Source organism: Hyla sarda, chromosome 12, assembly GCF_029499605.1.
Source record: "Hyla sarda isolate aHylSar1 chromosome 12, aHylSar1.hap1, whole genome shotgun sequence".
Taxonomy (NCBI): Eukaryota; Metazoa; Chordata; class Amphibia; order Anura; family Hylidae; genus Hyla; species Hyla sarda.
In genome coordinates this window covers 16,541,902-16,613,990 of record NC_079200.1, presented here as the reverse complement: position 1 = coordinate 16,613,990, position 72,089 = coordinate 16,541,902, and the positions used below count along the sequence as shown (strand labels likewise).

General features: G+C 44.8%; 1 protein-coding gene across 2 annotated transcripts; it reads right to left on the bottom strand.

Moving 5' to 3' along the window:
• Positions 1-25,121: 25,121 nt before the first annotated feature.
• LOC130296503 (glucose-6-phosphatase catalytic subunit 1-like) lies at positions 25,122-71,661 on the bottom strand. 2 transcript variants are annotated; one of them, XM_056548089.1, is made up of 6 exons: positions 71,444-71,661; positions 52,986-53,095; positions 48,038-48,115; positions 46,788-46,795; positions 38,752-38,899; positions 25,122-25,713 (listed from the first exon to the last, which is right to left on the bottom strand). In XM_056548089.1, the coding sequence occupies exons 1-6, from the start codon at positions 71,659-71,661 to the stop codon at positions 25,202-25,204; spliced, it is 1,074 nt and encodes a 357-aa protein (XP_056404064.1). In that variant the 3' UTR covers positions 25,122-25,201. The 2 variants fall into 2 exon arrangements, with proteins under 2 accessions (XP_056404064.1, XP_056404063.1); XM_056548088.1 differs by lacking the exon at positions 46,788-46,795 and having other exon boundaries at positions 38,752-38,867; positions 48,016-48,115.
• Between the last annotated feature and the right edge of the window lie 428 nt (positions 71,662-72,089).

Sequence of the window (72,089 nt, the reverse complement as noted above, 5' to 3'; positions counted from 1 at the left end):
TAAGACTGTTTACCATGTGACTTGTCATGTGATTGTTACCCAGGAGGTACAAGTGACCAGGTGATCCCAGGGGTGACCTATGGGCTCCCTGCTAGTCTCCCCCATATAAGCCCTGGGTGGAGCTTCTCTCTCTTTCCTTACAAGTCTTTGCTGAGGTCAAGTCGAGTCCTAGAGAGTCCAGAGTCCTAGGAGTCCAGTCGGCAGCCACAGTCATTTGCAAGTAATCTACAGTCACAGCTTTGTCAGTCATCAGTCAAGTCAGTCCCTGTCATCTGTCAAGTCAGCGTGGTCTACATTAAATTGTCCAGTCCCACTACAAGTCCCAGCAAGCCCTTAAGGTCTCTGCATCACTGGTCACCTCCTTGGGCCCTGGCTGGACTGTATAGACTTTACCAACTGTCTACTCTCAGTAAAGCTACCGTTATCCGTAACTTGGCGTCAGAGTCATTATTGCCCCCGTGCCTAGCCCAGGATCCAGCGATATACCTTCGGGTGGTATCAAGGATAAACCACGCCTTGGCGTCACAAATACAAGGGGTTAATGCCATCTGCCCCTAGGGTAACAACATCTGCTCTCATCAGACCCCGTTACCACAGAGGTTAGAGTGCAGTTACTTCCAGTGACTCACAGGTGACGTCTTCTTGGCGTTGTTCTCTTTCCTTTTTCTTCTTTATCTGGCTCAGACCTCCATAATGGCTTCTTCGAACCATGAATCGACTTCACAGAATCAGCACTTTTCCCGCACATCCTCAACGTTACCCATAGTGCCCTTAAATAATGCCCCCTTGGTGCCCTGTATAGTATGAGTGAGTAGGTAAGTGTGTTGGGGGTAAGAGTAAGGCAATTAGGTGGTGGTGGTGGGTAGTTAATTCCACCCCCATGAAGTAGTTACCCTGGTAAATTGGTAATCCCCTCTATTAGGAAGAAGCCCCAAGTAAATAAAGAAGATAGGAATCCCCTTTATTAGGTAGAATTCCCCAGTTGGTAGGTAGGTAGGGAATCCCCCTGTTAGGCAGAGGCCCCCAACAGGTAGGTAGGAAATCCCCACCTATAAGGTAGAAGCCCCCAGTTAGGAGATGGGTAGGTGGTGTACATACCCTTATTGTCCCCACACTTAGTAATAATGCGCCTCATTGCCCCACACTTACTTATAATGCCCCATTATTGCCCCCAACGCTTCTTGTAGTACAAAACACAAATTAATACCCAGCCAGATTGCTCCCACAATGCCGCTCGGGGCCTCTTCAGGCTTGCAGTCTATAAGATGCTGCAGCGAGTCCCCCGGGCAGGCGCAGCGTCTCAGACTGCAGTCCTTTCTGAAGTGCCTGCACTGAAGCCTCGGGCTGAGGTGTCCAGCCCCATTAGCCCACCCCGAGCTACGGCACTGCTAAGGGGCGATGTTCTATTCTAATGGAGTAACTTGAGGACTGGATTGGGGACCACTACAGTACATCTAGAGTAGTTGTTTGCTTAGAAAAGCCAGTGTGGGTACCTATTACTCTGGTTGGCCATTTGTAAAAACTCTCCAGTTCCACTATGTCTTTCTTGCACAGTGGCACCCAAAACATTACAGCAGTGCTTCCCAACCAGCCGACCTCCAGCTGTTGCAAAACTACAACTCCCAGTATGCCCGAACAGCCTTTGGCTGATACCAACCCACTCACTGGTGACTTTCAGCACTAGCAGCCTAATAAAAAAAGGCCAGGTGCAATGATCAAACACCCAACCCAATCTCTGCACAGATTCATGGGAAATGTAGGCTGCAATATCAAGTCATTTCTGTGATGAATTTGCAATCAGAAATTGCTGATAAGTCATGCCTGTCACATTAGGTAAAACAGGTAAGCACAAGGCATACACAAGAACCTCTGTATTAATTTTCTAATAAGCTATACTGCACTATATAAAGTTATTTGTCCCATAGGCAATGCATGGAGCACATGCCAACCCACCACTGGAGAACACAGGGGTCCCAGCGATCAGACACATATCCCCTTATCCTGTAGATAGGGTATACTTTTTTGGGGCTGGAATGCCAGTGCACTATTAAACTTACTGACTGCAGTATTTTGTTGTTCACTCTTTAAGGCAGTGTTTCCCAACCAGGGTGCCTCCAGCTGTTGCAAAACTACAACTCCCAGCATGCCAGGACAGCCAAAGGCTGTCCGGGCATGCTAGGAGTTGTAGTTTTGCAACAGCTGGAGGCACCCTGGTTGGGAAACACTGCTTTAGGGTGATCTAAAGTAAAGCCCATTTTAACAAGGGAAAAACCTTTAAAATCACATTTAAAGGGGTACCCCGGTGGAAACCTTTTTTTTTTTTTTTAATCAACTGAAGCCAGAAAGTTAAACAGATTTGTAAATTACTTCTATTAAAAAATCTTAATCCTTCCAGCACTTACTAGCTGCTGAATACTACAGAGGAAATAATTTTCTTTTTGGAACACAGAGCTCTCTGCTGACATCATGACCACAGAGCTCTCTGCTGACACCTCTGTCCATTTTAACAACTGTCCAGAGTAGGAGAAAATACCCATAGCAAACATATGCCGCTCTGGATAGTTCCTAAAATGGACAGAGATGTCAGCAGAGAGCACTGTGGTCATGATGTCAGCAGAGAGCACTGTGTTCCTAAAAGAAAAGAATTTCCTCTCTAGTATTCAGCAGCTAATAAGTACTGGAAGGATTAAAGGGGTTATCCAGGAAAAAAACTTTTTTTTTTATATATATCAACTGGCTCCAGAAAGTTAAACAGATTTGTAAAATACTTCTATCTCTATTAAAAAAAATCTTAATCCTTTCAGTACTTATGAGCTGCTGAAGTTGAGTTGTTCTTTTCTGTCTAAGTGCTCTGTGATGACACCTGTCTCAGGAACTGTCCAGAGTAGAAGCAAGTCCCCATAGCAAACCTTCTACTCTGTGCAGTTCCCGAGACAAGCAGAGATGTCATCAGAGAGCACTGTTGCCAGACAGATAAGAACAACTCAACTTCAGCAGCTGATAATTATTGGAAGGATTAAGATTTTTTAATAGAAGTAGTTTACAAATCTGTTTAACTTTCTGGCACCAGTTGATTAAAAAAAAATAATAATAATAAAAATAAGTTTTCCACTGGAGTACCCCTTTAAGGCTGAAAAACAGATGTAAAGTCAATATTGCCTGATTTAAAGGCCTGTTTTTTTCTGGGTCATGGGTCACTGAACCTGGAGACGTGATGTCAGCAGCGACGTAGGTCACTAGAGATGAGAGATTACAGCAGGTAATGTCTAGTACGTGGTTCTTCCTCATTGTCCATGTGCAGGAAAAATAACCAGCTGACCTCTGACCCTAAATCTGTAAACTGAAAACAGCGACAATCTGCTGTTCATGAAGAGTGTCTCTATAATCTACATATACCGAATGTAAGAAATGTTTCCTCCTCCATAATATACTGTGAGTGCACCTAATAAATTGAAATATTGAAAAAAGTAAAAATAAATAAATTAATTAAAAATTAAAAAAAGAAAACATTTTTTTTTATATATATTATTATTAAAGGGGTACTCCAGTGGAAAACTTTTTTTTTTCTAAATCACTGGTGCCAGAAAGTTAAACAGATTTGTAAATTACTTCTATTAAAAAAATCTTAATCCTTCCAATATTTATTAGCTGCTGCATAGTACACCGGAAATAATTTTCTTTTTGGAACACAGTGCTCTCTGCTGACATCTCTGTCCATTTTAAGAACTGTCCAGAGTAGGATAAAATCCCCATAGCAAACATATGCTGCTCTAGACAGTTCCTAAAATGGACAGAGATGTCAGCAGAGAGCACTGGGGTCATGATGTCAGCAGAGAGCACTGTGTTCGTGATTGAAGTCCTGCGGCTGTTCGTGCAAGTAGTGCGGTCCTGTGTGCAGCGCTGAATGCGGACCCCGCGGGGGGGGGGGGGGGGGGGCACGCTCCAGCAGCTGCATTTAGCTCCTCTATTATAACTTGGCATCATGAGCTCAAAGGGCGAAGAAAAAACAAGTCCTAGAATACCCCTTTTAATGGGGATAGGGGAATGAGACGCTGCCAGATACCGTCCTGACATACAGTATCTCCCTGGGAAACAAAGAGTCAAGTCTGCTGAAATCGAACACTCCCGTACCTCTAACATCGGGGGGATCCAGAGGCCCCTAATACACCTTTCATGGTCTGTTCTTTTCTCCTATGTATATTTAGTTTTTAGAGTCCTTAGCTAGTATGTATGTGTGAAACCGGGAAACTAGATTGTGAGCACCATGTAACGGGAACAGGTATACACCGCCGAATATATTAAAGGAGAACTCCAGCGAAAATAAATGTCTCCCTTATCCACAGGACCAGGGATAAGTAGCTGATTGCGGGGTGATCCAACCGCTGGGACCCCATTCATTTCTATGGGAGCGCTGATAATGCCCGAGCGCTGTACTCCGGTGTTTTTGGCACTCCCATAGAAATGAATGGAGGGCGTGGTGTCCACCGGTAAATGACACACGCTTCACCGCTTCACCAAGGATCGCAGGGGTCCCAGCAGGGGTTATCTCCCTGCGATCAACTACTGTGAATAGGGGATAAGTTCATTTTGGCTGGATTTCTTCTTTAGGGTATGTTCACACTGCATAATTCTCCCGGAATTCCGCGAGTGGAATTCCGCGCAGGGAACATTACCACCACTGAAATTGTTCCTCACAAAGAACATGTTCATTCTTTGCGCTGAAGTCCGCCAGCACTGCATAGCCGTCAATGGTGACGACGCAGTGCCGCGCGGTCCTATCGCCAAAGTATTTAGTCGCGGCCGCCAGATGAAAACTTCAAGCGGAGATTCGGCAGTGTGAACATACCCTTTAAACCCACGTCTTGTACTCTGGTAGTGGGGTGTGATGAGGGCAGATGTTGTTACCCTAGGGGCAGATGGCATTAACCCCTTGTATTCGTGATGCCAGGGTGTGGTTTAGCCTATAACCACCCGAAGGTATATCGCTGGATCCTGGACTGGGCACAGGGGGCAATAATGACTCCGACGCCAAGTTACAGACAATGGTAGCTTTACTGAGGGTAGACAGATGGTAAAGTCTATACAGTACAGCCAGGGCCCAAGGAGGTGACCAATGACGGAGAGACCTTAAAGGGGTACTCCCGTGGAAAACTCTTTTTTTTTTAAAATCAACTGGTGCCAGAAAGTTAAACAGATTTGTAGATTACTTCTATTAAAAAATCTTATTCCTTCCAATAGTTATCAGCTGCTGAATACTACAGAGGAAATTATTTTCTTTTTGGAACACAGTGCTCTCTGCTGACATCTCTGTCTATTTTAAGAACTGTCCAGAGTAGGAGAAAATCCCCATAGAAAACATATGCTGCTCTGGACAGTTTCTAAAATGTCAGCACTGTGGTCATGATGTCAGCAGAGAGCTCTGTGTTCCAAAAAGAAAACCATTTCCTCTATAGTATTCAGCAGCTAATAAGTACTGGAAGGATTAAGATTTTTTAATAGAAGTCATTTACAAATCTGTTTAATTTTCTAGCACCAGTTGATTTTAAAATAAAACCTTTCCACTGGAGTACACCTTTAAGGGCTTGCTGGGACTTGTAGTAGGACTGGACAATTGAATGTAGACCACGCTGACTTGACAGATGACAGGGACTGACTTGACTCATAAAGCTGTGACTTTATCTTACTTGACTTGATGGCGGCTGCAGGACTGGACTTTGAGGTCTCCAACACTCTGGACACACACACTAGACAAGACTGCACTGGACCTCAGCAGAAGAGAGAGAAGCTCCACCCAGGACTTATATGGGGGAGACTAGCAGGGAGCCCATAGGTCACTCTTGGGGTCACCTGATCACTGGTACCTCCTGGGTAACAATCACATGATATAACTCTTAAAGATACAACACATTTTATAATACAATACACTGCAGAACATATGTACAGGGGGGAAAGAGGTGCAAGGGGCCCTGGGGACACTGAAGGAGGCTGCCTGACAGGACAACAAGTAACATCTCCCGTACTGGGCCACCACAGTATGAAATCCTACATCCCATAGCCCTACTTAGTGTAGGCTTTATGGAGTGTTTTAGTGTTTTTCTGTTATTCTTAGACTTCCCTGTTATTGAAGAGTAAACAATAGGTCAAGGTGGTGCGGTAGTGCACGGCGCTCCTTCCTCCAGATACTGTCACAGTCTCTACACATAGGTGTGAAGGCAGCACGAGGAGGGAAGGCACCGATCACGCCTGCTCCGCATGAACATCACTCCCCGTCCCCGTCCTCAAGGATAGACGGCCCAGGCTCTGACTACTCATATGATCTATGAACAAGACACATATATTACTCTACAATGCATCTGTACCCCTCACCCTCCATAACTCCCAGAACAATGAGAAGGAAGAAACGATTGCAACACTGGGTTTGAGCAGACAAAAAAGAATGGTGTATACAAGTGGTCTCCAAAGTGCAGACCTCCAGCTGTTGCAAAACTACAACTCCCATTGGGAGTTGTAGTTTTTCAACAACTGGAGGTTCACAGTTTTTTGACCACCAGTGCATACGCTATCCTCTTAACCATATACATTGTACACTCACTGACCACTTTATTAGGAACACCTTGCTAGTCCCAGTTTGGACCCTCTTTATACTTTCTACAAGATGCTGGAAACATTCCTTGGAGATTTTGCCCCATATAGACATGATGACATCACACAGTTCCTCCATATAGACATGATGACATCACACAGTTCCTCCATATGGACATGATGACATCACACAGTTCCTCCATATGGACATGATGACATCACACAGTTCTCCATATAGACATGATGACATCACACAGTTCCTCCATATGGACATGATGACCTCACACAGTTCCTCCATATGGACATGATGACCTCACACAGTTCCTCCATATGGACATGATGACATCACACAGTTCCCCCATATGGACATGATGACATCACACAGTTCCTCCATATGGACATGATGACATCACACAGTTCCTCCATATAGACATGACGACCTCACACAGTTCCTCCATATGGACATGATGACATCACACAGTTCCTCCATATGGACATGATGACATCACACAGTTCCTCTATACGGACATGATGACATCACACAAATCCTCCATTTAAACATGATGACATCACACATTTTCTCTATATGGACATGATGACATCACACAGTTCCCCCATATGGACATGATGACATCACACAGTTCCTCCATATGGACATGATGACATCACACAGTTCCTCCATATAGACGTGATGACATCACACAGTTCCTCCATATGGACATGATGACATCACACAGTTCCTCCATATAGACATGATGACATCACACAGTTCCTCCATATGGACATGATGACATCACACAGTTCCTCCATATGGACATGATGACATCACACAGTTCTCCATACGGACATGATGACATCACACAGTTCTCCATATGGACATGATGACATCACACAGTTCCTCCATATAGACATGATGACATCACACAGTTCCTCCATATGGACATGATGACATCACACAGTTCCTCTATACGGACATGATGACCTCACACAGTTCCTCCATATGGACATGATGACATCACACAGTTCCCCCATATGGACATGATGACATCACACAGTTCCTCCATATGGACATGATGACATCACACAGTTCCTCCATATGGACATGATGACATCACACAGTTCCTCCATATGGACATGATGACATCACACAGTTCCTCCATATGGACATGATGACATCACACAGTTCCTCCATATGGACATGATGACATCACACAGTTGCTGTAGATTTGTCGGATCCAATGTGAGAATCTCCGGTTCCACCACATCCCAGCGGTGATCTATTGGATGAGATCTGGTGACTGTGGAGGCCATTAGAGTCATGTGACCTCATTGTCCTGTATGAGATTATGTCATGTGACCTCATTGTCCTTTATGAGATGATGTCATGTGACCTCATTGTCCTGTATGAGATGATGTCATGTGACCTCATTGTCCTTTATAAGATGATGTCATGTGACCTCATTGTCCTGTATGAGATGATGTCATGTGACCTCATTGTCCTGTATGAGATGATGTCATGTGACCTCACTGTCCTGTATGAGATGATGTCATGTGACATGGGGCATTATCTTGCTGGAAGTATCATCAGAAGATGGGACCACTGTGGCCATAAAGGGACGGACATGGTCAGTAACAATACTCAGGTCGGCTGTGGGGTTTATACCAGGATCAATTGGTACAAAGGAGCCCAAAGTGCCCAGAAAATGTCCCCCTCCCCCTCCCCCACACACCATTACACCAACACCAGCCTGACCCACTGATACAAGACAGGAGGGATCCAGGCTTTATGTTGTTTACACCAAATTCCGACTGTCACAGCTGGAATGGAGACTCCTCAGACCAGACAACGTTCTTCCATCTTTCATTGTCCAGTTTTGGTGCCTGTGTGAATTGTAGCCTCAGTTTCCTGCTGACAGGAGTGGCCCCCGATGTGGTCTTCTACTGCTGTAGCCCATCTGCTTCAAGGTTGGACGTGTTGCGCTGTCAGAGTTGGTATTCTGCAAAACTTGGTTGTAACCAGTGGTTATTTGAGTTATTGTTGCCTTTTTTTGTCATCTCGAGCCAGTCTGCCCATTCCCCTCTGACATCAACAAGGCATTGCCTTTCACTGGATATCTTTTTTTGGACCATTCTCTGTAAACCCTAGAGATGGTTGTGCGTGAAAATCCCAATAGATCAGCAGTTTCTGAAATACCAGCCTGTCTTGGACCAACAGCCATGCCACGTTCAAAGCCACTTACATCCTATTTCTTCCCCATTCTGATGCTTGGATTGAACTTTAGTAAGTTGTCTTAACCACATCTACATGCCTAAAGGCATTGAGTTGCTGCTATGTGATTGGCTGATTAGCTAAATCCCTTGATTAGCTGATAAAGTGTCCAGTGAGTGTATATTGTTCCATATCCTTATTCCCACAATTCCCAGCGCAGCATCAATGGCCTATAATACTCCACACGCCTTATGCCGAAACATTATCCATTTATTCCATAAAAAACCTTCTCTGGAGTCAAGGAACTAGACATCGGACTGTACCCCGCTAACCTTGTGGGTCCCAGCCTATCTCTTTATGAAAACATCCTACAACTGTAGGGTGAGCACTGCTTAAAGGGGTACTCCGGAGCAGTGCTCTCTGCTGACACCTCTGTCTGTGTCAGGAACTGTCCAGAGCAGGAGAGGTTTGTTATGGGGATTTGCTCCTTCTCTGGACAGTTCCTGACATGGACAGAAGTGTCAGCAGAGAGCACTGTGGTCAGATTGGAAAGAGCTACACAACTTCCTGTGGATCATACAGCAGCTGATAATTACTGGAAGGGTTAAGATTATTAAATAGAAGACATTTACAAACCTGTATAACTTTCTGGCACCAGTTGATTTGAAGACATTTGTTTTCCACTGGAGTACCCCTTTAATCCTTAAAGGAGTAATCCGGGATAAGAAAACTTATCCTCTATCCTAAGTATAGGGATAAGTTTTAGATCGGACCGACTGCTGGCGCCCCCCGCGAGCTCCTGTACAGGGCCCTGTCAGTCAGCAGCAAGGGGGCGTGTCTGACCACCGCATGATGCGGCAGCTGACACACCCCCTATGGAAGAGCCGGAGCGCTGCATTTGGCAGTCTCCACCTCTGCCATAGAAATGTATTGAGGGGGGGTGTCAGCTGCCGTGTCATACGGTGGTCGAAATGCGCTATTTCGGCAAAGAGACAAGGGCCCCGTACGGGAGATTGCGGGGAGGGGGGGTTGACGTTTAAGGTCCCAGCGGTCGGATCTCCCGCGATCTGAAACTTATCCCCTATCCTTAGAATAGGGGATACGTTTTCATATCCCGGAGTACTCCTTTAATTTCACTGGGATATACAAGGTATTGTGTGACACGATGAACTGGAAGAACGCACAAAGCAATAAGACATTCCCTGTTTGCCATCGTGTGTGTAAAGCCAGTAAAAGTGTTATAGAGATTAGAGATCCCAAGGCTATAAGATACCAGTGTCTTACAAGGACTAGAGGTCAAGAGGTCAGATGACCTAGGAACTTGACCTGACCGGATGAGACGGGGACGTTTTGCTCCAGGGAATAGAGGAGGAAAACACATGCCCCTGAGATGCTTACGTGCTCCCGCTCAGGTCTGCAGGGACGAAGAATGGGCAATAAATTCCTTTGTGTTTTGAAACAATTTGCGCCGACACCTTGTGTTCCTTCTAACGTGACCATCGGATGGAGTGAATAACATTGTGACAAGTCTTAGGATCTGAGCCACTCCGACAACGCAGATCTTGAGGGGGTGAACTTGAAGGGAGTAACAGCTCACCTTGTCCTATTTAATGGGGTACTCCGCCGCCAGAAATCTTATGCCCTATCCAAAGGATAGTCTCACTCGCGGGAGAACTACAGGTCCCTGCAGAATTGTCTACAGTGCCTTGGAGGACCCTAGCTACCAGAATTGCAAATTCTACAATTCCTTCTGGTGAAAAGCACCACAAGTCTCAGAACGGCAACAAGACTCACCAGGGGTATCATACAAAACAAGCTGTGGAGTGGCCCGGCACAGCAAGATTAAGGCTGCGGCGTCAGTACTGTAAAGCAGTAGTGGAGTGCGTGTGGGACCCCGTTGGGATGTCCATATAGGAGGTGCAAAGTCCGGACAGAAAACAGTGTATACAAAAAGAAGCAAGTAGACTGCACTCACCAAGGACAACGAAGCTTTAATGCAGCATTTCCAGGTTACAAACGGATGGAAGGAGGGAGGCGGGGAGCGTACACCAGGACAGGCTGTTTCACGCCGGAAACGGTGCTTCTTCAAGCTGGTATGAAGCTTGAAGAAGCGCCGTTTCCGGCGTGAAACAGCCTGTCCTGGTGTACGCTCCCCGCCTCCCTCCTTCCATCCGTTTGTAACCTGGAAATGCTGCATTAAAGCTTCGTTGTCCTTGGTGAGTGCAGTCTACTTGCTTCTTTTTGTAATCACAAGAGGTATGCTGCACTCTCTAAGGCCAGCTGTTCGTGTTTTACTTACCGTATTTTTCGGCATATAAGACGTTACGGCACCTAATTTTATAGGATTAAAATCTAGAAAATAAAGATTCTGAACCAAATACAATGAAAAGTATAGGACAGTAATCTTCAACCTGCGGATCTTCAGATGTTGCAAAACTACAACTCCCAGCATGCCCGGACAGCCGTTGGCTGTCCGGGCATGCTGGGAGTTGTAGTTTTGCAACATCTGGAGGTCTGCAGGCTAAAGACCACTGGTATGGGAGGTAGTACTCACGTGCCCCCGCCGCTTCCGACCCATCACCGCTGCCCTGGATGTCGCCCTCCATCGATGTCGCTGCGTCCCTGGGGTGTCCCCGTCTCTGCTGCCAGGTATCCTCGCTCTCCGTCGCCGTCATCACGTCGCTACGCACGCCGCTCCTATTGGATGACAGGACGGCGTGCGCGACAACGTGATGACGACGAAGGAGAGCGCCGGCCATGCAGGGGATCCTGTCACGGAGCAGACACCGAGGAGGCAGGTAAGGTCCCTCCCGGTGTCCTGTAAGCTGTTCGGGACGCCGCAATTTCACCGCGGCGGTCCCGAACAGCCCGACTGAGCAGCCAGGTTAGTGTTATTTTCACTTCAGACGCGTCGGTCAGCTTTGATCGCCGCGTCTGAAGGGTTAATACAGGGCATCACCGCGATCGGCGATGTCCTGTATTAGCCGCGGGTCCCAGCCGTTGATGGCCGCAGGGACCGCCGCAATAGGACAGGTATTTGCCGTATAAGACGCACCAACTTTTCCCCCCTAGTTTTGGGAAGAAAAAGTGCGTCTTATACGGCGAAAAATACGGTACTTCACAAGTTCAGTAAAAGCAGTTAACCCTAAGCTGACTTCACTGTGTTTATTGGCTCATCATGTCTGGCCCAGGAAGACTGCTTCCCACCTTCGGACCATGGATCAGATAAACGGTGCCCTGGCGTCACAAAGGTACGTCTACTAACACCCAGTGGCCACCACAATAGAGTGGCTATAGGCGTTGCCCAATGGCACTGTATCAGTGTTGTGACCCACATTGTTGGTTTGCACAAGGCCGACATTTATCATTGTCTTTATTGTGTCTACAAAAGGCGCAAAAAAGGCGCAAGCAGGGTTTATTTGCACTTTTTTTTACACCTTTTTGTTTACACATTTCTGCTGATTTTGAGTTGTAATCCACTGATTTTGGCAATACACATGATATGGAAGGGTTTTATGAACTGCGCCTTTTGGTGAAATGGCGAAAAAAAGGTGCAAAGCCACTGAAAAGTCTCTAAAACGACACCAGCCCAGACTTAGCTTTTTGGTGTATGTGAAGAGAGAAATTTCAGAAAATGTGACCTGCTCAAAATATATCAAATGCTCTGTGGCCACTTAATAAATTTGGTGCTTCTACACATTACAGCACACAAAAAAGGTGTAGAAAAATGCTTCACTTACACCTACAATGATAAATGCTTCACTTACACCTACAATGATAAATGCTTCACTTACACCTACAATGATAAATGCTTCACTTACACCTACAATGATAAATGCTTCACTTACACCTACAATGATAAATGCTTCACTTACACCTACAATGATAAATGCTTCACTTACACCTACAATGATAAATGCTTCATTTACACCTACAATGATAAATGCTTCACTTACACCTACAATGATAAATGTTTCACCTACACCTACAATGATAAATGCCGGCCATTGAGTTTACTGTTTTAGAGAGCTCAAAAAACCCTAAAATAATATATGACCAGCCTAAAACCCCAACAGTTGTCATCAATTAGCTTTCCCAGGTACCACGAATGGTTAATTTGCTGAAATATTCCGGGATAGGGAGGTTAAAATGTAGATTTTTTTTGTAATAAGGAAAACAGAATGTGGTATGGGGGTGTGAGATGCAGGGCAGATGGAATAAGCCTGGATCAGATGGCATTAACCCCTTGCATTCGTAACGCCAGGGCGTGGTTTATCCTCAATACCACCCGAAGGTATATCGCTGGATCCTGGGCTAGGCAATAATGACTCCGACGCCAAGTTACGGACAACGGTAGCTTTACAGAGGGTAGACAGGTGGAAAAGTCTATACAGTTCAGCCAGGGCCCACGGAGGTTACCAGTGACACAGAGACCTTAAGGGCTTGCTGGGACTTGTAGTAGATGTGGACAATTTAGTGCAGGCCAGGATGACTAGACAGATGAATGTGACTTGACTGACTTGTGACAATGCTGTGACTGTAGTTACTTGCAGGTTTGTAGCTTGTGGCTGCAGACTGGACTTGAGGCCTCCTATGACTCTGGACACTCACTTAGGCTCGACTTGACTGGACCTCAGCAAAGACTAAGAGAGAGAGAGCAGAGGCTCCACCCAGGGCTTTTATGGGGGAGGCTCTTTGAGGTCCCATTGGTCACACTTAAGTCACCTGGTCACTGATACCTCCTGGGTAACAAACACATGGTAAACACATGGTAACAATCACATGGTAAACAGTCTTAAAGTGACAACGCTTTCTTCACACATTACACAGTATAATACATAATAACCATATTTACATGTTACATTGGGGGGGGGGGACAGATGCAGGGGGGGGGGGGGGGCAGGGGACACTGAAGGGAGGCTGCCTGACAGGGCAGCAAGGATACGGTGTAACACCTCCCGTACTGGGCCACCACAATGTGGTGAGCCACAGGGTGTGAAGGTGAGGTATATGGGGCAGATGTTATTAACCCCTAAATGTTTGTGATGCTAGGGTGTGGTTTTCCTGGTAACCACCCGAACTGTAGCACCGCTATCCCTATATTATGCAGGGTAATAATAGTCCAAGATCAGGTTAGGGTTAAAGGTAGCTTTACTGAGGTATCCCAGAGAGGTGACCAGTAACACAGAAGGATCTCACAGCTTGTTGGGACTTGTAGTGACTTTTTTTTTTTTTATTTAACTGTTTATTTATCGTTTTATCAATACAATTTTCAATTCAGTAAAATAGAAAAATAAAAATAACAAAGAAAGAAAAATCTTGCGGCAGCAAGAATAGAGTTCATTGTCAAAGCGTATATGCAATATTGTAACAAGAACCCTACAACTAGGTAGCTTGAAGCAGTTGCCATGTTTCTATAGGAATTGAGTTGCAGATTTATAGATTATCTACAATACATTCAAATCCGTGAGTGTGTATTAGATAGGAACATAGCAATCTATATTATTTTGGTTAGATTCCAGAAACGGAATGAAGAAAATGAAAAGAAGAAGGAAAAGAAAGAGAAAAAAATAAATAAAATAAAAGATAAAAATAATAAAAATAAAGTACCTGTTTGACCAAGATGTGAACTATAGAATAGGTCCATGCCTATGCGACCTCTTCCGACTCTCCTCCATTCAGTGTTGGTTATCGTCTTCTATATATTCATCCCATTCCTTCCAAGTTTCGTAGAAATGAGAAAGCCTGTTTTCTGTCATTGCAGAGAGATATTCCATCCGCCTAACTTCCAGAATCCTATTGGTTAGGGCTTGTACGGATGGAGGGGTAGGTTTTTTCCATTCTTTGGCTATCAAACACTTTGCAGCCGTGAGTATGGAATGGAATAATCTGAGTTTATTTTTTCTAATACCAGGGGGGGGCACATTTAAGAGATAATTGATTGGGTTCAGATGTATCTTCAGTTTCAGTATCTTCCCTATTAAAGACTGCACTTCCAACCAAAAATGACGCAGGGAGGGACAATCCCAAAATATGTGTGGTAGTGTACCTAACTCCATACTACACCTCCAGCAACTAGAATTATTTTGTGGATAAAGTTTGTTTAATACTTCCGGTGTGTGATACCACTGAAAGAGAATTTTGTATTGATTTTCTTTATGTATTACGCAGGAAGAAGATTTTGCTGCTCTATCCCATATAGTTTGCCATGTGGCTCTTGGAATTTCATAGCCTAAATATTCTTCCCATTTTGTCATGTAGGGGTGTTTCCAATCATCTTGATATATGAAAGAATGTAAAATATTGTAAATGGAGGATATCAAACCTCTCGTGGTGGTCTCACCCCTACACAACAACTCAAAGGATGTTGGTTTAGGGAAAGCAGCTTCAGGTGAGCCTAACCCTGCATGTGAAGTGACGGTTTGGAGAAAGTTTTGTGTGTCATTAGGGAGATTAAACTTGTCACTAAGGGCTTGAAAGGTTAGGAATGTTCTTTTCATCGGGTCCACTAGATCTGCAAAGTGAAACAACCCTGCCTCTACCCAGGGGGAAATGATATCTAGATCATTACTATCAGGGATAGAGGGATTAAAAATAAAGGGAGTTAGAAGGGAGTTGGGGGATATTAATGAATATTTAGTCCTGACAGTTTCCCATATTTTTAATGTGGTTCTCATCGGGCCAAGTAAGTGTTTTAGATTGACCTGATAGTTTGAGTCCCATATCAAAGCACATAAATGGACCGGGGCCGACCACAGCTTCTCTATGTCCGTCCATTTATTATATGCCCGAAATTGTGACCATGATGGAATATTTTTAAGGTGAACTGAATAATAATAGTCAAAGACGTCTGGCAGTGCTAGTCCTCCATAGTTCTTTTTGGCCGTCAACACAGACAACGCCACCCTGTGGCGTCCCCCCCTCCAAACAAACCTGAGGATGGATGATTGAAAGCCCCTTAATGCTCCCCTAGGTATTAATACTGGCAAAGTTTCCAATAAATAAAGGAATCTGGGCAATACTGACATTTTGACTGCTGCAATCCTGCCAATAAGGGATATCGGGAGACCAGACCATTTTTCCATCTGGGATTTGATGTCTTTAAAGAATTGAGGAAAGTTATGTTTGTAAAGGGCAGAGTATTTAGAGGTAATGCGTACACCTAAATAGGTAATAGCGTTATCCTGCCATCTATACGGATAATTTAGTTTAAGAAGAGAAAGTTGGGTGTCAGGTATGTTAATGGGTAAGGCTTCTGTTTTACCTTCATTTATCTTATATCCTGACATACGGCTATAAGTGTGGATAAGGGAGTGGAGGGAAGGTAGTGAGGTCAGGGGAGTAGAGATGGTTAGCAATACGTCATCAGCAAATAGCGCTATCTTATATTCTCTATGTTTTACCACTATCCCCTTAACATCAGGATTTGCGCGGACAAGGGCCGCTAATGGTTCTATACATAGCACAAATAATAATGGGGACAGAGGACATCCCTGTCTTGTCCCATTATGAATTTTTATTTTTTGAGATGTGGCGTGAGGGAGTCTAACTCGTGCCGTTGGGGATGAGTATAGGTGTGAAATCGCTGTCATAAACGGTCCCGAGACTCCAAAAGCTCGCAAGGTAGATTCCATAAAAGGCCAACTTAAGCGATCAAACGCTTTTTCCGCGTCTAAACTTAACACAAGTCCAGAGGACTTAGTCCTATTTATTACCTCAATGAGATCGACCGTGCGTCTAGTGTTATCTCCAGCTTGTCTATTTAAGGTGAAACCTACTTGGTCTTTATCTATTAATTTCGGAAGAATTAAGCTAAGTCTGTTGGCCAGTATTTTTGTAAATAACTTCAAGTCCGAATTCAATAGTGAAATTGGTCTATAACTAGCACATTCCGAAGGATCCTTACCGGATTTCGGAATGACTGTGATGTAAGATTCTAACATATTTGACGGAATGGGAGTTTCACCTAAGAAGGAGTTGAAAAGGGAGATCATATGTGGAAGTAAGATTTCAGAAAAAGTTTTATAATAAGAGTATGGAAGGCCATCTGGGCCAGGAGACTTGCCATTTGGTAGTTCTTTAATAGTATCTATTATTTCTTCCTGAGAAAATTCTCTGTTTAGATTGGTCAAATCCGATATAGTCATTTTAGGGAGCTTACAAGAATCAAGGTACTTTTTTAATATAGAATCTCTGGTGGTGTGATCTGAGGGTAGTTGGGAAGGTAAATTGTATAAATTAGAATAATATTCCTGAAAAATATTGGCAATTTGTGTTGGATCATAGTGCAATTGTCCCTGGGAATTTTTTATAGCAAAAGGATTTGATTGTGTCTTTTGTGAGTTTAGCTGTGCGGCCAATAGGGTATGAGGTTTATTCGCTTTACTGTAATATGTATGTCTAGTATAAGTTAGCATTTTCTCCACCTGGGCGATTTCACCGTCCTTCAACTGATTTCGCATGAGCACAATCTGTTTTAACCTTCTCAAGGAGGGGTATAAGACCATTCCATCCTCCAGTTTTTTTAGTTTCTTTTTTAGCTCATTCGTAAGAGACGCAGAATTCTTTTTCAGCCGAGAAGACAGCGAAATACAGTGTCCCCTTATGACCGCCTTATGTGCCTCCCATAGGGTATGACTGTTTGTAACACTACCCTCATTCCTTTCAAAGTAATCTTTAAGACACCCTCCAATGGAATCTCTATATTCTAATTTCTTTATTAACAATTCATTCAGTCTCCAATGGCAGGTTTTTCTAGGCGTTGTAGTTGATTTTAATTCCATTATCACTGGAGCATGGTCTGACCATGTTATAGGGAGTATTTTAACATTGTCAACTAATTTGAGGCCTAAAAGATTCCCAAAGAAGGTGTCTATTCTAGAGTGGGTGGAATGAGGATGTGAGAAGAATGTAAACTCTCTGCTATTGGGATTACTTATCCTATAGAGGTCAAAAAGATGGTATTTTCTCACAAGTTTCCGGAAGGCAGTGGAAAGTCGTATTACTGCTGAGGAAGGTGTGTTATGTAGTACTGAATGTCTATCGGTTGTACTCGAGAATGGGATGTTAAAGTCCCCTCCAATTATCAATGTTGTTGGAAGTAACGTTTCCAGTTTGGAAAAGATATTATTCAGGAATGTTATCTGGGATGAATTGGGTGCGTATGTGTTACATATTGTGAGAGGGACTCCTGTCAGTGTACCCGAGACTATAACCCATCTCCCATTAGGATCTAACATTGTGTTTGAAAGCTGAAAAGGACATGTGCGGGATATCAACACAGCCACTCCACCCCTTTTTTTATCCTGTGTAGCAGAAAATACTGTGGGATAGTATCTAGATGCAAATTTAAAAGAACACGATTCATCATGATGCGTTTCTTGGATAAGGGCTATATCTATTTTTTTAGATTTTAGATCTTTTAAAAGAAGACGTCTTTTTACATCTGTATTTAAGCCCTTTACATTGAGTGTTAAAAAACGCGTCATGGTGAATATGAATCAGGGGAATTCATAATAATGTTCAGTTTCCTACCCCTGATGATCATTGTTGCTAGAGGTAAAGTTCCAGAACGGATGGGACTTGTAGTGACTTTGACAGAGCCCATAGGTCAAGCTGAGCCAGAAGCCCATAGGTCAAGCTGCAGGTCACCTGGTTAGCTGGTGCTCTCTGGGTAACAAACACATCATGTGAACACATTATCATGTAACTAACTCAAAGGTCCTTAAAGGTCCTTTATACATAACACTACACATAATATATTTTACTATGGGGGAGACACTGCAAGAGAGCCCCTAGGACACAGAGGGACTCAACCTGACAGGACCTAAGTACTGTACGGGACTATATCCCATACTGGGACATCACAACAAGAACAATAAATCACTGTACTTCAAGTGAGTCCCATTAGTCAGAGACGCTCCCCGCAGCCCGGGGTCAGCATCATATGGGGGGAGATTTATCAAAACCTGTCCAGAGGAAAAGTTGCTGAGTTGCCCATAGCAACCAATCAGATCGCGTCTTTCATTTATCAGATGCCTTTTCAAAAATGAAAGGAGCAATCTGATTGGTTGCAACTTTTCCTCTGGACAGGTTTTGATAAATCTACCCCAAAGTGTTTTATTAACTTGTCTCGTACTTGTTTGTGTCGTATATTTCAAAGTTGCAAAGAATTCTGGTAGCACTTTATTCATCCGAAATGCATTTAGTCACATGATGATGGTGACCGTGTCCCCGGGTGACCTTCGCCACAGCATGAGGCTGACCTTTCAGGCCACTGAACATCTAGTATACACCCTTTGACCTTGCAGAGATGAATCCATCTCCTATTTTATATAAGGATAGAATAACATTCAGGCTGTGTTCACACGGGGGAATGTCCGCATGGAAAAATCTCGGTGCGGACCGCTCGGAAATGCACCGTCTCATAGACAGAAATGCATTTCCGTGCTGAGTCTGCAGAAAGGATAGACATGTCTATTCTTTCTGCGAACACCAGATGTTTCCAGCTCAGAAATTCTGCCATGTGAACAGCCTAGCAGTAGCAGGTGCTTGAAATCTATGGGACTCTGCTGCTGCAGAATCTCACGACAGATGTTTGGCCGTGGGCACGGTGCGGCAGAATCCCTTTGAAAACAATGGTGCAACTGAATTTTCGAGCAGAATTTTGCCGCCAGATTCTGCTCAAAGATTCCGGTGCTGCACAGCGTCATTTCATTGGCTGCTGAAACTCCCCCTCCGAAGAATCCTCTTTCTCATTATTTTGGCGGAATATGGAGCGGAATGCATTGCCAGTGACAAAGTAACTGTGTGGTGTCTGGGGTGTTGCAATGGTGATGCAGGGTCTCGTGGTATTAAGCCTTAATTGTCGTGACGCCAGGGTGGAGTTTGCTTACGGCAGGGATAATAAACGGAATTTCCACAGCAGAATTTATGAAATAACTGCAAACTTTTACTTGAACTTTTATGCAACAGTCTTTACAATGGAACAGTTTCTCCTGAGGTAACCAGGATGCAGGTTCCTCACAGGCTTTGCTGGGACTGATAGTAATGAGCTGTAAACAGGCCACTGTGCTACTAATTATAAGATTTGAGTGGAATAGTAGTCACACGGGATTTGTAGGATTGAGCTTTATTACTCACGGTTTTAGTGGCTGCGGGTTCTTTAGGCTTTGGCCGAAATGAATTGAGATTAAATATATGCTGATTGTGATTTGCTGGAATCCAGGAGATAAGAGAGAGAATTTAGTGACTACAGCCCTTTATATAATAGGGGGCTGGACTAATCTCATTGGCCAGCAAATCGGTAAGTCCTGAACCCAGTGAACTCTGGGTACATTATATGACCCAGGAAGGTCCTTAATCATATATACATTCACAATTGTGGATCACATGACCTGGGAAGGTCCTATACATTAATTATACCTAGACATTAAATAATATATATGTAAACACAATTATTATGAGGTGACCAAGGGGCAAGCCCTGCAGGAGAGCCCTGTGGAGATGGAGGAGCTCTAGCTGAGGGGACTCCAGACAGGGACAGGACAAGGTCCTGTACCGGGACACCACAACTATAATAAGAATTTTCTTGTATAAACACTCAATAAAAACTTATCCTTGATACAAGTTGTGTTAGCAGAGGTCCGGACCTTCAGGGGGAATTAAAGGGGTACTCCGCCGCTCAACGTTTGTTCCGAACGCTGGAGCTGGCACCGGGAGCTTGTGACATCATAGTGCCGCCCCCTCATGATGTCACGCCCGCCCGCCCGCCTGCCCCCTCAATGCAAGTCTATGGGAGGGGGCGGGGATATGACGTCATGAGCTCCCGGCGCCGGCTCCAGCGTTCGGAACAGTTTGTGCCAAACGCTGAGCAGCGGAGCACCCCTTTAATGGTGCAGAACAACAATCAGGCGATGCTCAGCAGCCGTATCCCCCGCGATCAAAAATCTTATTCCCTGTCCTTTGGATAGGGGATAAGATTTTTTTTCGGTGAAGTATCCCTTTAAAGAGGACCTGTGGTCACCCCCCCCCCCACCAACCCAAAAAATAAATACATTTATATTTCACTGTCACTAAATATAATAGGGCGCCCTGATTACACATCTTTTTTTAAGTTTCTTGATACTTCCTTTCATTCTAGAGCTATTTAGGTTTAAAGTTTGTCTGACAATTCGGGGAATCAGTCAGATGGACCCCAACTTAATTTTAATAATGGGAGTGGCTATCAGGTCAGGATTATACAGGCAGGGGGTGTGATTATAATACATTGAGGGGTGTGACTGCCTGATACACTCCCCCTGACTGTATATTCCCGCCCATCACTCCCATTATTAAAATTAAGTTCACGCCCATCTGACTATTGCCTGAATTGTAAGACAAACTATAAACCCTCATATCTCAGGAACAGAAGAGCGTATCAAGAAAATCTAAGAAGATGTGTTATCAGGGCACCCTCTTCACTTTTTATAATTGATAATCAAATTTTTGGGGGGTTGGTTACAGGTCCTCTTTAACCTCTAGAGGACAAAGGACGTACATGTACTGAGAAGTATCCGGACTCCAAAGCGAGTGCAGGAGCTGATATCAGCCGGGGACCCGCTGCTTATGGCAAACATCAGCAATCATTAACCTTTTAGATGCCGTGATTAATACTGATTGCGGCATCTAAATCATTGAGGTGGCTTTGTCAGACTCATCGGACCACTTGTAGCGGTATTACTGGGGGTCCGATGAGTCAAGATGGTGGCCAGAAGTCTTCTCACCTCCAAAATGCTGCTCTTCCGGGATCCATTTGCATAGTCTGCCTTCTGGTATGCTGTACAAGTAGTTCACTGATATTACTGATCAGCTTTATGCCTTTGCACAGCACTGAGCAGTGATAGCAATCGAGTGATTGCTATAAAAAGACATAAAAAATACACATAAGCTCCTCCCCCAATAACAATGTAAAATAAAAAGAATTGGTATCGCCACGTCAAGAAAAGTCCAAAATTGCAGGTTTTTGGTCTTGTCACATTCCAGAAAAAATTGAATAAAAATTCATCAAATAGCCACATAAAACCAAACAAGGTATCGATAAAAACTACAGATTACAGTGCAAACGTTGGTATCATTTTAGTTGTATTATATGGAAGAACTTGTCATAAACCAATAAAGTACACTGCGTGAAAACAAACCCCCCTAAAAGTTGGAAAATTGCTGTTTTTTGTCAATTTCCTCCACCAAAAATAGTTTTTTTGTTGCGCCGTACATTTTATGGTAAAATGAAAGGTGTCAGTACAAAGCACAATTGGTCGGGCAACAAAATCAAGTCCTCATATGGATCTGTGGATGGAAGAATAATAGAGTTATGGCTCATGAAAGGCAAGGAGGGAAAAACAAAAGGAGGGAAAAATGAAAATGCATAAGTGAATATTTTCCAGAGCAAAAAATAAATAAAAAAATAATAAACATGGTATACTTACCCCCTGGGGTCTCCCACTGCTGCTCCTTCACTCCTCCGCTGGTTTCCACTTCTTCCCAACCCCACAGGAACTGTCCCACTCACCAATCACTGGCCGCAGCCTTGTCCCACCTCAGGCATCTAAGTGGTGACCAGTGGAGGAACAGGAGTGCCGGCATGGTATCTGCGGGGTACTGGAGGAGGTGAGTATGGCTTGTTTATCATTTTTACATCACCCCCAGCTGTGTACTGGTTATTACAATGATTCCTTTCAATACATTATTTAATAAAAAAAACTCTCTTTATTTTTCTGATGTAACAAATATGAAAATATACAAAACACCAAAGAAAAAACAAATTGCATAAACGGGGCAAAGCTATGGAAAATGTCAGCACACACTGTAAACATTAGGCACCACTGGTAACATCATCATCGTGTTCCATCATATATCAGCTCAATGATTACATCATACCAGTCATCTGTTACATCATTGTCCGGTCATGTGTCATCAGCTTGGGGGGGGGGGGGGGGGGGAGGGCTGGGTTATTTTAACTTTTTAATACATGGCCTAAATTTATCTCATGGCTGAACTTTTTAGCAACAGCACAATTATTCAGTTCTGTCAAACCTTGACCTCAGCAGCTGCGCCAATTCTCTCAACCGTAAAGATTAGGAAAGTTTCCGGGTGGACATTCCACCAACAGTGGAGCACCAATAGAACATGCCGGCGCTAGGACCGCTATTCTATTCTTTCTGCGGACACCGGAAATTTAAATTGTGCTGTGTGCACAGTGCAGCAGAATCCCATTGAAATCAATGGGACTCTGCTGCTGCGGAATCTCTGTGCGGAATTCTTTTGCAGAATTGCGCACGGAAATTCCACCGTATGAACATAGCTGAATTGTTCAAGCCTTTGGCTATCCGGGCATGCTGGGAGATGTAGTTTTGCAACAGCTGGAGACACTGGTTTAAAAAGATCAGGGTCTGGGTGATGAGACCCCCACTGTTCTCTAGAACGAGCAGTTGGCTATTCTAGCGATCTGTGGGGATCATGGCATTTAGATCTCAAAAAACAAAACTTTTGACATGATTGTAATCTTTAAAGGGGTACTCCAAGGGAACAAAACTTATCATGGGGGTTGGTGGTGGGGCTGATGGGGGGGGGGGGGTCTATTGGTTGTCCGACCACTGGGACTCCTAGCAATATCCTGTATAGGTCCCGGATCTTACGCTGAACTTACCATACTCAGCAAGCGCTCCAGCCCTCACCTTCAGAGACAACTCAGCGGGTGATTTTCTAAGCGGATGGTCACACGAGCGCATCTCCGAAGGTGGGTAAGCTGCTGAATAGCAGGTAGATGGGGCCCCATACAAGAGATTGCGGCACGTCATATTCGGCAGATCCCCTGCGATCAGACACCTATTCCCTAACCTGTGGATAGGGGATAGATTTTGCTCCCTATAGGGGGTGCAGAGGTAGCAGTCGCACCGGGGCCCTGGTGCCTAAGGGGGCCCTAAAGGACATATGTCCCAAAGAGAACAGTATTATAATTGGCACGTGGGGCCCTGTTGCAAATTTTGCACCGGGGCCCAGAAGCTACGTCACGCCTCTGCCTTGAGGGTAATAACTCTTTAAGATTTGATTTCATTCCTGAGACGCACAAATTCCTTATGTTTTTTTTTATCACGCAAACCTGAAATGTATTTATGTGTATTATGTATAACAGCAATGTCTAAACATTGAGCAAAAAAGATGAAGAACCGGAAGACTGCAGCCTGGCCCACATCCATGACATGCCTTCTATACTATAAGTGTGCAAAACATATCCAGTAGGAACATTCTTCACAGATCCGGCATTGCGCAACATGTCAGTGTTCACACTAGAGCGCAAGATCCGCGCGAGATCCGCGCGAGACCGTACATATAATACATCCAGTGGTGGTGCTCAGCTGGAGATCACAGGCAGATAATATAAAGATAAAGGGGCACTCGGCACAATAGTGCTAAAAAGGCTTGAATCTTCAATTCCGGAGCATATCATAAGCAAAAGCAGGGAGTAACACAGATGGCAGGGGCGCTCTGAGCGCCCCTGCCATCTGTGTTACTCCCTGCTTTTGTATATGATATGACCAGCGATTGAAGATTAAAGGAAAACCGTTAGCCTGTTCATCCCCACTAAACCCAATACACTGGGTTATAGTGTGGGTGAACAGGATTCCATTGAGGGGTCACTTACTTAAATTGGTCCAGTAGGTCCTGAGATCTTGGCTTGTGAAGTTCTGTTGCTCCATCCAGGGAATTGCGCGCTGAAGGTGGGGCCCCTGCCGGTTGGCCACCTCTGCCAGGTCCTAATACCACCCGCACTATTTGAATATTAATTTTCTTCAACTCCACGTCCTAGTGACGTGGGAGTCACAGGTCACGTGAGCGCAGTGCTCTGTCGGTACAGCGCATGCCCCAGAAGATTTCACCCTGAATCCTCTCTACTATCGTGTAGCGAGGGATCGGCGCATGCGCAGTGACACTGTACAGAGAGTTTTTACTACACAGAGCTCTCACGTCATCAGGATGTGAGAGCTGAGTGAAATCTTCCGGAACATTCGCTCTGACAGAGCACCGCGAGCACGTGACCTGTGACTCCACGTCACTAGGACGTGGAGTTGAAAAAAAAGAATATTGAAATAGTGGGAGCGGTATTAGGACCTGAAAGAGGGAGGAAGAGGCGGCCAGCTGGCAGGGGCCCCGCCTCCAGCGCGCAATCCCCCAGATGGAGCAACAGAACTTCACAAGCCAAGATCTCAGGACCTACTGGATCAATTTAAGTAAGTGGCCCCTTTATTAAATCCTGTTCACTCACACTATATGCCAGTGTATTGGGTGAACAGGCTGGCAGTTTTCCTTTTAAAGACTTTTTGCACTATGGTGGTGAGTGCCGTTTTATCATTTTTTTATTATCTACATTCTTCACAAGACCTTCTTATCTTGTCCCCTCAATACATATGATACACAGTAAGGAATGATTCCTACGGTGGTTACAGAGACAGCTATGTTCTTGCAGAACGAGAGAAGGTAGTAGACCGTCTCCACATCGGAGGGAAGTTCAAAGCAGTCGAAGATGTGAATAACCAGCAGGGAAATGATGATACAGCTGAGGCGGAACGTGAATTCGGCTCCTTGCTTCTCCCTGTAACTAGTCTTGTACATCTGAGAATTCAAAGCTAATCCTAAGCCGAGGAAAATACCTAAATTCCTGACCAGGCTAGCGAATGGTGTGGATTCGATATGGATCCACTCGGGCCTGGAGCACCAATGTGCTGCTCTCTCAAGGGTCCACAAGAGGTCCACGTCGAAATCTTTGAGTAGCAAGTAGAAGCCCATTGCAAATGAGAAGAGGACCAGGGTGATGGAGATGTATTTTTTCAGGTTGACGCTGTATATCACTTGTAGATGGTTGAACACTTTGGCCACCACGATTCCTGAAAACAGAATCAACGCATAATATTTATTACAAGACAAAGGTGACGGCTTCATTGTTATGAAAAATATCCTAAAAAAACTTTAAAAGGATTACTCTATGGCCATATTCATGTTGCTTCTCAAAAGGGGTACTGCATCCAAAATGTTCTTATCCCCTAAGTAGCTGACTGTTGGGGGGAGGGGCGGGGGCTCTGACCGCTGGCACTCCCCGCGATCTCTGGAATGGGACCCGGTTCTGAGTGAGAAGCGTGTGTGGTAGACGGCAAACACTCCATTGATTTCTATGAGATCTCCGAAGACACCCAATGCAGGACTTGGGCATCATTGGCACTCCCATAGAAATGACTGGAGCGCATGACGTCTACCTAGAAAGCCGTCTACTGAGAGGGCCGGGGTCCCATTCTGGAGATCGCTGGTGGTCCAAGCGGTCAGACCCCTTGTGATCAGCTACTTATAAGTTAAATGTGTAATGCAAAGAAAAATGAAGCGGAGCACTCACCGGACAGTTAGCAGGTGCTTCTTTATAGCTGGGAATGCAAAAATGGGGTGAAAAATCAGGGGAGCAGGTGGACAAGACGCAGGGGTATGGAGCTGGTGACGGACCGTTTCACGCCGAAGCGCTTCGTCAGGCCAGAGCGTGGTGACGTGGAAGGAGTGGTGTGTATAAAAACCTCCAGGTAACCATAGAAATGCAGGTAAACAGGAAGACATTCAAATGAACAGGTGCAAAGCAAAACAAATACTTGCATCAAAAACAATACATTGACCTAGCGTAAACACTTAGAGTGGGGAAACGAAATCAAAGAAAAGCCCCTCACTCATATCTGTCTTTAAGCCAAGAGGTCCGGTGGCATCAGTGCAAACAATCCATCGAGCTTTGCTTCTTAATAAATGCTGGTGCCTGTTCAGACCGCACTCTGGGGTGTCAATTCTCTTTATGGCGGAAAACCGAAGGGCTTCTGGATTATTGTTGTGAGTGTTTTGCATATGGGAAATGAAGCGGGGGGGGGGGGGGGGGGGGGGACCCGAGTCCTGTACTTAGAGATCTGACATGATTTTGATAAGGTTGATGTCTTGCTGTACCATATACCAGTTTTTTTTTAGAATAGTACGTTTTATTATGTCGTTCACAGGGGTATTTTTAAATGTGAACATAAACCTAGACTGATTCTGTTTTTCTTTTTTTCTTGTTTTTAGTTTTCAATAAATTTTCTCTTGGGATGGTATCAACTCATTGCCTAGCTATTTTCAGGACTTCAGGCGGGTAACCTCTTTGTAATAACCGTGTTTCTAATGCATTGACTTGTAGAGGGGTTGAATAGTAAAGTAGCAATCTTTGCAGATGATACTAAACTCTGTAAAGCGGTGAACACAATAGAGGACAGTGCACTGTTACAAATGGATCTAAATAGGTTGGAGGTTTGGGCTGGGAAGTGGCAGATGAGGTTCAACACTGATAAATGTAAGGTAATGCACACGTGGAGGAAATAATTCTACCGCTGTACAAATCACTAGTCAGACCACACATGGAATACTGTGTACAGTACTGGTCAGACCACACATAGAATACTATGTACAGTACTGGTCAGATCACACATGGAATACTGTGTACAGTACTGGTCAGACCACACATGGAATACTGTGTACAGTACTGGTCAGACCACACATAGAATACTGTGTACAGTACTGGTCAGACCACACATGGAATACTGTGTACAGTACTGGTCAGACCACACATAGAATACTGTGTACAGTACTGCTCAGACCACACATAGAATACTGTGTACAGTACTGGTCAGACCACACATAGAATACTGTGTACAGTACTGGTCAGACCACACATAGAATACTGTGTACAGTACTGGTCAGACCACACATAGAATACTGTGTACAGTACTGTTCAGATCACACATAGAATACTGTGTACAGTACTGGTCAGACCACACATAGAATACTGTGTACAGTACTGGGCACCAGTGTACAAACAAGATATAGTGGAGCTGGAGAGGGTTAAAAGACGGGCAACCAGGGTAATACGGGGAATGGGAGGACAACAGTACCCAGAAAGATTATCAGAATTAGGGTTATTTAGTTTACAAAAAAGAAGGCTTAGGGGCGACCTGATAACTATGTATAAATATATCAGGGGCCGTACAGAGATCTCTCCCATGACCTATTTATACCCAGGACTGTATCTATAACAAGGGGGCATCCTCTATGTCTAGAGGAAAGAAGGTTTCTACACCAGCACAGACGGAGGTTCTTTACTGTAAGAGCAGTGAGACTGTGGAATTCTCTGCCTGAGGAGGTGTCATGGTGAACTCTGTAAAAGAGATCAAAAGGGGTCTGGATGCATTGTTGGAGAATAATAACATTACAGGTTATGGATACTAGATTTATAGGGACAGAAGGTTGATTCAGGGATTTATTCTGATGTCATATTTGGAGTTGGGAAGGAATTTTTACCTCTAGTATGATGGTTTTTTGCCTTCCTCTGGATCAACTCAGTAGGAACTCATTAGGGTTATAGGTTGAACTTGATGGGCTCTGGTCTTTTTTCAACCTTATGAACTATGTTACTAAGATATTTTTTATGTGTATTATTTATTTGTTTCAAATGAATAAGCTGGCTTACCGGAATGCTATTCTTCCTGTGGGTGGGATGGGAAGAGGAGTAATGAAGATTGGAATTTCTGGACGTAGGTTTTCTGATCCCTGACGTGACAATCGTGTCCTCAATGATATCGATCGTCACGTCCAGGAACTCCTGCGAATCTCTACCAAATACAGACGTGAAAGTCATGTTCATAGTATTGACATCATTTAGATATTTCACAAAGCTGTTAAATTCTTCCTCTGTCCCATCCCACACCACGAAGACGTCATCCACAAAGCGAAGAAAAGTTTTTCTCTGTCTGGTATATGGGTTGGAAGTTGTGAAAACATAGTTACGTTCAAATATGTTAGCGAATGCACATGATATGGGCCTGCTCATAGCTGTACATAGGCTTTGTTTATACCATTGATCGTGGTATTGAAAACAGTTATTTGATAAAATGAATGTTACTTATTCTGTCACAAAATTGACCAAGTCAGGAGACTTATTTGATCTTTCCAAGAACTCGCGGAGAGCCTGTACACCTGCATCATGTAGGATGCGGGTGTACAGGCTATTGACGTCTATGGAAGCTAGTGTGAAACCTTTCTGCCAGTTAAACTCATTTAATGCGGAGATGAGATCTTCTGTGTCCCGAAGATAAGATGGAATAATGGGGAGCAGTGCTGAGATCATCCAGTCAATGTAACTAGATATGAACACAGTGGGTGAACCTATGCCCACCACTATAGGGTGGCCAGGAGGGGGACTTACCGGTTTATGGATTTTCTGTAAAATATACCATTTTGGTTTAGTGAGATTTTCGTGTAGCAACCGTTCTGCAGTTTTTTTTCGGTTAAAATATTATTGTTAACATGTTTGCAAATGAGCGTTTTAGGGCCGTTCATTATTTTGAGTCTTGTTTTAATTTCTCATAAACTGTCAGATTGATTAGATACTTGGTATTTGGTCAGTATTTGGTCAATGACAGGTTTCTTATGGCCTTATAAATATCCTCCTCAAAAGAGCAATAGTCAAAAGATTCACATAAACCAAAATTTAAAGGGGTACTCCGGTGAAAAACTTTTTTATTTTTTTAATCAACTGGTGCCAGAAAGTTAAACAGATTTGTAAATTACTTCTATAAAAAAAATCTTAGCATTCCAGTACTTATTAGCTGCTGAATACTACAGAGGAAATTATTTTCTTTTTGGAACACAGAGCTCTCTGCTGACATCATGACCGCAGTGCTCTCTGCTGACATCTCTGTCCATTTTAAGAACTGTCCAGAGTAGAAAAAAATTCCCATAGCAAACATATGCTGCTCTGGAAAGTTCCTAAAATGGACAGAGATGTCAGCAGAGAGCACTGTGGTCATGATGTCAGCAGAGAGCTCTATGTTCCAAAAAGAAAATAATTTCCTGTGTAGTATTCAGCAGCTAATAAGTACTGGAAGGATTAAGATTTTTAATAGAAGTCATTTACAAATCTGTTTAACTTTCTGGCACCAGTTGATAAAAAAAAAAAAAAAAAAAGTTTTCCACCGGAGTACCCCTTTAACCCCTTAAGGACCAAGGACGTACCGGTACGTCCTTGGTCCTGCTCTTCTGATATAACGCGGGGTTACACAGTAACCCCGCGTCATATCATGGCGGGCCCAGCGTCATAGTGAAGCCGGGACCCGCCTCTAATAGCGCGCAGCGCCGATCGCGGCGCCGCGCGCTATTAACCCTTTAGCCGCGCGCTCAAAGCTGAGCCGCGCGGCTAAAAGTGAAAGTGAAAGTTCCCGGCTAGCTCAGTCGGCTAATCGCGGCATCTCGAACAGCTGACAGGACAGCGGGAGGGCCCCTTCCTGCCTCCTCGCTGTCCGATCGCCGAATGACTGCTCAGTGCCTGAGATCCAGGCCTGAGCAGTCATCCGGCAGAATCGTTGATCACTGGTTTCTTATGAGAAACCAGTGATCAACATAGAAGATCAGTGTGTGCAGTGTTATAGGTCCCTATGGGATAACAATGATCAGTATAAGAGATCAGTGTGTGCAGTGTTATAGGTCCCTATGGGACCTATAACACTGCAAAAAAAAAGTGGAAAAAAAAAAGTGAATAAAGATCATTTAACTCCTCCCCTATTAAAAGTTTGAATCACCCCCCTTTTCCAATAAAAAAAAAAAAACACAGTGTAAATAAAAATAAAAATAAACATATGTGGTATCACCGCATGCGGAAATGTCCGAATTATAAAAATATATCATTAATTAAACCGCTCGGTCAATGGCGTGCGCGCAAAAAAATTCCAAAGTCCAAAATAGTGCATTTTTGGTCACTTTTTATATCATTTAAAAATGAATAAAAAGTGATCAATAAGTCCTATCAATGCAAAAATGGTACCATTAAAAATTTCAGATCACGGCGCAAAAAATGAGCGCTCACACCGCCCCATACACGGAAAAATAAAAAAGTTATAGGGGTCAGAAGATGACAATTTTAAACGTATTAATTTTCCTGCATGTAGTTATGATTTTTTCCAGAAGTCCGACAAAATCAAACCTATATAAGTAGGGTATCATTTTAATCGTATGGACCTACAGAATACATATCAGGTGTCATTTTTACCGAAAAATGTACTACGTAGAAACGGAAGCCCCCAAAAGTTACAAAACAGCGTTTTTTTTTCAATTTTGTCGCACAATGATTTTTTTTCCCGCTTCACCATAGATTTTTGGGCAAAATGACTGACGTCATTACAAAGTAGAATTGGTGGCGCAAAAAATAAGCCATCATATGGATTTTTAGGTGTAAATTTGAAAGAGTTATGATTTTTTAAAGGCAAGGAGCAAAAAACGAAAATGCAAAAACGGAAAAACCTCCGGTCCTTAAGGGGTTAACCCTCTATTCAACACTGATAAACAATCACTACTGAGAACAACATCTGTCAGATTGACTACAATGTTCTGATTTTCTATTGTCTCCAAGTGACTGTCTTTCTTTTCAGACTTCCCTTTCTTCGCCTGCCACCCTGCCGCGTTTGTGGCCTAAAGGGGCGGTGCGTGGGTTAACATCTCGTGATGTCATAGCCCCGCCCTTCATGATGTCATGCCCTGCCCCCTCAATGCAAGTCTATGGGAGGGGGCGTGACAGCCATCAAGTCCCTCCCATAGACTTGTATTGAGGGGGCAGGGCATGACATAATGAGGGGGCGGGGCTATAATGCCACAAGCTCCTGGCGCCTGCTCCAGCGTTCGGAACAGTTTGCTCCAAACACTGAGCAGCGGAGTACCCCTTTAAGAATTTATCTCTTTTAATGTCCTTTACGGAGGCTTGAAGCACAAAAATTTTTGGTCCAGATTTGGAATGAACTTTTTATAAGTAGATTCAGTGAGTCTAGTGCGGAGTTCACACATCATTTTACACGATTCTGCGGTTACTGCTTCATATTCGCTTTTATTCTTTAGCAGAACTAATTGTTGGAAATTCAAGGAATGTTGATGGTGTTGGGCATTCCATTGTTTGATGAATTCTTCATCTTGTAGGAACTGGGAAGGTGATTTATATACCTTAAGTCCCCGTGGAGTTCTGTTATTTTCGGCATGAGCTTACAGTCCAAAATAAAGGCGTCTCACGTTGAGCCAGAGATGCGATTCCATATTCCAGAGTCTTACTGCTTAAAGGGGTACTCCGCTGCTCAGCGTTTGGAACAAACTGTTCCGAATGCTGGAGCCGGCGCCAGGAGCTCGTGACGTCATAACCCCGCCCCCTCATGACGTCACGCCCCGTCCCCTCAATGCAAGTCTATGGGAGGGGGCGTGACGGCTGTCACGCCCCCTCCCATAGACTTGCATTGAGGGGGCGGGACGGGACATAATGAGGGGCGGGGCTATGACATCACGAGCTTCCGGCGCCGGCTCCAGCATTCGGAACATAAGAGGCACTCGGCACTAGTGTTGGGCGGGAATATTCGCAATGTGAATATTTATCTCGAATATCGCATATAGCGCTAAATATTCACAATTACGAATATTCACATTTTTTTTTCACAGTACACATCACAGTGATCATCCCTCCCTGATTCCAGCTTGTGGTGTAAACAAGGCTCGCGCATAGTGATCCCTCCCTTCTTTTAGCTCTTTTATCACGTGATATTGCGCAAGGAGAATTTTATGGTGAATGCGCATGCAAATTTTATGGCGCATAGTAAAAAAAGGTAGCGAATATGCGAATTTTGCGAGTATATGACGAATATTCGTCCATATATTCGCGAAATATCGCGAATTCGAATATGGCCTATGCCGCTCAACAGAGTCGGCACCACTCCGCAGCTGTTCATTGGATTGTGCTCAGGTGTCTGGCTTTCACGTCCCCCTGAAGCCGCTTCGTGGACGACGTCTTTGTGGTGTGGGATGGGACAGAGGAAGAATTTAACAGCTTTGTGAAATATCTAAATGATGTCAATACTATGAACATGACTTTCACGTCTGTATTTGGTAGAGATTCACTGGAGTTCCTGGACATGAGGATCGATATCGTTGAGGACACGATTGTCACGTCAGGGTTCAGAAAACCTACGTCCAGAAATTCCAATCTTCATTACTCCTCTTCCCATCCCACCCACACGAAGAACAGCATTCCGGTAAGCCTGCTTATTCGCTCCCTCATATTCCATCTTATCTTCGGGACACAGAAGATCTCATCTCCGCATTAAATGAGTTCAACTGGCAGAAAGGATTCACATTAGCTTCCATAGACGTCGAGAGCCTGTACACCCGCATCCCACATGATGAGTTCTTGGAAAGCTCAAATAAGTCTCCTGACTTGGTCAATTTTGTGGCAGAATCAGTAACATTAATTTTATCAAATAATTGTTTTCAATACCACGATCAATGGTATAAACAATGCCTATGTACAGCTATGAGCATGCCCATATGGTGTGCATTCGCTAACATATATTTGGCCATATTTGAACGTAACTATGTTTTCACAACTTCCAACCCATATACCAGACAGATAAAAACTTTTCTTCCCTTTGTGGACGACGTCTTCGTGGTGTGGGATGGGACAGTGGAAGAATGTATTTTGCAGAGATTCACTGGAGTTCCTGGACGTGAGGATCGATATAATTGAGGACACGATTGTCACGTCAGGGATCAGAAAACTTACGTCCAGTTTCCACTTTGGTTTTTTTTATGGCAGTTTTTGGAAAAATGCCACCGCATTTTTTGAGCCATAGCCAGAAGTGTATTCAAAAGGAATGGCAAATTTAAAGGAACTACTTCTACTTCTCCTACCTTATGGATCCATTTCTGACTTTGGCTCAAAAACTGCAGTGGCATTTTTTTTTCCATCCCACCCACACGGAGAATAGCATTCCGGAAAGCCAGCTTATTTGTTTGAAATGAATAAATAATACACATAAAAAATATCTTGAACAAGCGAATGAATTAGAAACACGGTTATTACAAAGAGGTTACCCGCCTGAAGTCCTGAAAATAGCTAGGCAATGAGTTGATGCCATCCCAAGAGAAAATCTATTGAAAACAAAAAACAAGAAAAAAAAAAAACAGAATCAGTCTAGGTTTATGTTCATGTGGTGTCCCTGTACCGTATTGCATACTGTACCTTGTATGGTGGTCCCCCAGGTGGGACAGCCCCTAGTTGCCTCTCTACTACTCTAATTTGATAATGTTTCTATGTACATATTTAATAATGTATATTTAATATAATGCTTATTACCTTATTATCGTCGCAGGACCATAATTCCTCTATGGTATGTTAGAGGACCTTTGGAGGTCCTTGGGTCACATGCTACCCATGATTCTATGTGAAGGTGATTGACAGAAGTATTGGACCAATTAGCTCTAGTCCAGCCCCTGCCCATATAAGGGAGCTGTAGCCAATTATCGCTCTCTTGGGTTGCTGCTCTCTTGGATGCCGGACTAGCAGGACGGATCTGTACAACTTTCAAAGACACTCTAGGCCAGAAAACCTACCGGCCTCAGCCTAAACTAAACCGTGAGTTCTAAACTAATCCCCGCTAAAGCTAGCGTGACTACTGGACCACAACTAAAACCCTTAAATCCAGTGGAACAGCGCATATCAGTCTACAGACTCTAAATTGCTTAAGGTCCCGACCACTGTCAATCTCCAAGAGACTTTGCATGAATAGAGACTAGGTTATTAATAGAGATAGGTTATGAAGCTTGCATAAAATCTTCAGTAAAGTTCCAACTGTTTTCAGAAAACTCTCCGGTTGTGGACATTCAATTATTCTATACCTCCCTATCGCTCTTGGGAAGGGTGGCGGTAGGACAAGCATTACAGAGGAGCCCTCACCCTGGCGTCACGAATAGAAAGGGTTAACCAGACACCCTTTAGTCACCGCACAGCTACATTCCATATACCCTACTCCCCCAGGCTATCACATTCACATTTGAAAATACCCCTATGAACAATGTAATAAAACGTGCTATTCTAAAAAACTGGTATATGGTACAGCAAGACATCGACCTTACCAAAATCACTTCTAGAGTCCAATCCTATGATCACTTATAGAAACAACACCACCGTTCATGATAACATAAATAGGAAAAATAAAAATAAAGTAAGAAACAGCAATTGGCTTACTGACAGTCGCCCAATAGGAAATTATCAGTGCGGTTCGTGTACATTCTGCACGTATAATGGTAAATTTAATACACTCAATTTAGGCAGTTATACTGTCTTAAACAATTTTTCACATGCAGAACATCTTATGTAGTCTATTGCCTTCTCGGTACCTGTGGGTACTGTTATATAGGGAAGACAATTCGACCACTGTTCCATAGAATTAGGGAATATGTCAGATCCCTAAGTACAGGACTCGGGTCCCCCCCGCTTCATTTCCCATATGCAAAACACTCACAACAATAATCCAGAAGCCCTTCGGTTTGCTGCCATAGAGAGAATTGACACCCCAGAGCGCGGTCTGAACAGGCACCAGCATTTATTAAGAAGCGAAGCTCGATGGATTGTTCGCTCTGATGCCACCGGACCTCTTGGCTTAAATGACAGAAATGAGTGAGGGGCTTTTCTTTGATTTCGTTTCCCCACTCTAAGTGTTTACGCTAGGTCAATGTATTGTTTTTAATGCAAGTATTTGTTTTGCTTTGCTCCTGTTCATTTGAATGTCTTCCTGTTTACCTGTATTTCTATGGTTACCTGGAGGTTTTTATACACACCACTCCTTCCACGTCACCACGCTCTGACCTGATGAAGCACTTCAGCGCGAAACGGTCCATCGCCAGCTCCATACCCCTGCGTCTTGTCCACCTGCTTCCTTGATTTTTCACCCCGTTTTTGCATTTCCAGCAATAAAGAAGCACCAGCTAACTGTCCGGTGAGTGCTCCGCTTCATTTTTCTACGCATTACACCTTCTACTTGAGTATTGATAGCGTGTTAGCGCCCACTGAAGACCTCCAGTGGCTTCCAAGGGACGTGTTAGCCAGACACCTGAGCACCATCCATTGATCGTCTGCGGAGTGGTGCCGAGTGCCTCTATGTTAACTACTTATAAGTTAATTTTGGCTGCAGTACCCCTTTAAAGGGGTACTCCGGTGAGAAACTTTTTTTTTTTTTTTTTTTAATCAACTGAAGGCAGAAAGTTAAACAGATTTGTAAATTACTTCTATTAAAATATATTAATCCTTCCTGTACTTATTAGCTGCTGAATACTACAGTGGAAATTCTTTTCCGTTTGAAACACAGAGCTCTCTGCTGACATCATGAGCACAGTGCTCTCTGCTGACATCTCTGTCCATTTTAGGAACTGTCCAGAGTAAAAGGAAATCCCCATAGCAAACATATGCTGTTCTGTAAATAGCCACGCCCCCTGGAGACCATGTGACTTATGGCATATTGTCTCTGGCCGCATGGAATGCTGGGAAAAACAGTAAGAGACAACAGTAAAATAATATGACTTGCACTACAGCACTTCGGGTGTGGGTCCTGTACAGGAAAAAAGGGACAAAGCGGCGCACGGAAGTAATAGAAGCAAATTACACTGTATTATAACTTGGCGTCATGAACTCAAAGGGTGAAGAAAAAAGAATCCTGAATTACCGTATTTTTCGCCGTATAAGACGCACTTTTTCTTCCCCAAAACTGGGGGGGGGAAAGTTGGTGCGAATTATTCTTATTCGGCGAATACACACCTATCACGGCGGTCCCTGCGGCCATCAACGGCTGGGACCCGCGGCTAATACAGGACATCACCGGTGATGCCCTGTATTAACCCTTCAGACGCGGCGATCAAAGCTGACCGCCACGTCTGAAGCGAAAGTGACAGTAACCCGGCTGCTCAGTCGGGCTGTTCGGGACCGCTGCGGCGTCCCGAGCAGCTTACAGGACAAAGGGAGGGCCCTTACCTGCCTCCTCGGTGTCTGCTCCGTGCCGGGATCCCCTGCATGGCCGGCACTCTCCATCGTCGTCATTACATCGTCGCGCACGCCGTCCCGTGATCCTATAGGAGCGGCGTCCGTAGCGACGTGATGACGGCGACGGAGAGCGTGGATCCCGGGGAAGAAGACGTCCGGAGCGTAGGGGACACCCCGGGGACGCGGCGACAGCGATGGAGGGCGACATCCAGGGCAGCAGTGACGGGTCCGTAGCGGCGGGGACACGTGAGTATTACCTCCTATCCAGTGGTCTTCAACCTGCGGACCTCCAGATGTTGGAAAACTACAACTCCCAGCATGCCCGGACAGCCAACGGCTGTCCGGGCATGCTTGGAGTTGTAGTTTTGCAACATCTGGAGGTCCGCAGGTTGAAGATCACTGTTGGGTGCAGAATCTTTTTTTTCTAGATTTTGCACCTTTAAAATTGGGTGCGACTTATATGCCGGTGCGTCCTATAGGGCGAAAAATACGGTATCTCTTTAAATAGTTGAACCTACAGAACGTCAATATTATAACTAAATTTAAGCAAATCTCTAGTATGATTCCCCAAACCAAATTAAATGAATCGGCCTTCGATTCGTAAGTCTTGTAAGGGTTCATTCACACTACGGAACGTAAAAACATGCCAGTGCTAGGACTGGTCAGAAATGAGCCGTCTCCATAGACAGTAATACATTTTAGAGCGGATTCCTCCGAATGACCGGAAATTCCACCGAAATTTATTGCCTATTGGTTCCAATTCAGACTGCAGAAATTCTGCTTTTCACAAATTCTGCTTTCTCCAAAATTCCGGAATTTTGGAGCGGAATCCCATTAAAGTTAATGGGGCTTGACTTTTTGCAGAATTCTGTTTTCTGACAATACATAAACTCTGGCACAATTCCACGGCAATTCCGCAATTCCATTCAGTAACCTTTGCTGAACAAAATTTGTGCAAAATTGCGTAAATTTTGCCGTGTGAACATAGCCAAAGAATGAACATGTTTCTTTCGGCGGAGGAAATTCCGTAGTATTAATGGTGCACCAGAATCCCATTGAAAACAATGGGAGGCTGCTGCACCGTATTTTGCAAGAAGAATTCCTGAGCGGAATTCCGCTTGAAAAATCCGTAGTGTGAATAGACTACAGGTGCCGGCAGAACATGCTGGCGCTAGGACCACACAGGAATGCGCCGTCTCACAGACGGCAATGCATTCAGTACATATGGACACGTTCATTCTTTCTGTGGAAACGAAATCTGAATTTACGCTGTGCACAGTGCAGCAGGAACCCATTAAATACAAAAGGACTCTGCTGCTGCGGAATCTCCGGCGGAATTCCAATGTGGAATTCCGAAAGGAAATTCTGGACGTGGGAACATGGCCTAAATGTTGTTCCATTTTCCAAGTCTAAAAGGGGCACTCTGCTGGAAAACTAAATCAATTGGTGCCAGAAAGTTAAACAGATTTGTAAATAACTTCTTTTTAAAAATCTTAATCCTTCCAGTACTTATCAGCTGCTGTATGCTCCACAGGAAGTTCTTTTCTTTTTGAATGTCCTTTCTGTCTGACCACAGTGCTCTCTCTGCTGACACCTCTGTTCGTTTTAGGAACTGTCCATAGCAGGATAGGTTTGCTATGGGGAATTGCTCCTACTCTGGACAGTTCCTAAAATGGACAGAGGTGTCAGCAGAGAGCACTGAATTCAAAAAGAAAATAACTTCCTCGGGAACATACAGCAGCTGATAAGTACTGGAAGGATTAATATTTTTAAATAGAAGTAATTTACAAATCTGTTTATCTTTCTGGCGCCAGTTGATTTAAAATAAGATGAGTACCCCTTTAAGATTCTCTTAAATGACAAAGTCCAGAGTCTCAAACCAGATTTCACTGGGGAACTCAAGCACTATATCAATCGATGGCTGATTCATTGTTGGAAACCCCGTACAAATATGATCAGCTTCTCATTAACTAATTATAAAATCAATTATGTCACTTTTTTTTTTTTTTTTTGACAATATAAAAGTTGTTCTTACCTGAAATGACACCCGCTATGACCTGATGGGGAAAATGTGCAGCCACAAACACTCGGGACAGGCAAACGTTGACTTGTACGGCCCAGAAGAAAGCCCACAAGGCCCAGCGTGGACACCTAGCAATGAGTTGAAGCGAGACAATGGGCAACTGGTCAACATTTCCTCGGCACAGGTTTTAATCTCCCCCAATGAGTTTATTTGCCTTCTGTTTTTGGAAGAAATTAGTTCTGATTTTTCTATTCATGGATAAACCCTTAAAGGGGTACTCCCGTGGAAAACTCTTTTTAAAATCAACTGGTGCAAGAAAGTTAAACTGATTTGTAAATGACTTCTATAAAAAAATCTTAATTCTTCCAGTACTTTTTAGGGGCTGTATACTAAAGAGAAATCCCAAAAAAGAAATGCATTTCCTCTGATGTCATGACCACAGTGCTCTCTGCGTACCCCTGCTGTCCATTTTAGGAACTGTCCAGAGCAGGAGAAAATCCCCATAGCAAACATATGCTGCTCTGGACAGTTCCTAAAATGGACAGCAGAGGTCAGCAGAGAGCGCTGTGGTCATGACGCCTCCATGTATTTCTATGGGAGATACAGGCTTAGTATTGTTCGTAATGCTTTAAAGGGGTACTCAGCCAAAAAACATCTTATTCTCTAGCCAAAGGATAGGGGATAAGATGTCTGATTGCGGGGGGGGGGGGGGGGGGGGCACCGCTGGGGACCCCCATGATCTCCGGGCCGGCAGCAGCGGCGTCCGGAACAGGGAAGCTTGGAGCTGCCGTGTTTGTGATGTCACGCCACGCCCCCTCCATTCATATCTATGGGAGGAGGCGTGACGGCTGTAGTCCCCAGTCATCTGGAACAGAGCGGAGTTTGCTCCATGCTCGAATGACTAGGATGCTGCATTGGAGATCGCTGGGGCCCCCAGCGACAGGACCCCCATGATCAGACATCTTATCCCCTATCCTTTGGATGTTTTTCGGCAGAGTACCCCTTTAAGCTGTGATTGACACAGCGTCATTCATGCAGAGGGCCTGATCATGGGGGATCCTGGAGGTCGGACTCCCCTCGATCTGATACTCATCCCCTATCTTGTGGATAGGAGATACATTTTTTTTATACTGGACTACTCCTTTAAAGGGGTAATCCACTGGAAAACATTTTTTTTTTTATAAATTTTTTTTTTTAATCAACTGGTACCAGAAATTTAAACATATTTGTAAATTACTTCTATTAAAAAATCTTAATCATTCCAGTACTTATGAGGTGCTGTTATGAGCCACAGGAAGTTCTTTTCATTTTTGAATTTCCTTTCTGCCTGACCACAGTGCTCTCTGCTGACACCTCTGTCTATGTCAGGAACTATCCAGAGCAGGATTGGTTTTCTATGGGGATTTTCTCCTGTAAAATGGACAGAGGTGTCAGCAGAGAGCACTGTGGTCAGGCAGAAATTCAAAAAGAAAAGAATTTCCTGTGGATCATACAGCAGCTGATAAGTACTGGAAGGATTAAGATTTTTTTTAAATAGAAGTAAGTTACAAATATGTTTAACTTTCTGGTACCAGTTGATTAAAAAAAAAAAATGTTTTCCAGTGTATTACCCCTTTAAAGGAGTAGTCCAGTATAAAAAAAGTATCTCCTATCCACAAGATGATCGAGGGGAGTACGACCTCCGGGATCCCCCATGATCAGGCCCTCTGCATGAATGACGCTGTGTCAATCACAGCTTAATGGGGTACTCTGCCTAAAAACATCTTAAACCCTTTCCAAAGGATAGGGGATAAGATGTCTGATCGTGGGGGTCTTGTCGCTGGGGGCCCCAGCGATCTCCGATTCGGCACCGTAGTCATTCATGCATGGAGCAAACTCCGCTCCGTGGCAGATGACTGGGGACTACAGCCGCCACTCTCCCCCCATTCATGTCTATGGGAGGAGGCGTGACGGCTACTGCGTAGCTATCACGCCTCCTCCCATAGACATGAATGGAGGGTGCCTGGCGTCATGTCACAATTTATTTATTTATTTATTTATATAGCGCCTACAGATTCTGCAGCGCTTACAATTATGGGGTACAAACAAAGACAAGTATCAGACATAATATTACACAATAACTATTCAAACAAGAGGTGTGGGGATAAATTGAGGATATGTTGGGGATATGTTGGGGATATGTTGAGGATATGTTGAAGATATGTTGGGGATATGTTGAGGATATGTTGGGGATATGTTGGGGATATGTTGGGGATAAATTGAGGATATGATGGGGATATGTTGGGGATATGTTGGGGATATGTTGGGGATATGTTGGGGATATGTTGGGGATATGTTGAGGATATGTTGGGGATATATTGGGGATATGTTGGGGATATGTTGGGGATATGTTGGGGATATGTTGGGGATAAATTGAGGATATGATGGGGATATGTTGAGGATATGTTGAGGATATGTTGGGGATATGTTGAGGATATGTTGGGGATATGTTGAGGATATGTTGGGGATATGTTGGGGATATGTTGGGGATATGTTGGGGATATGTTGAGGATATGTTGGGGATATATTGGGGATATGTTGGGAATATGTTGGGGATATGTTGAGGATATGTTGGGGATATGTTGGGGATATGTTGAGGATATGTTGGGGATATATTGGGGATATGTTGGGGATATGTTGGGGATATGTTGGGGATATGTTGAGGATATGTTGGGGATATGTTGGGGATATGTTGGGGATATGTTGGGGATAAATTGAGGATATGATGGGGATATGTTGAGGATATGTTGAGGATATGTTGGGGATATGTTGAGGATATGTTGGGGATATGTTGGGGATATGTTGGGGATATGTTGGGGATATGTTGGGGATATGTTGGGGATATGTTGGGGATATGTTGGGGATATGTTGGGGATATGTTGGGGATATGTTGAGGATATGTTGGGGATATTGTCACGATGCCGGCTGGCAGGTAGTGGACCCTCTGTGCCAGAGAGGGATTGGCGTGGACCGTGCTAGTGGACCGGTTCTAAGCCACTACTGGTTTTCACCAGAGCCCGCCGCAAAGCGGGATGGTCTTGCTGCGGCGGTAGTGACCAGGTCGTATCCACTAGCAACGGCTCACCTCTCTGGCTGCTGAAGATAGGCGCGGTACAAGGGAGTAGGCAGAAGCAAGGTCGGACGTAGCAGAAGGTCGGGGCAGGCAGCAAGGATCGTAGTCAGGGGCAACGGCAGAAGGTCTGGAAACACTGGCAAGGGACACACAGGGAACGCTTTCACTGGCACTAAGGCAACAAGATCCGGCAAGGGAGTGCAAGGGAAGTGAGGTAATATAGGGAGTGCACAGGTGATAACTCTAATTGGAACCACTGCGCCAATCAGCGGCGCAGTGGCCCTTTAAATCGCAGAGACCCGGCGCGCGCGCGCCCTAGGGAGCGGGGCCGCGCGCGCCGGGACAGAACAGACGGGGAGCGAGTCAGGTAGGAGAGCCGGGGTGCGCATCGCGAGCGGGCGCTACCCGCATCGCGAATCGCATCCCGGCTAGCAGCAGGATCGCAGCGCCCCGGGTCAGAGGACGTGACCGGGGCGCTGCAGCGGAGGAGGTGAAGCGAGCGCTCCGGGGAGGAGCGGGAACCCGGAGCGCTCGGCGTAACAGTACCCCCCCCCTTGGGTCTCCCCCTCTTCTTGGAGCCTGAGAACCTGAGGAGCAGACTTTTGTCAAGGATGTTGTCCTCAGGTTCCCAGGATCTCTCTTCAGGACCACAACCCTCCCAGTCTACTAAAAAAAAATTTTTTCCTCTGACCTTTTTGGCAGCCAAAATCTCCTTGACCGAGAAGACGTCCGAGGAGCCGGAAACAGGAGTGGGAGGAACAGATTTGGGAGAAAAACGGTTGAGGATGAGTGGTTTGAGAAGAGAGACGTGAAAGGCATTAGGGATACGAAGAGAAGGAGGAAGAAGAAGTTTATAAGAGACAGGATTAATTTGACACAGAATTTTGAAAGGACCAAGATAGCGTGGTCCCAACTTGTAGCTAGGGACACGGAAGCGGACATATTTAGCGGAGAGCCATACCTTGTCTCCAGGGGAAAAAACGGGGGGAGCTCTTCTTTTCTTATCCGCGAACCTCTTCATGCGTGAAGAAGCCTGTAAGAGAGAATTTTGGGTCTCTCTCCATATAATGGAAAGGTCACGAGAAATTTCATCCACAGCGGGCAGACCAGAGGGCAAGGGGGTAGGGAGGGGGGGAAGAGGGTGACGGCCGTACACCACGAAAAATGGGGATTTGGAGGAAGATTCAGAGACCCTGAAGTTATACGAGAATTCGGCCCATGGAAGGAGATCTGCCCAGTCATCCTGGCGGGAGGAAACAAAATGTCGCAAATAATCACCCAGGATCTGGTTAATTCTTTCTACTTGTCCATTGGACTGGGGATGATATGCAGAGGAAAAATTTAATTTAATCTTGAGTTGTTTACAGAGAGCTCTCCAGAATTTAGACACGAATTGGACCCCTCTATCCGAGACAATCTGCGTAGGCAACCCGTGAAGACGAAAAATGTGTACAAAAAATTGTTTAGCCAACTGAGGCGCAGAAGGAAGACCAGGAAGAGGAATGAAATGTGCCATTTTGGAGAATCGATCAACGACCACCCAAATAACGGTGTTGCCACGGGAAGGGGGTAAATCAGTAATAAAATCCATACCAATCAGAGACCAAGGCTGTTCGGGGACAGGCAGAGGATGAAGAAAACCAGCGGGCTTCTGGCGAGGAGTCTTATCCCGGGCACAGATAGTGCAGGCTCGCACAAAGTCCCCAACATCCGTCTCCAGAGTTGGCCACCAATAGAAGCGGGAGATGAGTTGCACAGATTTCTTGATGCCCGCATGACCTGCGAGATGGGAGGAGTGACCCCATTTGAGGATTCCGAGGCGTTGGCGTGGAGAAACAAAGGTCTTTCCTGGAGGAGTCTGTCTGATGGAGGCAGGAGAAGTGGAGATCAGGCAGTCAGGTGGAATGATGTGTTGCGGAGGGAGATCAACTTCTGAGGCATCCGAGGAACGAGAGAGAGCATCGGCTCTAATGTTCTTATCGGCAGGACGAAAGTGAATCTCAAAATTAAATCGGGCAAAGAACAGAGACCACCGGGCCTGGCGAGGATTCAGCCGTTGGGCCGACTGGAGGTAGGAGAGGTTCTTGTGGTCGGTGTAGATAATAACAGGAAATCTTGATCCCTCCAGCAGATGCCTCCATTCCTCAAGTGCTAATTTAATGGCTAGAAGTTCTCGATCCCCGATGGAGTAGTTCCTCTCCGCTGGAGAGAAGGTCCTAGAGAAAAAACCACAAGTGACAGCATGCCCGGAAGGATTTTTTTGTAGAAGAACAGCTCCAGCTCCTACTGAGGAGGCATCAACCTCCAATAGGAAGGGTTTGGAAGGGTCAGGTCTGGAGAGCACGGGAGCCGAAGAAAAGGCAGACTTGAGTTGTTTAAAGGAGTCTTCTGCTTGAGGAGGCCAGGACTTGGGATCAGCATTTTTCTTGGTTAAAGCCACGATAGGAGCCACAATGGTAGAAAAATGTGGAATAAATTGCCTGTAATAATTGGCGAACCCCAAAAAGCGTTGGATAGCACGGAGTCCGGAGGGGCGTGGCCAATTTAAGACGGCAGAGAGTTTGTCTGGATCCATCTGTAGTCCCTGGCCAGAGACCAAATATCCTAGAAAAGGAAGAGATTGGCATTCAAACAGACATTTCTCAATTTTGGCATAGAGTTGGTTGTCGCGAAGTCTCTGAAGAACCATACGGACATGCCGGCGGTGTTCCTCTAGATTGGCAGAAAAAATTAGGATATCGTCCAGATATACCACAACACAGGAGTATAATAGATCACGAAAAATTTCATTGACAAAGTCTTGGAAGACGGCAGGGGCATTGCACAGTCCAAAGGGCATGACCAGATACTCAAAGTGTCCATCTCTGGTGTTAAATGCCGTTTTCCACTCGTCCCCCTCTCTGATGCGGATGAGGTTATAGGCGCCTCTTAAGTCCAATTTAGTGAAGATGTGGGCACCTTGGAGGCGATCAAAGAGTTCAGAGATGAGGGGTAAGGGGTAGCGGTTCTTAACCGTGATTTTATTAAGACCGCGGTAGTCAATGCAAGGACGTAGGGAGCCATCTTTTTTGGAGACAAAGAAAAATCCGGCTCCGGCAGGAGAGGAGGATTTACGGATAAAGCCCCTTTTTAGATTCTCCTGGACGTATTCGGACATGGCAAGAGTCTCTGGGGCAGAGAGAGGATAAATTCTGCCCCGGGGTGGAGTAGTACCCGGGAGGAGGTCGATAGGGCAATCATAAGGCCTGTGAGGAGGTAGAGTCTCAGCTTGTTTTTTGCAGAAAACATCCGCGAAGTCCATATAGGCCTTGGGGAGACCGGTTACTGGAGGAACCACAGAGTTACGGCAAGGGTTACTGGGAAGCGGTTTTAGACAGTTCTTGGAACAAGAGGACCCCCAACTCTTGATCTCCCCAGTGGACCAATCCAGGGTTGGGGAATGAAGTTGAAGCCAGGGAAGTCCAAGGAGAATCTCCGAGGTGCAATTGGGGAGGACCAAAAGTTCAATCCTCTCATGATGAGATCCGATGCTCATAAGAAGGGGCTCCGTGCGGAAACGTATGGTACAGTCCAATCTTTCATTATTTACACAATTGATGTAGAGGGGTCTGGCGAGACTGGTCACTGGGATGTTGAACCTGTTGACGAGAGAGGCCAAAATAAAATTTCCTGCAGAACCAGAGTCCAAGAAGGCCACTGTAGAGAAGGAGAAGGCAGAAGCAGACATCCGCACAGGCACAGTAAGACGTGGAGAAGCAGAGTAGACATCAAGGACTGTCTCACCTTTGTGCGGAGTCAGCGTACGTCTTTCCAGGCGGGGAGGACGGATAGGACAATCCCTCAGGAAGTGTTCGGTACTAGCACAGTACAGGCAGAGGTTCTCCATACGGCGTCGTGTCCTCTCTTGAGGTGTCAGGCGAGACCGGTCGACCTGCATAGCCTCCACGGCGGGAGGCACAGGAACAGATTGCAGGGGACCAGAGGAGAGAGGAGCCGAGGAGACGAAACGCCTCGTGCGAACAGAGTCCATATCTTGGCGGAGTTCCTGACGCCTTTCAGAAAAACGCATGTCAATGCGAGTGGCTAGGTGAATAAGTTCATGTAGATTAGCAGGAATTTCTCGTGCGGCCAGAACATCTTTAATGTTGCTGGATAGGCCTTTTTTGAAGGTCGCGCAGAGGGCCTCATTATTCCAGGACAATTCTGAAGCAAGTGTACGGAATTGTACGGCATACTCGCCAACGGAAGAATTACCCTGGACCAGGTTCAACAGGGCAGTCTCAGCAGAAGAGGCTCGGGCAGGTTCCTCAAAGACACTTCGGATTTCCGAGAAGAAGGAGTGTACTGAGGCAGTGACGGGGTCATTGCGGTCCCAGAGCGGTGTGGCCCATGACAGGGCTTTTCCGGACAGAAGACTGACTACGAAAGCCACCTTAGACCTTTCAGTGGGAAACAGGTCCGACATCATCTCCAGATGCAGGGAACATTGGGAAAGGAAGCCACGGCAAAACTTAGAGTCCCCATCAAACTTATCCGGCAAGGATAAGCGTATCCCAGGAGCGGCCACTCGCTGCGGAGGAGGTGCAGGAGCTGGCGGAGGAGATGACTGCTGAAGCTGTGGTAGCAACTGTTGTAGCATAACGGTCAGTTGAGACAGCTGTTGGCCTTGTTGCGCAATCTGTTGTGACTGCTGGGCGACCACCGTGGTGAGGTCAGCGACAACTGGCAGAGGAACTTCAGCGGGATCCATGGCCGGATCTACTGTCACGATGCCGGCTGGCAGGTAGTGGACCCTCTGTGCCAGAGAGGGATTGGCGTGGACCGTGCTAGTGGACCGGTTCTAAGCCACTACTGGTTTTCACCAGAGCCCGCCGCAAAGCGGGATGGTCTTGCTGCGGCGGTAGTGACCAGGTCGTATCCACTAGCAACGGCTCACCTCTCTGGCTGCTGAAGATAGGCGCGGTACAAGGGAGTAGGCAGAAGCAAGGTCGGACGTAGCAGAAGGTCGGGGCAGGCAGCAAGGATCGTAGTCAGGGGCAACGGCAGAAGGTCTGGAAACACTGGCAAGGGACACACAGGGAACGCTTTCACTGGCACTAAGGCAACAAGATCCGGCAAGGGAGTGCAAGGGAAGTGAGGTAATATAGGGAGTGCACAGGTGATAACTCTAATTGGAACCACTGCGCCAATCAGCGGCGCAGTGGCCCTTTAAATCGCAGAGACCCGGCGCGCGCGCGCCCTAGGGAGCGGGGCCGCGCGCGCCGGGACAGAACAGACGGGGAGCGAGTCAGGTAGGAGAGCCGGGGTGCGCATCGCGAGCGGGCGCTACCCGCATCGCGAATCGCATCCCGGCTAGCAGCAGGATCGCAGCGCCCCGGGTCAGAGGACGTGACCGGGGCGCTGCAGCGGAGGAGGTGAAGCGAGCGCTCCGGGGAGGAGCGGGAACCCGGAGCGCTCGGCGTAACAGATATGTTGGGGATATGTTGGGAATATGTTGGGGATATGTTGAGGATATGTTGGGGATATGTTGGGGATATGTTGTGGATATGTTGAGGATATGTTGAGGATATGTTGGGGATATGTTGGGGATATGTTGAGGATATGTTGGGGATATGTTGAGGATATGTTGGGGATATGTTGGGGATGTGTTGGGGATGTGTTGGGGATGTGTTGGGGATATGTTGAGGATGTGTTGGGGATGTGTTGGGGATATGTTGGGGATATGTTGGGGATATGTTGGGGATATGTTGGGGATATGTTGAGGATATGTTGGGGATATGTTGAGGATATGTTGAGGATATGTTGGGGATATGTTGAGGATATGTTGAGGATATGTTGAGGCCAATTAGAGACTGTTGTAGGCCTGTCTGAAGAGATGTGTTTCACAAACACGGAAGCTCCAAGCTTCCCTGTTCCGGACGCTGCTGCTGCCGGCCCGGAGATCATGGGGGTCCCCAGCGGTGGGCCCCCCCCCCCCCCCCCCGCAATCAGACATCTTATCCCCAGTTTAACTTTCTGGCACCAGTTGATAAAAAAAATTATTTCTAGGGGAGTACCCCTTTAAATGTTACTTCTAGAAAGTTGTTTCCTGCAGTTTGAAGAAAGTCTTATGTTGCATTGTAAGTAAGACACTTGGGTTCAGCCAAAGTTTGATCATCACTCACCGGCCCTTGAAGGAGGTGTGACTTTTCAGAAGAGAGAGCGCGGCACAAGTCATCACATAGTACACCGACGAGGAGCCCATAGCGTGCCCTGATGGACTTCCTGTAGTTAACGAGAAAGCAGGAAATCCTTACAATACTCAGCACCGGATGGGAGGGTTAAGGTCATTGTAACTTGAAAAAAGGGATTTTATCTCAAGATGCCGATGGGGTCTGACACAGATGTTTTGTGAATACTATCATGTGATACAGATCCTTGTTGTTCTCGAGTGGCTTGGAGCAGTGGGCCCCCAGAAAGCCTTGTAGTCTTGTATAAGTGTCTCATTGGTTTAATAACCATGAGGAGATCCATGAGGAGCTCTGGTATGAGGGATCTACGAATGACCAAGGGGTTAAATACAATTATGTTTTTATCTCAAGATGTCCCATTACTGAAGCCCTCTATGATAGAACCTTTCACCTATGTTATTACCATTGTCTTGTATTTGTATCTCATGGGTTCGATAACCATGAGGATCTCTAGAATCAGGAAACAACGAATGACCAAGGGGTTAAATACGATTATGTTTTTAGCTCAAGATGTCAATAGGGCCTGACACAGCACTTTTATAAATACGTTCAAGTGAATGAGTTCCTTATAAGAGAGGCCAGTTATAAGAGGGACAGAGAGAAGTGGCCCCCGGAAAGCCTTGTAGTCTTATATAAATACCTCGTGGGTTCAATAACTATGGGGAGAGCCATGAAGATCTCTTGTATTATGGGACAGGGAGAGGTGGCCCGCCAGGAAGACTTGTAGTCTTGTATTAGTATCTCATGGGTTCAATAACTGTTACGGCGAGCGCTCCGTCCGGTCACACTGGCCGTGAGTGCTCTCTTCCTCTGTCCTCTGGCGGGCCCGGGATTCGCATTACGGGACGTGCCCGCATACGAATCTCGGGCCGCCACTCACCTTTTTCTGTTTCCTCCGTGTTCTCACACCGCCGGCGCGCGTGTCCCGCCTCCTAGGGCACGCACGCCGGAGCTCTGAGATATAAAGGGCCAGTGCACCCTTAATTAGTGCTTGCACCTGTCCCTTCTCTATAAGTATGTGCACCTCCCTCTACCTCTTGCCGGATCTTTGTGTGCCCAGTGCCCTAGTGAAAGTGTTTATTGTGTCTTGCCTTTCCGTGTTCCTGACCTACCTGCTCTGTGACCTGACCTTGCTCCTGTGCCACCTGCCTACTGACCTCTTGCTACGTCCCTGTTCTCGCTACCGTGCTGCCTGCCCTGACCTTCTGCTATCCTGACTACGAGTTGCCATATTCCTTCTGTACCATGTTTTCTCCTCAGCAGCCTGTGTGGACGAGTCGTGTCAGGGGTAGCGACCTGGGTGCCACCTGCCACAGCAAATCCATACTACTTTGCGGCGGGCTCTGGTAAAAACCAGCGGCACCTTAGACTCCGCTCCCTGGCACGGCCCACGCCATCATTCACATAGGCTCAGCGGATCTACTACCTGCTTGCTGCTAACAATAACCATGAGGTGATCCATGAGGATCTCTTGTATGAGGAACCTACGAATTACCAGGGGGTAAAATACGATTATGTTTTTATCTCAAGATGCCTATGGGGTCTGTAAATATGTTCCTAATTGTTTTCGAGTGCTCTGTTATAAGAGGGACAGGGAGAAGTGGACCCCCAGAAGCCTTGTAGTCTTGTTTCAACATCTCCTGGGTTTAAAGGGGTTATCCAGGAAAAAACTTTTTTATATATATATATCAACTGGCTCCAGAAAGTTAAACAGATCTGTAAATTACTTCTATTAAAAAATCTTAATCCTTTCAGTACTTATGAGCTTCTGAAGTTAAGGTTGTTTTTTTCTGTCTAAGTGCTCCCTGATGACACGTGTCTCGGGAACCGCCCAGTTTAGAAGAGGTTTGCTATGGGGATTTGCTTCTAAACTGGGTGGTTGCCGAGACATGTGTCATCAGAGAGGACTTAGACAGAAAAGAACAACCTTAACTTCAGAAGCTCATAATTACTGAAAGGATTAAGATTTTTTAATAGAAGTAATTTACAAATCTGTTTAACTTTCTGGAGCCAGTTGATATATATATAAAAAAAAGTTTTTTCCTGGATAACCTCTTTAATTTCCATGAGAAATGTAGGATCTTTTGTAGGAGGAACCTACGAATGACCAATGGGTGATATACATTTATATTTTTATCTTAAGATGCTGATGGGCTCCGACACAGCGGTTTTATAAATATGTTCAAGTGAATGAGTTCCTTTTTTGTTTTCGAGTGGCCTGTTATGAGAGGGACAGGGAGAGGTGGCCCACCAGGAAGACTTTCACCTATGTTTTTACCATTGTCTTGTATTAGTATCTCATGGGTTCAATAACCATGAGGTGATTCATGAGAATCTCATGTATCAGGAACCTACGCATGACCAAGGGGTAAAATAGGATTATCAAAAAAGAAGAGAGTGGTACTATTGTGAGGAATCCCATCAAGTAGCAATATACAGGTGAATGAAAAACCAGGCTTGCAGAGAGGCAACTGAATCCACATGCAAATACTGGGAGGTGCTGGTGATATGTAGTAAACTGCAAGTCTATAGAAGATAGGCAAAACCACACTCACCCACTGTAGATGCTGAAAACTTGTCTTGGAATTACAGAGGATCATGGAAGAAAAGTTTACAAGTTTTCAGCATCTACAGTGGGTGAGTGTGGTTTTGCCTATCTTCTATGGACGTAAAATAGGATTATGTTTTCATCCCAAGTTGCCGATGGGGTCTGTCACAGCAGTTTTATAAATAAGTTAAAGGGTACCTCTCATCAAAAAAAACGTTTGATATATTATAGATTAATGTATGCAGAATAACTTCACAATTGCATGTTATTAAAAAATATGCTTCTTTCTATTTAATTTTCCACTTTGAAGAAATGACCACTAGGGGTCTCCCTACCAGTCCTGGCATCAAGCATTTCAGACTCATGCTGGAGTCCTAAACACTACGAGCTGCCAGTCTGCTTTGTTCACAAAGGAGAACACTCAGAGCTGCCAGCCTGCTTTGTTCACATCCTGTTTGGCTGTGAACAAAGCAGGCTGGCAGCTCTGAGTGTTTAGGACTCCAGCATGAGTCAGAAATGCTTGCTGACAGGACTGATCGGGAAAAATACAATAGAAAGAAGCATATTTTTCATTAACATGCTATTGGAAAGTTATTCAACATTCATTAATCTAAAATATATCAAAAGTTTATTTGATGAGAGGTGCCCTTTAAAGTGAATGAGTTCCTTATGGTTTTTGAGTGGTCAGGTATTAGGGGGGGTCAATGAGAAATGGGCCCCTAGAAAGCCTTGTTGTCTTGTATTACTATCTCATGGGTTTCATAACGAATGCAGATCTCTTGTATAAGGGACAGGGAGAGGTGACCCACCAGTACACAGGAAAACCAGAACAGGACATGATAAAATTATCTTTATGGAGCTGAGGAAGGCGTGAGAACACGCCGAAATGCGTTGTCCAGTTGTTACTTCTATTTACAAATAAAAAAAGTTCCTGTGTACCTTTGGCATCTTCGCATAATTCGCACAGTTCCACGATCTCAAAACCCCCGTATTTTCAGCACTTCCTTTCCCCTATCGTCTTTTCCGTACCCCGTTTGGGGCAACGGACAAGGGGGCACCGAGCAGCAATCTGAAACATCCCACCTCCTACCGGCAACACCTTCAGAGCTGTTTTATAGTCCATACACAGCTCCCATAGGTCAGTACCATCACATAGGTTAGGTGGTGGGCATCTCTCCTTCTCTTCCTTATTTTTTCGTCAAGAAATCTGCCTACTACGCCAGAGAGGGCCCCGTATCTCCACCCTTTTTTTTTTTCCTCTCCCACATTTCATGAATAAATTAAAGTGAATGAGTTGCTTATTGTTTTTGAGTGGTCAGCTATTAGAGAGACAGGGAGAAATGGCCCCCTAGAAAGCTATGTAGTCTTGTATTAGTATCTCATGGATTTAAAGGGGTACTCCGCTGGAAAACATATATATATATATATATATATTTTTTTTTTTTATTAACTGGTGCCAGAAAGTTTAACAGATTTGTAAATTGCTTCTATTTAAAAATCTTAATCCTTCCAGTACTTATCAGCTGCTGTATGCTCCATAGGAAGTTCTTATCTTTTTGGATTTCCTTTCAGTCTGACGACAGTGCTCTCTGCTGACACCTCTGCCCATGTCAGGAACTGTCCAGAGCAGGAGCAAATCCCCATTTAAAACCTATCCTGCTCTGACAGGTGTCCGCAGAGAGCACTGTGGTCAGACAGAAAAGAACTGTACCACTTCCTGTGGAGCATACAGCAGCTGATAAGTACTGGAAGGGTTAAGATTTTGCAATAGAAGGAATTTACAAATCTGTTTAACTTTCTGGCACCAGTTCATTTAAAAAAAATAATAATAATAAAATAAAAAAATATATAATAATAATAATAATAATAATAATAATAATAATAATAATATATATATATATATATATATATATATATATATATATATATATGTATATATGTTTTCCAGCGGAGTACCCCTTTAATAACCATGAGGGTATCCATGAGTATCTCTTGTATCAGGAACCTATGAATGACCAAGAGGTAAAATACGATTACGTTTTTATCTCAAGATGCCAATGGGGTCCGACAAAGTGGTTTTTATAAATGTGGTGGTCAGGTGACCTATGAATGGCCAAAGGGGACAACACAATCCTGTTTTTCCATTGTTCTATGGTTCATGCTGTGACCAAGCTAATGAAGCCCGAAACACGGTCCAATAACTGTGTTTCCCAACCAGGGTGCCTCCAGCTTTTGCAAAACTACAACTCCCAGCATGCCCGGACAGCCAACGGCTGTCCGGGCATGCTGGGAGTTGTAGTTTTGCAACAGCTGGAGGCACAATGGTTGGGGAAACACTGCACTAGACAGGTCTTACCTGGCCCAGTCTCACAGGTTACTGGGAACTGCATAATTTCTGGAGTGGGGCCTTTGCCGTAATAGGATGTCTCATGTACCCACCAGTAAGGCCTTTGTCCGAAAAGAATCCTAAAATAAAAAAATAAAGAAACAAAGAAAACGTTCATTTGGCTATTTTATGCCGATGCATACATCCTATATTTCTCAGGACTGGCTGGAGAACAGAGCACAAAAAAGCCTAAAGCATCTATATTTTTCTAGAAACAGTGCCACTCCTGTGTACAGTGGTCCCTCAACATACGATGATAATTCGTTCCAAATGGACCATCGTTTGTTGAAACCATCGTATGTTGAGGGATCCGTGCAATGTAAAGTATAGGACAGTGGTCTACAACCTGCGGACCTCCAGATGTTGCAAAACTACAACACCCAGCATGCCCGGACAGCCAACGGGGGGCGGTCGCGGTCACGGTGCGGCGGGTCGGGGGGGGGGGGGGGGGGGGTGGTCGCGGTGCGGTGGGGGTGGTGCGGGGGGGCGGGGCATTATCAGCTTATCGGCAAGGTAATTGCCGATACCGATAATGCCCAAAATCGTGATTATCGGCCGATAATATCGGCCATACCGATAATTGGTCGATCCCTACTCCAAACCTGCCCCTTATATAGTGTGGTAGGAGTTCAGAGTTCAGTCCAGCTGAGGTACAGTTCGGAGAAGTGTGAAGTCAGTCTGTGAGGTGATTCTCAAGTCTAATCCTGCAACCACACATCTGCTAAAGAATAACCCCAGTACCCAGGTGAATGTCAAAGCCTAGCGGTAAGCACTAAAGTCCCGGGGATTCAATATATACTATAACTATAAGTCCCAGCAAGCTGATAAGCTTCCAAGGTTCCCCCCTCACCTCTCTTCATACCAATATGAGCTGTAACAGATTGTACCATCTATTCTGCCTCAGTAAAGTCAGTACTTAGTGCACCGTGTCTGGCTCAGGAGAAGTTGGCTCAACCTTGGGTGGTGTATAGGTAAACCACGCCCTGGCGTCACAAAAAGGTTAATTCACACATTACCCTCACCCTACACCACACATTGATCTCTATGCATCTCTATGCACTGAACCTACAGTATACCAGGACCCCTATAACAGGGCCTTAACACACTGAAAGACATGTGGCAAATAATGTAAGTGTGGAAAAACATTTTATTGAAATCTTAAAGAAGCACTCCGGGATTTTTTTATTTAATTATTTCTGATTATATAGTACAGCACCGAAGTTCTTTTTTTTTTTTTCAGAAATAATTTTTATTAAAGTTTTACATATTAAACATACAAAGCTGTAATATTGGGTCATTCGTTGATTATTTTACCAAAACCTATGCCATCGGTCGAGCCGAGTGAAGTGTTCACCCTTCGCCCGACAGCAGTGCCCAAATTTTGTTGTCATACATATTTTACTATCGACATCGAGATAACACAACAAGAAAAATAAAAAAGAAAAACCAAGAAAACCGGCAGCGGCCACTCCTCTTTTCTCTATAATCATATAAATCGAGCACAACCATTAATTTTCTGTGTTCTCATGCTTATGAATAAAAGGAAGAGTTTCTGTTATGTTAACGTTAATGGTGAATGGGTAATGGTATATGAGTAATTTTATACTCAGTTCTCTTCAGTTACGCTAAATTGGAAGCCTATCTTGGTTCGGAGGTCTACAATAGGTAGAAGATGCCCACGGGAGCCACCTTGTGAGAAAGGCCTCAAACCTGTTTGCCCCCTGAGCTATAATTTTCTCAAATGCGTGTGTCATATTTACTTTTTGTATAAGTATCTCTATGGTGGGTATCGTTGTGGACTTCCAATTGCTGACTATTGCTATTTTTGCTAGTATACATATGATACAGAACAAATCTCTCCTATCCTTCGGCATGTGTTGAACCCCCAAGAAGAGCAGTGCCAGTTGGGGCGTCCACACAATCAGTCTCCCAAATAGAATTCTGATCATTTGCTGACATGATGTCCAAAAGGATGTAAGTAGGGGGCAGGACCACAGCAAATGGAGTAAGGTACCACGCCCTCCGCAACCCCTCCAGCATCTGTCCGAAGTATCTGGGTATATTTTACAAAGCTTAACAGGGGTATAATACCAACGTAGTATAGTTTTTAGAGCGGATTCTAAATGGGACGAGCATTGGAATGCCCTATGAATAGCCTTGAATGTTCCCTGCCATTCTTCACATGTGACCTCAAGAGTAAGTTCCCTCTCCCATTCTCTCAAAGGATAAGTTTTTGTAAAGGTGTCATACGAAATTAAATTATTATAAAATTGTTTTATGCCTTTTACTTGTGTAGATAATTGATTTAGAGCCGCGCAGTCCAGAGGAGCGTCCACATGTTTTAGTCCTGCTAGAAAATGTCTGATTTGGAGGTATTTATAAAATTCACAATTTTCTAATCTATACCGTTCTTTTAACATGGAAAAGGACATGGTGACAGAACCTTCTTTAAGGTGTTTAACTGAGGTAATTCCCTTGTTTATCCAAGATGTTAGATCCATGTCTGGAATAGAGGCTTGTATAAGTGTAAGCGGAATGTCCTTGCAATTTGGTGAGTTCACCATACCAGGTCTATGTAAATATTTCGTCCAAGTTATGTAGGTGGCTTTAACTAGTGGGTTTGGGAAATCTGGCTTAGGCATAAACCAGTAGGGCATATGTAGCAAATCGCTCACTCTATACGGGTGAGTAGTGTGATTTTCGATATCCACCCATGGAAGATCCGTCCTATTCTGTCTCCAGTGTCGTGCCATCGAGACCAACGTGGCTGTATAATAGTGTCTTAGATTCGGAGAACCCAGCCCTCCCATTGATTTCAATTTAGCGAGAATATGCGCAGATAGCCTTGGTTTTCCTCCAGCCCAAATAAATGAAGTCAATAGTTTCTCAGCCTTGCGGAAGAAAGAAAGTGGTAGAGAAATAGGGAGAGTACGGAATAGGTATAGAAATTTGGGAAGGAGGAACATTTTAAACGTAGCAACTCTACCCACCCAAGATATTTCAGATTTGGTCAGTCTTTCCACTTCAGTTGCTATGTTCGTCAATAGAGGGATATAATTTTCTTGATATAGTGAGTTGTGGGGATAAGACAGTTTAATGCCCAGATATTGTATTGCAGTGGTCTTCCATTCAAATTTAAAGTTGGATTGGAGAGTGTTAAGTGTAGGGGTGGGTACATTAATTGCTAGAGCTTGCGTTTTAGTGGCGTTAAGAAGGTAATAAGATAGTTCACCAAACCTATACACAACGTCCATGACTGCCGGGATTGATCGGGCTGGTGTCGTGAGAGAGAGGATCACATCATCAGCATAAAGTGAGATAGTATGTTCTCTATCGCCAATAGTAACTCCTCTTATTTCAGGATGTTGGCGGATAGCTTGGGCTAGGGGCTCCATGGACAATATGTATATGAGTGGCGAAAGTGGGCATCCCTGACGGGATCCGTTAGTTATAGAAAAAAAATCGGAAAAGGATCCGTTGGCCAGCACTCTGGCTGTCGGCTTGGAATACAGCGATGACAAACCTGATAATATTGGTCCGCTGAAGCCCATGTGTGAGAGGGCCGAGAAGGCATACGATCACCGGAGGCGATCAAAGGCCTTCTCGGCGTCCAGGGCCAAAACCACCGCAGGGGTACCCTTTCTCTCTAGATGTGAGAAAATGTTAAGTAGGCGCCTCGTATTATCATGTGCCTGCCGTCCGGCAACAAAGCCTGATTGGTCAGTAGATATCAAGGAGGGTAATACAGCAGAGATGCGGGACGCCAACAGTTTTGCAAAAATTTTTATATCCTGGTTCAGGAGGGATATTGGTCTAAAGTTCTGGGGCCGGTCTGGGGTCTTTCCCGGTTTAGGGAGAGTTATGATTGTGGCCTGTAAATTTTCCAGTGGAAACTCTCCTCTTTTTATAGCTGAATTACAAAAGTTTGCAAGGTGGGGGGATAGGATCATTTGAAACTTCTTGTAATAAGAATTAATGAATCCGTCAGGACCAGGTGCTTTATCCGACGGTAGTGATCTAATTGTCTTAGCCACCTCCTCCACTGTCACCTCACCGTTCAGAGAAATCAGCTGGTCTGAGGTAAGTTTGGGTAAAGTGAGGTTAGATAAAAAGGCCGAGATTACGAGGGATAGGTCAGGTTTAGGAGAGACAGAGTCTTTTAGGTTGTAGAGCCCTGAATAGAATGCTAGGAATCCATTTGCTATATCTGTTGGTGTGTATAATTTATTGTTAGTGAGCGGATGTAATAAAAAAGGAATGCGGGCCTTTTGCTGACGTTTTTTCAGCCTATGAGCCAGCAGCTTTCCTGATTTATTATTTTGAGAGTAATACGCTGCTTGTAATTTGCGGTGCGATTTTTCATATGTGTTAAGCATTAAACAGCGAAGGTCACGTCGCAGAGCAGCCACCTCCTCCGCTGTAGTAGCTGTGGGAGTTATCTGATTGGCCTGTTCCGCGAGGCGAAGACGCTGTAAAGTATCTTCTAGACATTTTTCTCTCTGTTTTTTCATGAGAGACCCATATTGTATGCAATGTCCCCTGACCACAGCCTTGTGGCAATTCCACAAGACAATAGGATCTTCCGTGGACGGGCTGTTCAGGGAAAAGTACTCTGTAATGTTGTTTGCTAAGCTTTTTGAATATTCATTATGTGACCACAGAAAGGGGTTGCTACGCCAGGCATAACTAGGGGGGGAGGAAACCGTATCTTTAAGTTGTAGCGTGATGGCAGCGTGGTCTGACCATTTAATTTGCTCAATGGACGTGTTCACAGTGGTATGGATAAGAGATCTGTCAGTTAGGAATAGATCAATTCGTGAATATGTGTTGTGAGCCATAGAGTGGAACGTGTAATCTCTTTCCTTGGGATGGTGGATTCTCCAGCAGTCATAAATGTCATGTTCATAAAGGAAAGAGGAAAGGGGTTGAGAAGGAAAGCGAGTGGTAGAAGTAGTATCTATAGTAGGTTCAGGTACAGAATTAAAGTCCCCGCACAATAATAAGGATCCCCCTGGCGATCTGCGCACTAGCCTCATTAGTTTTTTCAGAAAACCGAGTTGACCAGAATTGGGTGCGTATACTGCCACTATAGTCAAGGGGGCGGCATTTATGACACAACGGAGAAGTACATACCTGCCCTGCGGATCTGTGTCTACCGACTTCAGAGTAAACGTTACAGTATTCTTGATAGCAATGGCCACTCCTCTGGACTTTGAGCTATAGTGTGACTGAAAAATATGTGAAAAGAGAGGATGTGAGAGACGGAATGCATCTTTAGAAACTAAATGTGTTTCCTGTAGGCAAACGACATCACATTTAAGTTTGTGTACTTCTTTCCATAAATATGCTCTCTTATGCGGCGCATTAAGCCCATTCACATTCAGACTTACTATCTTTATGACTATCTTGTGATAATGACTATGCTAGTGAGAATGCGTTGCGAATAATAGAATTTAAGAGGACAGAACACACCTCCCAGCCAGCGTGTGTCTGTCAACCCATAGTCGTGCACATTACATGGATTTAAGGTAGTGACGCTGCCAATAACAACAATACAAACCCAAACAAAAACGTAACAAGAGGTTTGCCCCATCAGGGCAACACACAAGGACAAGGATGGTTTTAACGAAACACCATCCACAATGGAGTGGGGGTCAGAGTCCACTCTGAACTGAGGAACACAGTCTGCCTGCCGGAGCCCGCTTCACGTGAAAAACAGAACCACCGAAGAGCTTTCAAGCATTGTCCCATTCCTTTTGGATCCGGGCTCTCTGCTCCCTGCCACGCTGTCCTCCTGATGCCTGAATAGGAATGTTCCAAGTTGTCAGCAGGGTTTCACCTTCCTCCATGGTTTTGATCACGTGTGTGACATTATCTCTTTTTATCAAAAGGCGAGTCGGAAAGCCCCAACGGTATAATACTTTCGCTGAACGTAGAGCCGATGTAATATGTGATAGTGCTCGCCTAGCTTGAAGCGTTGTTGCGGACAGATCAGCGTATACAGAGATGCGGTGGTATGGAGCAGGTAAACCATTATTGCGTCTGGAGATCTCCATAAGTCTCTCTTTAATATGGTAGAAATGTACTCGGGCTAAAATATCCCTTGGAATTGTGTCATCCAGGTGCTTGGGTCGCGGAATGCGGTGTGCTCTATCCACTATCAACTCTTGTGGCGAGCAGGCTGGCAGGACCAATTTTATAAGAGAGCACACATATTCTGGGATGTCCGCTGGAGCAACAGACTCTGGTACGCCTCTCAGTTTGATGTTGTTGCGGCGGCTGCGGTCCTCTAAATCTGCTACTTTTGCACGCAACGCCGCCACTTCATCTTCCACCTCATAGTGCATGTCCATTAGGGTATTGTGGGACTCTCCGATCTCTCCCATCTTATCTTCCAGGTGGTCCACCCTGCTTCCCATCTCGTGTATTGTGGCTTGTAAAGGGTTAACTAGCTTATGAATGTCCTGCAGGAAAGATGTGCGTAGTAGCATCAGCATGTCTTTCATAGCTGTGTCTGTTAGGGATGTGTTCATAACGGGCATCTCTGCCAGGGGGTCCCCGAGTACCGCAGCTACTGGTGCTGGGAGATTTTTCTCTCCACTGCGTTGTGGTAGCGGGGAGAGGTCCGCCACAGGCTTGCTCAGGCCTGGTGAGCGCTGCAAAGTGCCGGAGCAGGCTGGGATTCCCGGGGATGAACAGGTGCTGCGGGGTTCGCATTGTTCCTCCGATCCCCTTCTTGCCGGTAAGTCCACAACCCCCGTACCTGCAATTGTCGCCTCTTGTTCGGCCGCATCGTGCAGAGCTGTGTCGGAGGCCGATCTGCGGCGCAGTGAAGGTGGCGGAGCTGTCTCTTCACTGTAGCTGGGAGACGAAGGCCGCGACGGCAGGTCCGCAGCGCCATCTTGGATCGGGGCCGCCCGCGGTGAGAAGCGAAATCTAGCCAAGGAACGGTGGCGAACTTGCTTCTTCCTCCTCACAGGCATCTCAGGCGTCTCAGAGGGTCCGGTTCCGGTGAGTAAAGCGGTGATGTGCTGTATATTAGTCGCTAAACGGGCTTTTTTCAGCGGAGCTCTACAGACCTGCGACCATGCGCCTCAGCAGCCAGGCCACGCCCCTTCAGCACCGAAGTTCTTGTGTATGCCTTGTGCTTTTCTCTTTTTACTGATGTGGCAGGCATGGGATAGGCTTCAGTTTGGTTTGCAAATCGACAATGAAGTGGGTTCTGTAATGCAGCCTACATTTTCCCGGAAACCTCTGGTTTTGGGTGGGGTGTTTGATCATTCTGGCTGGTCATCTAATCAGAGGCTCATAAGTGGGTTGGGGTCAGTTCATATTACATGCAGTTAGGATGTGTTTTCTTATTCGAATATGTTCTTTAGAGAAATACTCCATGAGGAGAAAAGTGAATTGATGTATAATCACAATTAAGATGTCTTTACGCTGTGTTCACATGCAGAATTTTTACTTTTACTTTGTTATTTTGGCTATTTTTTGCTGCAGTTTTCCAAAATTGTAGTAACAATGCCATATTTTTTATGTGGTTTGCACAATTGTGGTACAATATTACCATTTTGCCACGATGTTGGGAAATCACGGAAAAACTGAAAAACTATATATCCTGATCCCCAAAACATAGGAGCAGTATATAGATAGAGCTGGAAGGGAGGTATATAACTACTATATAGCCTCATCCCATAGAGAGAGCAGTAGTATACAGATAGAGCTAGAGGTGAGGTATATAAGGTATATAACTACTATATAGCCTGATCCCATAGACATAGCATCAGTAGTATACAGATAGAGCTAGAGGAGAGGTATATAACTACTACAGTGGGGAAATTTAGTAAGCCACCAAGTGTGCAAGTTCTCCCACTTAAAGGGGTACTCAGCTCCTAGACATCTTATCCCCTATCCAAAGGATAGGGGATAAGATGTCAGATTGCCGGGGTCCCGCTGCTGGGGACCCCGGGGATCGCTGCTGCGGCACCGCGCTATCATTACTGCGCAGAGCGAGATCGCTCTGCACGTAATGATGGGCAATACAGGGGCCGGAGCATCGTTACGTCACGGCTCCGCCCCTCGTGATGTCACGGACCGCCCCGTCACGCTGCTCCGGCCCCTGTATCGCCCGTCATTATGCACAGAGCGAACTCGCTCTGTGCAGTAATGATGGCGGGGTGCTGCAGCGGAGATCCCCGGGGTCCCCAGCAGCGGGACCGCAGGGGATAAGATGCCAGGGGCGGAGTACCCCTTTAAAAAGATAAGAGGCTGTAATTTTCATCATAGGTATACCTCAACTATGAGAGACATAAAATCACATTGTCTGGTTTTTATAGAATTTATTTGCATATCATGGTGGAAAATAAGTATTTGGTCAATAACCATAGTTCATCTCAATACTTTGTTATATACCCTTTGTTGGCAATGACAGAGGTCAAATGTTTTCTGTAAGTCTACACAAGGTCTTCACACACTGCTGCTGGTATTTTGGCCCATTCCTCCATGCAGATCTCCTCTAGAGCAGTGATGTTTTGGGGCTGTCGCTGGGCAACACAGACTTTCAACTCCCTCCAAAGTTTTTCTATGGGGTTGAGATCTGGAGACTGGCTAGGCCACTCTAGGACTTTGAAATGCTTCTTATGAAGCCACTCCTTCATTGCCCGGGATCATTGTCATGCTGAAAGACCCAGCCACGTTTCATCTTCAATGCCCTTGCTGATGGAAGGAGGTTTTCACTCAAAATCTCACGATGCATGGCCCAATTCATTCTTTCCTTTACATGGATCAGTCGTCTTGGTCCCTTATCAGAAAAACAGCCCCAAAGCATCATGTTTCCACCCCCCATGCTTCACAGTAGGTATGGTGTTCTTTGGATGCAACTCAGCATTCTTTCTCCTCCAAACACGCCAGGTCTCTGCGGGTAATTCACTAGGTACCCCCCCCCCCGTGTGGGTCTGGGATTTTTGCTCACCGTTCTTGTAATCATTTTGACCACGGGGTGAGATCTTGCGTGGAGCCCCAGATCGAGGGAGATTATCAGTGGTCTTGTATGTCTTCCATTTTCTAATAATTGCTCCCACGGTTGATTTCTTCACACCAAGCTGCTTGCCTATTGCAGATTCAGTCTTCCCAGCCTGGGGCAGGTCTACAATTTTGTTTCTGGTGTCCTTCGACAGCTCTTTGGTCTTGGCCATAGTGGAGTTTGGAGTGTGACTGTTTGAGGTTGTGGACAGGTGTCTTTTATACTGATAACAAGTTCAAACAGGAGCCCTTAAAACAGGTAACAAGTGGAGGACAGAGGAGACTCTTAAAGAAGAAGTTACAGGTCTGTGAGAGCCAGAAATCTTGCTTGTTTGTAGGTGACCAAATACTTATTTTCCACCATAATTTGCAAATAAATTCTTTAAAAATCAGACAATGTGATTTTATGGATTTTTTTTCTCATTATGTCTCTCATAGTTGAGGTTATAACCTATGATGAAAATTAAAGGCCTCTCGCATCTTTTTAAGTGGGAGAACTTGCACTATTGATGGCTGACTAAATACTTTTTTTGCCCTACTGTATATATCCTGATCCCATAGAGATAGCAGCAGTATACAGATAGAGGATAGGTATATAACTACTATATATTCAGATCCTATAGAGATAGCAGCAGCAGCAGTATACAGATAGAGCTGGAGAGAAGGTTTATAACTACTAAATATCCTGATCCCGCAGATATAGCAACAGCAGTATACAGATAGAGCTGAAGGGGAGGTATAAAACTACTATATATCGTGATCCAAAAGAGATAGCAGCAGCAGTATACAGATAGAGCTAAAGGGGAGGTGTATAACTACTATATATGCTGATCTCATAGATATAGCAGCAGTATACAAATAGAGCTGGGGGTGTAAAACTACTATATATTCTAATATCAAAGACATAGCAGTAGCAGTATACAGATAGAGCTGGAGATAAGGTTTATAACTACTATATATCCTGATCCCATTGATATAGCAGCAGCTGTACGAGCGGGGACCAGATAGACCCCTTCAATTTCTAAAGCTATAGTGACCTTTGACATAGGTGCGCTTTAAGATGTTGGGGAGGGAAGTATGGAGCAGGCTCAGGAGCCGAGCCTGCTTGATACATGGTGGGTGCGAGCTGTTTACTACAGCTGACATCCTCCTGCAATGGCTGAAATTGGTGACAACCCTGATCCTGGCTGTTTAACCACTAAGTGCCCTCCTCACAGTAATGGTGCCCCTTACTAATGTAGATAAAAGGAGCACAACCAAGCAGTTTTTACCCTTTATACCCCATTATGCTCACACTGAGGGGTCCCTAACTGCTGCCCCATTTGCCCCCTGCTAGCTACCCCTCTGTATCATACATATCATAGCAATGTCATATAAAGAGTCACTTTTACTTCTGCTGTTTTGCCCATTTTTGCTGATGATGTGGAAAATGCCGTCGATCCAGCCGACTGTTCAGTTTTATTCTTGGTAACGAAAACAATATTGTGTTTGCCCCATTACTTCTGCTCGGTAACTATTTATGGATCCACTTTATCAGCAGTGTGTGCGAGCGTGGATGGTGCGATCCCTAAGTACATCAACGTGATGTCTGACACATGTGCTCCGCATGGATAGTGAGGCCGGCCGGCTGTCAGGGCTTAATGTCATATCACGGGGTCTAATGAGCAGAATTAAAAACTAAGGCACCCATGTGATCGACAGGCTGACGGGTAAACAAACATACAGGGGGGACAAATATCCATGGCGCCCAACAGGAATAGGTCCCTATTTTACCATCTCTACCTTTAGCAGTAACATTTGATCTACGTAATGAACGTGGATAGGTGATGTCACAGTACAGGGATAATACACACAGTGACGTCACAGTACAGGGATAATACACACAGTGATGTCACAGTACAGGGATAATACACAGTGATGTCACAGTACAGGGATAATACACAGTGATGTCACAGTACAGGGATAATATACACAGTGATGTCACAGTACAGGGATAATACACACAGTGATGTCACAATACAGGGATAATACACAGTGACATCACAGTACAGGGATAATACACAGTGATGTCACAGTACAGGTATAATACATAGTGATGTCACAGTACAGGGATAATATACACAGTGATGTCACAGTACAGGGATAATACATACAGTGATGTCACAGTACAGGGATAATACACACAGTGATGTCACAGTACAGGGATAATACACAGTGATGTCACAGTACAGGGATAATACACAGTGATGTCACAGTACAGGGATAATACACAGAGTGATGTCACAGTACAGAGATAATACACACAGTGATGTCACAGTACAGGGATAATACACACAGTGATGTCACAGTACAGGGATAATACACACAGTGATGTCACAGTACAGGGATAATACACACAGTGATGTCACAGTACAGGGATAATACACAGTGATGTCACAGTACAGGGATAATACACACAGTGATGTCACAGTACAGGGATAATACACAGAGTGATGTCACAGTACAGGGATAATACACAGTGATGTCACAGTACAGAGATAATACACACAGTGATGTCACAGTACAGGGATAATACACACAGTGATGTCACAGTACAGGGATAATACACAGTGATGTCACAGTACAGAGATAATACACACAGTGATGTCACAGTACAGGGATAATACACAGTGACGTCACAGTACAGGGATAATACACAGTGACGTCACAGTACAGGAATAAAACACACAGTGACGTCACAGTACAGGGATAATACACACAGTGACGTCACAGTACAGGGATAATACACACAGTGACGTCACAGTACAGGGATAATACACACAGTGACGTCACAGTACAGGGATAATACACACAGTGACGTCACAGTACAGGGATAATACACACAGTGACGTCACAGTACAGGGATAATATACACAGTGATGTCACAGTACAGGGATAATACACACAGTGATGTCACAGTACAGGGATAATACACACAGTGACGTCACAGTACAAGGATGATACACACAGTGACGTCACAGTACAGGGATAATACACACAGTGATGTCACAGTACAGGGATAATACACACAGTGATGTCACAGTACAGGGATAATACAGAGCGATGTCACAGTACAGGGATAATACATACAGTGATGTCACAGTACAGGGATAATACACAGTGATGTCACAGTACAGGGATAATACACAGTGATGTCACAGTACAGGGATAATGTACACAGTGATGTCACAGTACAGGGATAATACACAGTGATGTCACAGTACAGGGATAATACACACAGTGATGTCACAGTACAGGGATAATACACAGTGATGTCACAGTACAGGGATAATACACAGTGATGTCACAGTACAGGGATAATGTACACAGTGATGTCACAGTACATGGATAATACACAGTGATGTCACAGTACAGGGATCACTGTGATGTAACAGTACACAGTGATGTCACAGTAGAGGGATAATACACACAGTGATGTCACAGTACAGGGATAATACACACAGTGATATCACAGTACAGGGATAATATACACAGTGATGTCACAGTACAGGGATAATACACACAGTGATGTCACAGTACAGGATAATACACAGTGATTTCACAGTACAGGGATAATACACACAGTGATGTCACAGTACAGGAATAATACACACAGTGATGTCACAGTACAGGGATAATATACACAGTGATGTCACAGTACAGGGATAAAACACACAGTGATGTCACAGTACAGGGATAATATACACAGTGATGTCACAGTACAGGGATAATACACACAGTGATGTCACAGTACAGGTTAATACACAGTGATGTCACAGTACAGGGATAATATACACAGTGATGTCACAGTACAGGATAATACACAGTGATGTCACAGTACAGGGATAATACACACAGTGATGTCACAGTACAGGGATAATACACACAGTGATGTCACAGTACAGGGATAATACACAGTGATTTCACAGTACAGGGATAATACACACAGTGATGTCACAGTACAGGAATAATACACACAGTGATGTCACAGTACAGGGATAATATACACAGTGATGTCACAGTACAGGGATAAAACACACAGTGATGTCACAGTACAGGGATAATATACACAGTGATGTCACAGTACAGGGATAATACACACAGTGATGTCACAGTACAGGATAATACACAGTGATGTCACAGTACAGGGATAATATACACAGTGATGTCACAGTACAGGATAATACACAGTGATGTCACAGCCTAGGGATAATTAAAATGATGTCACACAGAGATAGAATGCACTCATGATGTCATAAGACAAGAAAAACCCAGTATGGGGGGAAGGGATTCTGCAGGATTACCCTTGGGCCTCATAGTAAATCTTAGAATATGACCTCTCCTTCTATCCTCCCCAGTTGTCTGTGTGGACGCGGGCCCTCTCAGTTGTTGGGCCCCATGTAAGCAGCTGTCGCAGACCTTTAATCCTTACTGTTTTAATGTCTGACATCTTGTATCTAGGGTGGCCACCTGGCCGGTATTTTACCAGGACAGCCGGTATTTTGGTCACCCTGTCGGTATTTTTATATTAAAAATACCGGCAATGCAATGGGCGGTATTTATCCGACCAATCCTCCAACTCCTGGAATGTTGTACCATATACTATACCAGTGTTTCCCAACCAGAGCACCTCCAGCTGTTGCAAAACTACAACTCATAGCATGCCCGGACAGCCAACGGCTGTCCGGGCATGCTGGGAGTTGTAGTTTATCAACAGCTGGAGGCACCCCTGGTTGGGAAACACTGACCTATACTATAGAAACATAGAATGTGTCGGCAGATAAGAACCATTTGGCCCATCTAGTCTGCCCAATAATCCGAATCCTATCAATAGTCCCTGGTCCTATCTTATATGAAGGATAGCCTTATGCCTATCCCTATCTTATATGAAGGATAGCCTTATGCATATCCCTATCTTATATGAAGGATAGCCTTATGCATATCCCTATCTTATATGAAGGATAGCCTTATACCTATCCCTATCTTATATGAAGGATAGCCATATGCCTATCCCTATCTTATATGAAGGATAGCCTTATGCCTATCCCTATCTTATATGAAGGATAGCCTTATACCTATCCCTATCTTATATGAAGGATAGCCTTATACCTATCTCTATCTTATATGAAGGATAGCCTTATGCCTATCCCTATCTTATATGAAGGATAGTCTTATACCTATCCCTATCTTATATGAAGGATAGCCTTATGCATATCCCTATCTTATATGAAGGATAGCCTTATGCATATCCCTATCTTATATGAAGGATAGTCTTATACCTATCCCTATCTTATATGAAGGATAGCCTTATGCCTATCCCTATCTTATATGAAGGATAGCCTTATACCTATCCCTATCTTATATGAAGGATAGCCATATGCCTATCCCTATCTTATATGAAGGATAGCCTTATGCCTATCCCTATCTTATATGAAGGATAGCCTTATACCTATCCCTATCTTATATGAAGGATAGCCTTATACCTATCTCTATCTTATATGAAGGATAGCCTTATGCCTATCCCTATCTTATATGAAGGATAGTCTTATGCCTATCCCATGCATGTTTAATCTCCTTAAGTGGCTGCAACCACTTCTGCAGGAAGACTATTCCATGCATCCACTACTCTCTCAGTAAAGTAATACAGTGGTCCCTCAAGGTACAATATTAATTGGTTCCAGGACGACCATTGTATGTTGAAACCATTGTATGTTGAAACTAGAGATGAGCAAACTTACAGTAAATTCAATTCGTCACGAAGTTCTCGGCTTGGCGGTTGCTGACTTTTCCTGCATAAATTAGTTCAGCTTTCCGGTGTTCCGGTGGGCTGGAAAAGGTGGATACATTCCTAGGAAAGAGTCTCCTAGGACTGTATCCACCTTTTCCAGCCCACGGGAGCACCGGAAAGCTGAACTCATTTATGCAGGAAAAGTCATCAACTGCCGAGCCGAGAATTTCGTGACGAATCGAATTTACTGTAAGTTCGCTCATCTCTAGTTGAAACCATTGTATGTTGAGACCATAACTCTATGGAAACCTGGTAATTGGTTCTGAAGCCACCAAAATGTCATCTAAAAATAGGAAAAAGTGAGGATTAAAGAAAAATAAGTTGATAACTAATATAGATAAAGCAAATCCTTACATATAAAAGTAATAAAGATCTGCTGGGAGCTGTAATCACAGTGCATACACTTCAGTAATACAGGGGTTTACCAGTGAACGTCCATTCTGATTGGTCGGTTCTTCCAGCCATTGACACGTTTCACAGATCTGGACTGTCTGTAGCATTGTATGTTGAGTCTGGTTTCAAGTTACAATGGTCCAGAAAAGACCAGAAAAGACCATTGTATGTTGAAACAATTGTATGTTGAGGCCATTGTAAGTTGAGGGATCACTGTACTTCCTGATATTACTTTTAAACCTTCCCCCTCTTGTTGTAGTTTTTCTTTTAAATATCTTCTCCTCCTTTACCGTGTTGATTCCCTTTATGTATATAAAAGTCTCTATCATATCCCTCAGTCTCTTCTTTCTTCTATACATGTTCAGGTCCTTTAACCTTTCCTGGTAAGTTTTATCCTGCAATCCATGTACTAGTTTAGTATCTTCTCTGAACTCTCTCTAGAGTATCTATATCCTTCTGGAGATACGGCCTCCAGTACTGCGCACAATACTCCAAGTGAGGTCTCACCAGTGTTCTGTACAGCAGTATGAGCACTTCTCTATTTCTACTGCTTATACCTCTCCCTATACATCCATGAGCACTTCTCTCTTTCTACTGCTTATACCTCTCCCTATACATCCATGAGCACTTACCTCTTTCTACTGCTTATACCTCTCCCTATACATCCATGAGCACTTCTCTATTTCTACTGCTTATACCTCTCCCTATACATCCATGAGCACTTCCCTCTTTCTACTGCTTATGCCTCTCCCTATACATCCATGAGCACTTCCCTCTTTCTACTGCTTATGCCTCTCCCTAAACATCCATGAGCACTTCTCTCTTTCTACTGCTTATGCCTCTCCCTATACATCCATGATCACTTCACTCTTTCTACTGCTTATGCCTCTCCCTAAACATCCATGATCACTTCCCTCTTTCTACTGCTTATACCTCTCCCTATACATACTATAAAAAACCCGACTAACTCTCCATTTTACTAAGAAAAAAAACCCCAAAATGGGCGTGGCCAGCAAGGAAGGGGGCGTGGTCACTGAAAAGGGGCGTGTTCCCGACATTTTTTTTTTTTCAAAAACCCAACAAATTTATTAAGGTTTCAACAGAAAATGTGGTGGATTTGAGCTGAGGAAAACCCTACAGATCAGAGCAGGTGTAAAAAAAAAGGAAAATGTAGAGAAAAGTGCAAAATGTACGGAAACCTTGGTAAATACAGTTGAAAAAAAAATTGTAGGTAATTAAAACCCACAAAGAAACCTACACAACACTCTTAGTAAATTAGGGCCACAGTGTCCTAAAAAAGTAATGGAGCCACCCTCACCTGGTGTCCAAAGGAGCAGCTAATCCTGGTACAGGTAAAGAGTACAGAACATTTAATACCTCCCTGTACTGTAGGGGGTGCTACCAGACACCAGTCAGTGCATACACTTCAGTAATACAAGTAAAGAGTACAGAACATGTAATACCTCCCTGTACTGTAGGGGGCGCTATCAGACACCAGTCAGTGCATACACTTCAGTAATACAGGTAAAGAATACAGAACATGTAATACCTCCCTGTACTGTAGGGGGCGCTACCTGACATCAGGCAGTGCATACACTTCAGTAATACAGGTAAAGAGTACAGAACATGTAATACCTCCCTGTACTGTAGGGGGCACTACCAGACACCAGTCAGTGCATACACTTCAGTAATACAGGTAAAGAGTACAGAACATGTAATACCTCCCTGTACTGTAGGGGGCGCTACCTGACATCAGGCAGTGCATACACTTCAGTAATACAGGTAAAGAGTACAGAACATGTAATACCTCCCTGTACTGTAGGGGGCGCTACCTGACATCAGGCAGTGCATACACTTCAGTAATACAGGTAAAGAGTACAGAACATGTAATACCTCCCTGTACTGTAGGGGGCGCTACCAGACAGAACTTCAGTGCACATGCTTCAGTAATGCAGGGGTTTTACCAGTGACATGTCCATTCTGATTGGTCCGGGTATTGACACGTTTCACAGATCTGGACTGTCTGTACATTGTATGTTGAGTCTGGTTTCAAGTTACGATGGTCCAGAAAAGACCATTGTATGATGAAACTTTTGTATGTATGTAAAGGCCATTGTAAGTTGAGGGATAACTGTACAGTGACCCCCCAACCTACGATGGCCCCGACATACAATCATTTCAACATACGATGGCCTCTCAGAGGCAGCATCAACATACGATGCTTTTGTATGTCGGGGCCATCGCATAAACGGTTATCCGGCAGCGCAGACTGCTTCAGCTGCCACCGGATAGCTGTTTACGGTGCCCCGTGTGGTCCGCTGACGATCACTTACCTGTCCTCGGGGCTCCGACGCGTCCTCTTCGGGATCCCCTGCATCGTTGGCGCTCTCCATCGTTGTCATCACGTCGCTGCGCACGCCGTCCCGTCATCCAATAGGAGCGGCGTATGTAGCGACGTGATGGCGGCGACGGAGAGCGAGGATGCTGGGGAAGCAGAGGCCTAGCCGGAGCGTCGAGGACACCCCGGGGACGCCGCGACATCCAGGGCAGCGGTGACGGTCCGGAGTGGCGGGGTCATGTGAGTACAACTTCCTATACCAGTGGTCTTCAACCTGCGGACCTCCAGATGTTGCAAAACTACAACTCCCAGCATGCCAGGACAGCCGTTGGCTGTCCGCGCATGCTGGGTGTTGTAGTTTTACAACATCTGGAGGTCCGCAGGTTGTAGACCAACTGTCCGATACTTTACATTGCACGGATCCCTCAACATGCGATGGTTTCAACAAACGATGGTCCATTTGGAACGGATTACCATCGTATGTTGAGGGACCACTGTACTAGACAACACATTCTCCTATTTACATTCTAACCAGAGATGAGCGAACTTACAGTAAATTCGATTCGTCACGAACTTCTCGGCTCGGCAGTTGATGTCTTTTCCTGCATAAATGAGTTCAGCTTTCCGGTGCTCCGGTGGGCTGGAAAAGGTGGATACAGTCCTAGGAGACTCTTTCCTAGGACTGTATCCACCTTTTCCAGCCCACCGGAGCACCGGAAAGCTGAACTAATTTATGCAGGAAAAGTCAGCAACCGCCGAGCCGAGAAGTTCGTGACGAATCGAATTTACTGTAAGTTCGCTCATCTCTAATTCTAACAATATACACGAGTTGAGAACGTTACTACTCACCATTTGAGGACAAGGTTAAGCCAGTCGCCAACCACCGCCACCCATATCAGCCGGATGCCCACGGACTCACACAGGTGGAACCATATGGGAAAGAAGACGTAGAAGGTGTTTTTAAGGTCAGCTGCGTGGGAGACAAATACAAACCAGTCCTGGAAACCAATCAGGTTCTCCTGTAGATATCCAACTATGGAAATTCCTGTAGCATGGAGTAAGTCCATTTTGGCCTCCATCTACAAACCTCTCCCTGGTGCACAGTGCCGAAAACCAAAGTACATGTATTCCACCAGGCTTATATAGCCGCCCTCCATGCTTCCCCCCTTTCGACTCTTCAAACAAGAAATATCAAACAAACATTTCGCCACTTGCTTTTCCCAACATATCTTCTCATTTTGGCCAGAGACCTCCTTCGTCCTGATCAATGATTAGCCGCTGATCCTCTCTGCTTAGATAGGGCTTTACTTCTGTAATCCATATCACGGGCTATGGCATCCCAGGTCTTTATCTGTAGGTCCATGCGTTCAAAGGATGGGACTTTGAGATTATACACCTAAAGGATTCCCCCTCGAAGGGAAACTCTTCCTATAACCTACTCTAGCTGACTTCACTAGACACAGAGACAACCAAAGTAGACATTGCTTGAAGGCCA

Coding starts and splice junctions, on each gene's coding strand:
- LOC130296503 (XM_056548089.1), bottom strand. CDS start 71,661: ATGGACTTACTCCATGCTACAGGAATTTCCATAGTTGGATATCTACAG. Junction 53,096..71,443: donor CTTAACCTTGTCCTCAAATG/GTGAGTAGTAAC, acceptor TTTTTATTTTAG/GATTCTTTTCGGACAAAGGC. Junction 48,116..52,985: donor AACCTGTGAGACTGGGCCAG/GTAAGACCTGTC, acceptor CGTTAACTACAG/GAAGTCCATCAGGGCACGCT.